Source organism: Bufo gargarizans, chromosome 3 (assembly GCF_014858855.1).
Source record: "Bufo gargarizans isolate SCDJY-AF-19 chromosome 3, ASM1485885v1, whole genome shotgun sequence".
In the NCBI taxonomy this organism is placed as follows: domain Eukaryota; kingdom Metazoa; phylum Chordata; class Amphibia; order Anura; family Bufonidae; genus Bufo; species Bufo gargarizans.
In genome coordinates, this window is record NC_058082.1 from 342234289 (window position 1) to 342306377 (window position 72089).

Sequence of the window (72089 nt, forward strand, 5' to 3'; positions counted from 1 at the left end):
ACTTTTGTAATTGTATGTTATTTACAATTTAGTATGATCCCTGAGTTTTTCTATAAAAACTATCTGTATAGCTCCACCTGCTGTTTGTTCTCTACCTTATTCCTCTGCCCACTTTGCTGAGGTGGTCGCACATGCTCAGTTTCATTTTTTAGCTGCTACCAGCTGTATCTACTGTGACAGTTACAGAAAGAGAGCTGCAGCAGAAAGGATATGCCCCCTGGGAAAGGAGACACACCCTGAGCTGTGATCAAGGCTGGTGCAACCATATAGGCGAACTAGGCATTCGCCTAGGGCGCCGGCCTGCTGGGGGTACCCTGGTGGGCTCCCCTGACTGGGGCTGCAGCCCTGGGCGAGCGGCTCTTGAGCCGCCCCCAGCGCTGTTACAGGAGGTGGAGGTCCTTCTTAAATATGGCAGAGCAGGCATCTGCTTACCCTGATGGCAGGTGCCTGCTCTGCCAGTAAATAACCGGAGGAGAGGAAGCGGGCGGCAAGGGAGGCTGTTCTAGCAGCCCCCCACTCCTCCCTCGTGCGCCCTCTGTGATGCCGGTATATGACGTCATTCCGGCCCCAGCATACTAAACGGCGCGCTGGAGGACTGAGGAGCTGCACCACACTGAGGTGAGTGTTTAAGTGTTTGACTGAGTGAGTGTCTGCCTGTGTATTTATGTCAGTGAGTAAATGTATGTGTGTCTGTCATTGAGTGTCTGTGTGTGTATGTCAGTGAGTGTGGATGTCTGTCGGTCAATAAGTGTCTGAGTGTTTGTCAGTGAGTATGTGTATGTTTGTCTGCCAGTGAGTGAGTGTCTGTCAGTGAGTTTCCGCATGTGTGTGTTTCAGTGGGTAGGTGTATGTCTGTCAGTGAGTGTCCTGTCAGTGAGTGAGTGTGTGTCTGTCTGTGAGTGTATGTGTGTCTGTCTGTGAGTATGTCTGTCAGTGAGTGTATGTGTACGTCATTCAGTGAGTGTCTGAGTGCGTGTCTGTCTGTCAGTGTGTGTGTGTGTCTGTCAGTAAGTGAGTGACATGAGGGGACGGCAAAATGGATCTTTGCCTAGGGCGGCAAAAATCCTTGCACCGGCCCTGGCTGTGATAGGGAGATAGTTGCAACACAAAGGACAACCCCCTGAGAAAGGTCACACATTCTGAGAAAGGACATACTCCCTGAGCGGGAGAGAGCTACTGCAGAAAGGACACTCCCCTGAGCTGGGATAGGAAGAGAACTGCAGCAGAAAGGAAACAACCCCTGAGAAAGGACGCACCTCCTGAGAGCTGATAGGGAGAGAGCTGCAGCAGATATACCCCCTGAGCTGTCAGCTTGATATAAATCTAGCAGAGCAGTGAATGGGGAGATCTCTGGATTCATGTGAGGTGCAGGGCTGGTTCTAGCTTTGTTATTAAATGATTGACATGTACTATATGATGTCTGATTTTATTTTATTTTTTATATTACTCATAGGATAACCCCTTTGAGTGCACAACAATTAACCATACAGCCCAATAGCCAACACGTCATATGGCTGTGATCCACCACAATGGCAGTTTTTTGCATTATCGATTAATATCAGGTTAGATGTTACGGTACACAATAGTATTAGCCCGTCCCGTCTCCTGACATGTCTGTTGTAGTAACTACTTACATTCCCCATGTAATAACCATTCTGGAGCATCTATTCTTATGACTTATGTGCTGTGCCATTGCTTTATTATCTCTACTAGAGGTTATGACTGACAGACAGCAACATGCAGTAAAGATACAGATGGGTGTTACCAGTTGGGGTGTGTCCCTGCACAGTCTGACACCAGCAGCACTGATTGGACAGAGTCAGACACACCTACTTCTAGTAATACCCAGCAGTACCTTTACTGCAGACTGCTGGCAATTTATTTGTAAACTTCAAGCAGTAATAATACAGGAACGGCACAGCATACAACCATAAGAATAGATGCTCCAGAATAGTTATTACATGGGGGATGCAAGTAGCTACTAAAATTGACATGTCAGGAGAGGAGACAGGTCCTCTTTAAAGTGGTATTGTATCTTAGACTAAATGCCAACAATGTGTGAGGTATAGGTAGCATACCTCCCCCATACCGGATCTGACAGGACAGTCCTGGATTTCAGTAGCTGTACCGCCGTCCCGGTATGGAGGAGGTATGTCCCGCTTTGTGGCAGCTGTCTCTGCTTTCTAAAGAAGCAGGGACAGCTGCCTGTAATGATGAAGCAAGAGCCATCCGTTGGCTCTATGCTCCATCATTCCTCCCCCTGTCTGTGCTCCACACTGCATGTCTGGGCAGGGGGCAGGGCAGGGGGTGGGGCTGGACGGGAGTCTTGTGTATAATCCTGCTGCTGCTGGGGAACGAGGTAAGTATGTGGAGTTTTATTATTTTTACTGCCTGTGAAGGGGGCACTTTACTGGGCATATTACTGTCAGGGAGCATATCTGGGCATAATGACTGTGAGGCAGCACATAACTGGGCATAACTACTGTGAGGGGGCACATAAGGGCGTCGCAGGTGAGGGCCGGATGCGATGCAGGTGCGGTCTGGGTAAATCGAGCGAGTAGGCACACAATTTCAGTCAGTTTTGAATGCATTCCGTTGTTCAGTTTTTTCTGTGCAATGCGTTTTGCACGCGCGTGAGAAAAAACTGGATGTGGTACCCAGACCCGAACTTCTTCGCTGAATTTCGTGTTTGGTGTTCTGTAGATTTTATTATTTTCCATTATAACATGGTTATAATGGAAAATAATAGCATTCTTTAATACAGAATGCAAAGTGAAATGTCAATTGAGGGTAAAAAAAATTATAAAAACGTTACTCACCTCATCCACTTGATCGCACAGCCGGGATCCTCTTCTTTGTTCTTCTATCTTCATTCAGCAGAACCTGCGCTGACGTCACCGCGCTCACTACATGGTGAGCGCGATGACGTCAGCGAAGGTCCTATTGCAGGTCCTTCAAGAAGAACAAAGAAGAGTATCCCGGCTGTGCGAGGTGAGTAATGTTTTTATTATTTTTTTAGCCTAAATTGACATAACTACTGTGAGGGGGCACATAACTGGCCATAACTACTGTGAGGAGGCACATATCTGGCCATAACTACTGTGAGGGGGCACATAACTGGGCATAACTACTGTGAGGGGGCACATAACTCGTCCATAACTACTGTGAGGAGGCACATATCTGGCCATAACTACTGTGAGGGGGCACATAACTGGGCATAACTATTGTGAGGGAGCACATATCGGGGCATATTTAGTATTAGGGGGCACATATCTGCCAACAGCTACTGTGAAGGGCACATAAGTGGACATAATTACTGTGTGGCATAAAGAGGGAATAGTTACTGTGTGGGGGCATTTAGGGGACTGGGTGGGATTAGGTGTTATGTTTTGGGTGGGTTGGGTGAGTTAGAGGTGTGGCCTAGTGCTGAAATAAATTGCATTATTCTTTTTGTGTGTCCTTCCTTTTTGAATTTTTCCTTGTGTTGTGACATCACTCCATTCCTGCACTGTGACATCATATGTGTATTATACTATGCTCACATGTGACATCACTGTATAATTCCAGTGCTGTAACATCACTGATTATCGTTGTGTTTTGATGTCTTTATTATCTCTGTACTGTGACATCACGATGTGTATTATACCCATATTGTGCACTATCCCTATACTGTGACATCACTGTGTGCACTATCCGTATAATGTGACATCACTGAGTGCAGGGCCGGCTCCAGGTTCATGTGGGCCCTTGGGCGATAAATCCCAGTGGGCCCCCATGAGGCATTTTTTTACATTGACATGTCCCCCTGTGGCTCCCACACAGTATAATGACCCCCAGTGGCCCCTATACAGTATAATGACTACTAGTGGCCCTTCACACAGTATAATGAACCCCCAATCCCCCCCCCCCCACTGTATAATGACCACCTGTGGCCCTGCATTCAGAATAATAACCCCCAGTCGCCCCCATTCAGAATAATGACCCCTAGTAGCCCCCACACTGGGGGAATACTGTACGGAGGGGGCTCTGGGGGGTCATTATACTGAATGGAGGGTCATTGGTGATCATTATACTAAATGGGGGACACTGGGGGTCATTATACTATGTAAAGGGCCCTCACAGTATAATGACCCCACAGTGACCCTCCATTCAGAATAATGACCCCCAGTCGCCCCCACACTGGGGGTTATACTGTATGGAGGGGGCACGAGGGGTTATTATATTTAATGGGGGCTCTGGTGGTCATTATGCTAAATGGAGGGTCAATGGGGATCATTATACTAAATGGGGGGCACTGGGAGTCATTATACTGTGTAAGGGGCCCTCACAGTGTGATGAATGACCCCCCAGTGGCCCCCTCACATACCTATCATTGCAGGGGAGCTGGCGGTCCTGTCATTCACTAACCGCAGCTCCCTGCGCTCCTTCTCTCCGGCGGCCCGCTGCAGCAGTGAGACAGGCCTGGAGGAGAGAAGGAGATGTGCAGTGATGTAGCTAGAACTGACTGGGCCCCACAGCAAATTTTAGTACGCCCCCCTGCCCCCCAATGTGTGTTCACATCACGTTTATCCTATCGGATGTATACAAATGTGCAGCACTCCACGTTTTTGTATCCTGCAGAGTCAAGTAAAAAATGCATACGTTAACGTATATGTTTTTTTACAATGGAACTGTATGGTGAACGGATGCCACTGTACGGCATCAGTCTGAGGCATCTGTTAACACATACATTTTTGGTATACATTAAATGGATGGCACAAATGGGATGTGAACCCAGCCCTAGTGTCAGAATAAGCCCCAGTACACAGCGGAGCAGCGTGGCGGAGAGGGGAGGCCGCCATGTACTGACAGAGCGCTACCTGGTCCTGGTGGTCAGGGATGAGGACTGTGCTTCCCAAGGATCATTTTCTACTGGGAAATACAGGGCACAGTAAAATACACTAGAATCTATATAATATAAAGATATCAGCCCTACCCCCGAATAATAATACAATTAGGGGGTCATTTATTATATAGAAATACGTCTATGTTAGGCGTATTTCTGACACAGATTGTGGCGCAAAGGTCCTTAACACCGCAATCTGTATCTTTTCCCGCTCATGCCAGGTCTAAAAAAAGTGGTGTGGGCATGGGGATACAGTTATGGCCATGCAGTTATTGGATACCATCACCATACAATGATAAAACCACCATACAGTGACCGGATAAAATGGTATAAGAGGGCACAGTACAGGGAATGACTATGGGCACTGCACAGGGTGTGGTAAGAGGGCACAATGCAGGGTATAAAGGGGCACAGTACGGGGTGGGGGGCACAGTCACATGACCCTGTGACGTTAGAAGGTCCTTATGGTGAATGCTGTTCAGATGCCACCATAATGAGAGGCAGAGGAGTGAGACAGGGGCCCTGGATGGACAGGAGGGGTGGACACAGCAAGTAGGTTGAAGGGGCTCTGAGGGGGATTCATACAAGAAGTAGGGGCAGGAGGTCTGTGCAGGGCAGCAATAGGAGATAGGAGGGTGAAACAGGAGCTCTGGATACATGAGGGAGGAAAGGAGACAGCAGGGGCCCCATGAGGATGAGATAGGACAGGATATGTGGGGGGGGGGCAGGTGTCATGGAGACAAGCTGCTTAATGAAACAGTAACACAACTAAATAGAATGAAGCAGCAGCAGATCGAAGAGTCCCCCCTTCTGTCCCACAGACAAGAGACAGTCACAGTGCAGACTCACTCACAGACTGTCTTCACACTTCTCTGCTCCAGCCCTCCGGTCTCTCTCCTCAGGCAGCATGTGTCCTATGTAGAGGGGGCGTGTCCTGTGTAGAGGGGTGGGTCCTGTGTAGAGGGGGCATGTTCTGAGTCTCTGCAGCTCAGAGGGCCCACCAGGGGGGTACTGCGTAAGTGAGATGACAGCAGTGAGAGCTCCCATCTGTATTGATGGAAGTGCTCATAGCAGCTCAGTGGGCCCCCCCAGGAGCATTGGGCCCCGGCACTTGCCCGGGGATGCCGGGTTATGACGCCGGCCCTGACTGAGTGCATTATACCCATATTGTGACATCACTGTGTGCACTATCCCTATAATGTGACATCACTGTGTGCATTATACTCATATTGTGACATCACTGTGTGCACTATCCCTATACTGTGACATACAAGAGAAGTTTGACAGCAGAGTAAACTGCTATAACCAGCAGCTCCAGACACTGCTGCAAGGTGAGGGACTACAGCAAAAACACCCATCACTCAAAACTTTATTAGGCCAGAAAAGTTTTGCACTTGGATGTATTTGAAGTTTTACATTGCACTTAAAAAAGACTTTTATATGTTTAACTTTGGGCTCTTTCAATACTACATTTCCGCTACACCGGTCCCCAGGGAATAACGACCTGTGGGAGAACACCTTGACACAACACTTCATCAGGACCACTACCACCCCCATCCTCAGCACCAGCTCCTCCGGGGCTCGCTGTACAGCCTTTCTCCACTTTGGTGGCTTCGTTCCCAGAGGTCGGACCTGCACAGATCTGACATCCTAGCAATCAATGTCCCAATGTCCTAGCAATCAATGTCCCAATGCCATCAATGTCCCAGATAGGCCAACACCTATAACGCCCTCCTCTTGGACTCTTTGAGTTGCCAATCCCAATACTATGTTAGATTTTTGGTGAGAATCCATGTTATTGGTCAGCCTGGCTTTCACTGCAGCTCTGTCCTAGTCTATAGGTCTTCACATGGTATGAAATAAATGACTACATTGTAAGCTCAATATTTATTTTAATACAAATATTACGAGTGAAATGAAGATCACTACAGCAGATGAGGAGAAAAAATACATTTGCAATGCTTGTTTCATGCCCTTGGCCTTACCTCCAATGGCAAAAAAGAAGGTCTCCAATAAGAAGACCAACAGTCAAACTGGGTGCTCCGACACATAATCCAACCTATGTGTATTACGGCACCCACTTCTGAATTCTAGGCAAGTATGAAGACTTGTCTTACGTACAAGAGGCACAGTATAGTGCTATGAATCCATCTTCATAGCATAAGCCCAAATCACGGTCAGTACCGAAAACTGATCTCTGTAAATGTGAGCTAATACATTTCATAAACTATATTACACAAATTAAAAACACTGGACATTTCGTTTCATACCAGAAATCCCTTTTTGCATAGGGAATGTTTCATTATCACCATAAAAAGCTACAAAAAACCCATTTCCACTGCAGAACAGAAGCCCATTTTTAGGCAACGACAAAAAAAGAAATTACGAAAATAGTTGCTGCCGCCCTCACATCTTATTTCCTTTGGTGCAGCATAGTTTATTACCTGGAAAAACCTCTTTTTTCCTGAGAGATTTTTTCCACGGTTCACTTATGCTACTCTTGTCATTGCAACCAGTTGCCAAAAAATCATAAAGTCGGCCTTTTCGTTCCAGGGCACCACCTCCATTGGAGGTCTCACAGCTAAAGCTGAGCGTGCCTCTCTTTTCTTCCGCCGGTTCCTCGTGCAAATTTGGCTTGTGTTGAGGCCTTGAATTGGTGACCAACCCCCCACAGGAAGGTCCCTGGATGCTGTTCCTGTATAAAGGAGCCTCCGCCATGGTGTAATCCATATGGTGAGAGCATCCTGGCAAAGGCAAAGAGCTACTAGATGAGCAGGAGGCTGCAATTTGCCCTGCGTTGGCATTAACGGTGAACGGAATGTTTAGATAATGGCTGCCACATTCCTGGTAAAAACAACAAGTCTGAAGGCTACTGTCATCCTTGGCAATACGAAGGCGTTTCCGATAAGGACAGTCCTGGGGCACAAACCATTCCTGGGCCGATGCGCTGCTCAGGGCACATGCTGAGAAGCACCAGTTGTTCTGCAGTAGAATCTCTCCATGAATTCTCTTCATCAGGTTGTTGATGAGGACCGATCTTCTGAGGAACACTTCAGGGTCGTCGATGAATTTTAATTTCTCCAAGGACATATAAAGTACATGGGCCCGCTCTTCAAAGATGGACACATTCTAGATCATGAAAATAGAGAAACCAAAGATGAGATTTATGGCAATGAACAGAAATTATTTAGACAATATCAGCTTCTCTACGGTTCTCTCTGCTTTGCACTGATCAGAGGCGATCACCCTGAAATAGCTGTCTACAGATGAGGCACTGGCTTGGCTATAATCCTAAATTACATCTCAGAGACTTTTTAAGAGGTCAAACATTGACTTATAGTACCTGACCTCTAGTAGCATTAGAGGCTCAACTCATGCCATCAGAGGTCAGGTACTAGAAGTCAATGTTCGACCTCTTAAACAGTCTTTTTCTTTTCTTTTTGGAAAGAGAGCTAAATTGCATACTTTTTTTTCCCAGAGAAGCATTGCTGGGCCTATAATATTATTCTTATTCTGACTAAGTGCTCCCCATATGGATAAATAGTACCTCCAGAATCCTGTCAAAGGTCTCTTACTCAGTTAAGCCTGTTCTCTCTGCTCTGCACTGATAAGGGGAAATCACCCCAAAACAGCTGTCATCAGATAAGGTACTGGCTTAGCTATAATCCTAAATTATATCTCTGAGCCTGTTTTGGAGGTCAAACATTGACTTATAGGAGAAAGATACCTAGCATTAAAGGCTCAATGTTATTTTCCTTTTGGAAAGTGAGCTAATTTCCATACTTTTTTTTCCCAGAGAAGCATTGCTTGGCCTATAAGACTCCTTAACTGGGTGAGAAGCTTTTGTCATGATTTTGGGGTGTACTATTTATCCTTATAGGGAGTGCCTAGTAGGGATAGCCAGTTCTCTCTCCTCTGAACTGATGAAGGGCAATCAACCTTTAGCAAACATCCACCTGCAGATGAGACACTGACTTAGCTATACTCCTAAATACTCCTAATATACTCCTAAATTATGCCTCAAGGCCCGTTTAAGAGGTCGAACATGGACTTATAGGATAGCTAGCTTGGCAAGACTAGCCAACCCTGTGCATGGAGGTGTCCCGACTAGGAATCGACCGATTATCGGAGTTACCGATATTATCGGCCGATATTCATGATTTTGAAAGTTATCGGTATTGGCATCTAACCTTGCCGATAATGCATCCACTGCGCTATCACAGAACATGAGCGCGCTGCTGTTCCCTCAGCAGTAAAGGAGAGAAGGAGTCACTCTCTCTCTACCCCTGTGCCGTGCTGCCAGTGAGGAGAGACGGTAGGAGGAGGGGTGGGTGCAATGCGCCACCAATAATAATTAACGTCTTATACAAATACAGGAGGCGATGTCCAGCCTATATGACAGGAAGCTGCAATCAGCGGCAGTTAACCCCTCATTGGTGGCGCAGTGCACCCTCCCTAGTATTAAAAACATTGGTGGCGCAGTGCGCGGCCCCCCCCCCCCAGTATTAACCCCTTAAGGGATGGGCTATTTTTCACCTTAAGAACCAGGCCATTTTTTGCAAATCTGACATGTGTCACTTTATGTGGTGATAACTTTAAAATGCTTTTACTTATCTAGGCCATTCTGAGATTGTTTTCTCGTCACATATTGTACTTCATGACAGTGGTAAAATTGAACAAAAAAAATTCAAATTTACCCAAAATTTGGAAAAATTAGAAAATGTCCAAATGTCAATTTCTCTACTTTTATAATAGATAGTAATACCTCCAAAAAATAGTTATTACTTTACATTCCCCATATGTCTACTTCATGTTTGGATAATTTTGTGAATGCCATTTTATTTTTTGGGGACGTTACAAGGCTTACCAGTTCAGGTCTGAAGTCACTTTGTGAGGCTTAGGCCTCATGCACACGACAGTTTATTTTCACGGTCCGCAAAAACGGGGTCCGTAGGTCCGTGATCCGTGACCGTTTTTTCGTCCGTGGGTCTTCCTTGATTTTTGGAGGATCCACGGACATGAAAAAAAAGTCGTTTTGGTGTCCGCCTGGCCGTGCGGAGCCAAACGGATCCGTCCTGAATTACAATGCAAGTCAATGGGGACGGATCCGTTTGACGTTGACACAATATGGTGCCATTTCAAACGGATCCGTCCCCATTGACTTTCAATGTAAAGTCTGGAGTTCTTTTATACCATCGGATTGGAGTTTTCTCCAATCCGATGGTATATTTTAACTTGAAGCGTCCCCATCACCATGGGAACGCCTCTGTTAGAATATACTGTCGGATATGAGCTACATCGTGAAACTCAGATCCGACAGTATATTCTAACACAGAGGCGTTCCCATGGTGATGGGGACGCTTCAGGTTAGAATATACTACAAACTGTGTACATGACTGCCCCCTGCTGCCTGGCAGCACCCGATCTCTTACAGGGGGCCGTGATCAGCACAATTAACTCCTCAGGTGCCGCACCTGAAGGGGTTAATTGTACTATCATATCCCCCTGTAAGAGATCAGGGCTGCCAGGCAGCAGGGGGCAGACCCCCCCCCCTCCCCAGTTTTAATATCATTGGTGGCCAGTGCGGCCCCCCCCTCCCTCCCTCTATTGTAATAAATCGTTGGTGGCACAGTGTGCGCCCCCCATCGCCCACCCTCCCTCCCTCTATTGTAATAAATCGTTGGTGGAACAGTGTGCGCCCCCCATCGGCCCCCCTCCCTCTATAGCAGTAACAACATTGGTGGCAGTGTGCGGCCTCCCATCTCCCCCCCCCCCCCCGATCATTGGTGGCAGTGTAGTTCCGATCGGAGTCCCAGTTTAATCGCTGGGGCTCAGATCGGTAACCATGGCAACCAGGAAGCTACTGCAGCCCTGGTTGCCATGGTTACTTAGCAATAGTACAATAGTAGAAGATTCATACTTACCTGCTTGCTGCTGCGATGTCTGTTACCGGCCGGGAGCTCCTCCTACTGGTAAGTGACAGTTCTTTAGCAATGCGCCGCACAGACCTGTCACTTACCAGTAGGTGGAGCTCCCGGCCGGACACGAACATCGCAGCAGCAAGCAGGTAACTATGAATCTTCTACTATTGTACTATTGCTAAGTAACCATGGCAACCAGGACTGCAGTAGCGTCCTGGTTGCCATGGTTACCGATCGGAGCCCCAGCGATTAAACTGGGACTCCGATCGGAAATCCGCTGCCACCAATGATCGGGAGGGGGGGGGGGAGATGGGAGGCCGCACACTGGCCACCAATGTTGTTACTGCTATAGAGGGAGGGGGGGCCGATGGGGGGTGCACACTATGCCACCAACGATTTATTACAATAGAGGGAGGGAGGGGGGGTGATGGGGGGCGCACACTGTGCCACCAACGATTTATTACAATAGAGGGAGGGAGGGGGGGGCGATGGGGGGCGCACACTGTGCCACCAACGATTTATTACAATAGAGGGAGGAAGGGGGGGGCCCGATGGGGGGCGCACACTGGCCACCAAGCTATTATTACAATAGAGGGAGGGAGGGGGGGGCCGCACTGGCCACCAATGATATTAAAACTGGGGAGGGGGGTCTGCCCCCTGCTGCCTGGCAGCCCTGAGCTCTTACAGGGGGATATGATAGTACAATTAACCCCTTCAGGTGCCGCACCTGAAGGGGTTAATTGTGCTGATCACGGCCCCCTGTAAGAGATCGGGTGCTGCCAGGCAGCAGGGGGCAGTCTTGTACACAGTTTGTAGTGTATTCTAACTAGAAGCGTCCCCATCACCATGGGAACGCTTCTGTGTTAGAATATACTGTCGGATATGAGTTTTCACGAAGTGAAAACTCACCTCTGAAAAAGCTTTTATGCAGACGGATCTTCGGATCCGTCTGTATGAAAGTAACCTACGGCCACGGATCACACACACGGATGCCAATCTTGTGTGCATCCGTGTTCTTTCACGGACCCATTGACTTGAATGGGTCCGTGAACCGTTGTCCGTCAAAAAAATAGGACAGGTCATATTTTTTTGACGGACAGGAAACACGGATCACGGTCTCGGCTGCAAAACGGTGCATTTTCCGATTTTTCCACGGACCCATTGAAAGTCAATGGGTCTGCGAAAAAAAGCGGCACAACGGCCACGGATGCACACAATGGTCGTGTGCATGAGGCCTTACATAATAGAAACCACCCAAAAATGACCCCATTTTACAAACTACACCCCTCAAGGTAATCAAAACTGATTTTACAAACTTTGTTAACCCTTTAGGTGTTCCACAAGAATTAATCAAAAATTAGAGATAACATTTAAAAATTTCACTTTTTTGGCAGATTTTCCATTTGAATCCATTTTTTCCAGTTACAAAACAAGGGTTAACAGCCAAACAAAACTCAATATATTTGGCCCTGATTTTGTAGTTTACAGAAACACCCCATATGTGGTCGTAAACTGCTGTACGGGCACACGGCAGGGCGCGGAAGGAAAGGAACGCCATACGTTTTTTGGAAGGCAGATTTTGCTGGACTGGTTTTTTGACACCATGTCCCATTTGAAGCCCCCCTGATGCACCCCTAGAGTAGAAACTCCAAAAAAGTTACCCCATTTTAGAAACTACGGGATAATGTGGCAGTTTTGTTGGTACTATTTTAGGGTACATATGATTTTTGGTTGCTCTATATTACACTTTTTGTGAGGCAAAATAACAAGAAATAGCTGTTTTGGCACCGTTTTTATTTTTTGTTATTTATAACATTCATCTGACAGGTTAGATTATGTGGTATTTTTATAGAGAAGGTTGTCACGGATGCGACAATACCAAATATGACAACTTTTTTGGGTTGTTTGTTTCAGTTTTACATAACAAAGCATTTTTGAAAAAAAAAAGGATTTTTTTAGTGTCTCCAAATTCTGAAAGTCGTAGTTTTATTTATTTTTTGGGCGACTGTCTTGTGTAGGGGCTCATTTTTTTTGGGATGAGATGACGGTTTAATTGGTACTATTTTGTGGTGCGTATGACTTTTTGATCGCTTGCTACTACACTTTTTGTGATGTAAGGTGACAAAAAATGCATTTTTTTACACAGTTTTTTTTTTTTTACGGTATTCATCTGAGGGGTTAGGTCATGTGATATTTTTATAGAGCAGATTCTTACGGACGCGGCGATACTTAATATGTCAACTTTTTTTTTATTTATGTTTATTAAGTTTTACACAATGCTTTCATTTTTGAAACAAAAAAAATCATGTTTTAGTGTCTTCATAGTCTGAGAGCCATAGATTTTTCAGTTTTTGGGCGATTATTTTAGGTAGGGTATGATTTTTGCAGGATGAGATAAAGGTTTGATTGGCACTATTTTGGAGTGCGTATGACTTTTTGATTGCTTGCTATTACACTTTTTTTACGCTATTCACCTGAGGGGTTAGATTATGTGATATTTTTATAGTGCAGGTTCTTACGAATGCAGCGATACCTAATATGTATACTTTTTTTTATTTACTTAAGTTTTGCACAATACCAGCATTTTTGAAGCAAAAAAAATTATGCTTTAGTGTCTCCATATTCTGATTCATAGTTTTTTTATTTTTTGGGCGATTATCTTAGGTAGGGGCTCATTTTGTGCGGGATGAGGTGACGGTTAGATTGGTACTATTTTGGGGGGCATACGCCTTTTTGATCGCTTGGTGTTGCACTTTTTGTGATGTAAGGTGACAAAAATGGCTTTTTTTACACCGTTTTTTTTTAATGGTATTTATCGGACAGGGTGGATCATGTGATATATTTATAGAGCCGGCCATTACGGACACAGCGATACCTAATATGTGTGTTTTGGGTTTTTTTCTGTTTTTTATTATAAAATAAGGGGAAAGGGGCATTTTTTATCTTTTTTTACTTTATTAATTTAATTACTTTATTAATTTTATTAAAAACACTTTTTTTTACTTTTTTTTCTTTACTTTATTTCTGATGTTCACTTTTGGGGGTCTGATCCCCTCTGCAATGCACTACAATACATCTGTATTGTAATGCATTGCCTGTTAGTGTATTACACAGAGTAATACACTAACAGGTTGCCTAGGAGACCCAGCCTGATGCTGGATCTACTCGGCTCCCCTAGAAGGCAGGTCCCGATGCCGTGCAGGGCATTGGGCAGCCACTGCACGGCATCGGGATGCCTTCTTGGACATTGACTCCCCGCCACAGCAGCGTGGGGACTCGATTGGGCTGACTCAAACACAATCCCCTGTGGATTCGGGGTGATTCCACAGCGATCGCCGATACGGGGGGGTCCCAGGGCGCAGCGGTGATTTGAAATAAGTACCAGTACGCCCTATGTCCCCAAGAGGTTAAAATTGCCCCCCACCCCCAGTATTAAAATCTTTGGTGGCACAGTGTGCCCCCCCCCCAACCCCCCAGTATTAAAGTCATTGGTGGCAATGGCCAGAGGATCCCCTCCTCTTCATTGGTGGCAGTGGCAGCTTCTGATCGGAGCAGTGTAATCCTGGAGCTCTGATCGGTTACCATGGCAGCCAGGACGCTACTGAAGCCCTGGCTGCCATGGTAATCTCCCTGCTGCTGTGAGTACTATGCACAGGGCAGCAGGGAGAGTGTAAGATCCTATTCACCCTAATAGAGCTCTGATCTGCCTCTGAGGGGGTGTAAATCTAAGATGGGGAAGCTATGGCTCCTGTCCCTGCCTTATAGGCAGCAGGCTACTAGACCTGATGCTTATGGGGCATTAGAATGGCACAGAAGGCCGCAATGACATCACCTTGACCTCCTGTGCCAGGTCTATAAAGGCAAAAACAAGGTCACAAACCCCTGCACTGGGATGTGGGAACTCAGGCCACAGGCCGGAAGAGGTCTGAGGCCTGCATTGTGAACAGCGGCATGGAGAGGGACTGCAGGGGGAAGAGCATTATATACTACAACAGCGTGCTGCCATTATACTACAGTGGGACTATGGGGGAAGGAGGGTTAGAGCATTATATAAACTACCACTACAGGGAGCATTATAATACAGGTCGGAGCACTACAGGGGGTCCGTTATGTGTACTAGTGGGGCATTATAACTACAGCATTGCAGCAGGGCTTTATAAATACTGGGACTACTACATGGAGTATTATAAATACTTGGAGCTACTACAGGGCCACTATAAGGGGGCATTATAACTACTGGGGGCCCTATAACTATTATAACTATTGGAGTCACTATAGGGGGGCCTTATAGATTGACTTTATTACTACTGGGGGCTCTTAAGAGCTGCTTTATAGAGGGGCCTTGTTACTGCTGGGGCCACTATAGTGTGGGGGGGGGGGGGCTCGCTTCCAATAGAGGCCCTATGGAAGCATTATTAATACTGTGGGTACTGTAGGGGCATTATTATTATTATTATTATTATTGGGCACAATATGGGGGCACTCTTGAGAACATTCTTGCTATTGGGGGGCTATTGGTGGCACTATTACTATTCAGGGCAGTCTGGGAGAACTATTAGTAAAGGGGGGGGGGGGACTATCTGTATGTCACTGTTATTTCTTCAGTATAGTATTTGGGAGCACACCAGGCAGAGTATTGGGGTAGCAGCAGGATAACAATGTTGGGTGACCAGGAGGGGGATGATGATGGAAAAGTGAGGAATCTAACATGTCTGTCTGCCAAATACTGCAGAGATGAGATGTGGCTGAAAGAAGTCGTCCTGGTGGTCTGGTACAAATGGAGAAGATTAGGAAAGAGTATGTCTACATCAGAGGACACATCACTGGATATAATAAGTATGTAGTGCTGTATTACCCTGTATGTTTCATAGGGCTAAATGAAATGTCTATACACGTATGTCTTTAACATTAGGGCTAGGAGGAAGGGGTTGAATTGAGAATTTGGCACCATTTCAATTTTTTCCTCAATTCAATTTATGCTATAACTCTCTAATATATAGCAGAGGTCTCCTGATCCCTACTCCTCAGGCCCAAGGCGATCAGTGGCACCCCATCCTGGCACCGGCTGATTGAAGCTGTTTTTTTTATTGACTTGAATAGAGAGAAACCGCATTATATCTTCTCCATTGATTCTGCATCTAGGTGAACAAGGGTTAGATAATCCCTATTCCCCTGATAGGTAGGGGTCTCAGTGCCAGTGGTCACGCCCCCCTTATTTCGGACAATTTTATATATACCATAAGCATCTATGGGAAGACCCTTTAAATTGAGCAAACTGTATTGAGCAAACCATTAAGTAGTTAAACGATTACAATAATTGTCACATTCAGCAAGAAGACCCATTTATCTGTCAGGTAGAAATGACAGGAACTGAAGAACTAAGTGTCATCACTTTATACTTCACAGCAGCATGCAGCGCAGGAGAGTTTACTGGTTATATTAAAGTTCTCCGCTACAGATATCGATAAGCGATCCTAAGCTGGGGGTCCAACACTCAGCACCCCCACAAGCATCTGACAGATGATCAAGAGGGTAATATATTAGCCTGAAATACGCCTATATTAGGCGTATTTCAGGCGCAGATTTTGGCGCAACGGTTAATGGGGGTGGCGAGGGTTAAACCTCCATCGATGTGATACTGATGACCTATCCTGAGTATAGTAGTGGATTGTGGTGGCTCACTCGGTATGGTGCTACAAGCTCATATGGAGGGAATCGCCCCACCCTCTATTTAAAAGTGATTGTGAAAGTTGAAAAATGAGCGGGCACTCATACACTTGGCAACCAAATCGAGATATGCAGAAAATATTTATTACTGAATCCCCATAAAATAATACAAGTGATAAAACCAGTGTACTAAAACAGTAACATACATAAAAAGCAATCACATATAATAAATGGTGAGTACAATCGACAATATAATGTTCAATAATATTCGATAATTTAAATCACACCAAAAAACTCTTCAAGTATTATCCAGATCTTATATGTGCTTTTTATTGCAAAGAGAGAGGTCTGGTAATTCCTCTGTGGCTCTATCCCAGATTAGGAAGGTGAATGTCACTTTAAATGTTGCAGGTGCATTTCCCCTGGGAGCACCATATAATCATAAGGCATCCCCAGGAATCCGATGATATTAAGATTAAAGTCTCTTCTGGCATATCCTTTTTAGGTAGAGGTAAACTTTAAATCGATATTTGGCTTACCGTCTAATGTCTGCTGTCTCCCTGTTGCTTAAACGGAGCTTTAAATGTCTGCCGGCTTGTTTAATCGCTCCTATGAAGCAAGTCAGTTCGAATTCCGCGGGAGTTCCAAAGATCGCGGGAATTGGCACTTTGTTCCGCAATTTCCTTCGGTACAGCTTTCGACGATAAAGGTATTTATTCCTTTACTGTAAAGATTTTTCTTTCTCTGTATGGCCATACAGTTTTATCGGAGACTTTTCAATGCAGGTACATAACTTGTTTCACCATACGCATTTCGGGTAGATTCGCTCTCCCTTCCTCAGTGGTCGACTTGTTTCACCATACGTGTTTCAGGTAGATTCGCTCTCCCTTCCTCAGTGGTCCCTTGTTTCACCATACGCGTTTCGGGTAGATTCGCTCTCCCTTCCTCAGTGGTCCCTTGTTTCACCATACACGTTTCGGGTAGATTCGCTCTCCCTTCCTCCCTTCCTTGTTTCACCACTGAGGAAGGGAGAGCGAATCTACCCAAAACGCGTATGGTGAAACAAGGGACCACTGAGAAAGGGAGAGCGAATCTACCCGAAACGTGTATGGTGAAACAAGGGACCACTGAGAAAGGGAGAGCGAATCTACCCGAAACATGTATGGTGAAACAAGGGAAGACTGAGGAAGGGAGAGCGAATCTACCCGAAACGCGTATGGTGAAACAAGTCGACGACTGAGGAAGGGAGAGCGAATCTACCAGAAACGCGTATTGGTGAAACAAGTGATGTACCTGCATTGAAAAGTCTCTGATAAAACTGTATGGCCATACAGAGAAAGAAAAATCTTTACAGTAAAGGAATAAATACCTTTATCGTCGAAAGCTGTACCGAAGGAAATTGCGGAACAAAGTGCCAATTCCCGCGATCTTTGGAACTCCCGCGGAATTCGAACTGACTTGCTTCATAGGAGCGATTAAACAAGCCGGCAGACATTTAAAGCTCCGTTTAAGCAACAGGGAGACAGCAGACATTAGACGGTAAGCCAAATATCGATTTAAAGTTTACCTCTACCTAAAAAGGATATGCCAGAAGAGACTTTAGTCTTAATATCATCGGATTCCTGGGGATGCCTTATGATTATATGGTGCTCCCAGGGGAAATGCACCTGCAATATTTAAAGTGACATTCACCTTCCTAATCTGGGATAGAGCCACAGAGGAATTACCAGACCTCTCTCTTTGCAATAAAAAGCACATATAAGATCTGGATAATGATTTATATTATCGAACATTATTGAACATTATATTGTCGATTGTACTCACCATTTATTATATGTGATTGCTTTTTATGTATGTTACTGTTTTAGTACACTGGTTTTATCACTTGTATTATTTTATGGGGATTCATTAATAAATATTTTCTGCATATCTCGATTTGGTTGCCAAGTGTATGAGTGCCCGCTCATTTTTCAACTTTCACTATCCTGAGTATAGGTCATCAATTTCTGTAGCCTGGATCTGGAAACAACTCTACCAGCACTAGTAGGGATTATGACCATCATGGAGATGTTATCCTAGTTCCTGTTATTATAGTCATATATTTCCAGGAGGAATACAAGAGGGACAGTACAAGAGGAGAGATGACAAGTCAACTTAAAAAAAAAATCCCTATAATGTGTGACATCATTAGACAGTGTCTGACTGTGCAGTGACACACTCGAAGGTATACAGCAATGCCTAGTTGTCAATGTAGTCATATAGTTCCAGGAGGAAACGAGGACAATTCTGAGAAAAATAACACTATAGAATGGCTGTTCATTGGAATACAAGTATTTACTAAACCAGACACGTCAGGAGAGCCAAACAGCCATCTTTAAAGCAAATATCTGGATTTTCTAATGAAGTCCATGTGCTAAAGCTCTGTTGTTAAGTCGTATAATAACAAGAAATTCTTAAGAATCCAAAAAAGCATCTTGTACCAATACAGATTTATATTTGCTGCGGCTGGTGACATTACCCTGTCTCCTGTTCCTGCCTTATGCGGCCTTGGACATATTGCGGCACATGGAATAAATGACGAGTCGGCACCATTATGCCTCGTACATGTAAAGCCTGCACTTGGAACTTCACTGAATGCGTGAACTAGAAGTGAGACAAAAGCTAAAAACTGCAGCCAGAGCCTAAGAAAAAGGCAAAAAAAAAAAAAAAGCACAAAGACTTCTGGCAAATATAAAGAAAAGCTTGGACTTAGACGACTTTATGAAAGCTGGCGCCGTGCCAAAGATGACACATACGGTGCCATAGAGCGAGATGGAAAATTCTTTACCACGTAAGTGCTTGCAGGACTGCGGCGGAGAGAAGAAACATTTCCGGCCACACCAGCGCTGAGGTAATAGAAGAGATGGCCGTGGAAATCGGGGGCTTCACACAAACCCGAAACAGAAGCCTGGGATTTATCAGTGGAGTTAGGGGTGACATAGAAGCAGACGCCGTACATACAGTATATACTGTATATAGAGTGTTATAACCAGCAGCTAGAATCTAGCGTAACCGCAGCCTGGAGAACAGCTAGACGGGCTGGGAGTGACTCCGTAAGGTCCTGGTAGGTTGTCACAGGTATCTGGAGCCATGCTGTCTGCATTCCACAGCTACTGGAGGGGACGTGGTAGGGATCTATAGAGCGAACAAGACCATCCAGGTGGTCCCACAGATGCTCATTTGGGTTCCAGTCTGGGGAATAAGGGACAGGATAGCACTTGGAAGTCTTGGTCATGCTCTTGCAACCAATGTCAGACATTTCTAGCCGTGTGACATGTCACATAATATCTCAACTGTGCATATTGTTTGTGTTGTATTGTGACTATGGACTTTTACTCTTCCAGGTTCTGCTCCTGCAAGTGTCCAGGAGGTGGACCTTCACTGGGACTCTTCACAGCCCCTCTGCTCTGAGTGACAGCTGTAGTGGTTTCTGTGCAGCAGTGCAATGCAGAGACCACTTCACACTAAAGCTCCGCCTCCCGTGCATTAGCGGGAGCAGAACCTGGCAGAACAAAACTTCATATTCACGCTGCTTCTGATAATAAAAGCTCCACAATATAATATATAATAATAATAACATTTATTTATATAGCGCCACCATATTCCACAGCTCTTTACAAATTCATAGAGTTCATGTACGAAACGAAACTAACCGGCTAATATGCAACTGAAACACTAGGAGTCAGGGCCCTGCTCACAAGAGCTTACAATCTATGAGAAAAGGTTTACTGGGTCGTGCTCTCCTCATCCCCTACCTGCTGCTGTCAGCTGTTTAGCATGGTCCAAAAAATAGAAGTTTTCAGCTTGTTTGCCATGTTTGTTTTAGTATATACTGCACAGTTATGGAACATCTTTCTTAGAAGTTTGCATTGTGCCATTCCTCTGTTATTCCTCCTAAGAAATGTATGATTAAACTGACAACTGGGTGTCATAATTCCTCTTGCCATTAGAGTCTGATCTGGTAGTGTCAGACAGTGTATAGTTTGTATACATTTCTAGGAGGAATAACAGAGGGACGACATAACACAAAGGGTTGCTCTAGAATTCTTATTTTATGAAGAATACAAGTATTTGCTAAAACAGTCAAGTAAGGAGAGGGGACAAGTCCTCTTTAAATGGTCAACACTTCCGTATGATTAGTCCCTGGCTCTCGATTCTGCAAAGTACAATGAGCACATACAGGAACAATCTGCCTCTGGCTGTCCAGTTCTGCTTGCTGACTGTTTCTCCACGGAGACTGTCAAGTTGTTATAAGTGGAGCTTAGAAAGTCTATGCTCTCATTTCCAACAATTTTCATTTTTAATTGCTCCAATCCCATAGTTTCCATCCCATCCAGACACGCCACCCACGGAGTGTCACGGGCAATGGGCAGAGCAGGAAGGAGGCAGCTGTGGTCTGTCTATTATGTCAGCCTCCATGATGTCATGCTCTCTGCTGCTTACAATGGAGCATTGCTGCCAGGCAGAGTGAACAAGTCTTTTCAAGTACAGTGGATACATGGTGGGAAGGACCCTGAGAGCGATTTTTGGCCACATATCTTTTATTGTTATTTTACTTACTTATATAGCGCTGACATATCCTGCAGCACTTTACATACCAGTCAGTACACAATGGCTTAATGTGGGTCTCATTTTCCTGAACTTTAAAAAAAAAAAATTGGGGGGAATTGCCTGGTTTTCATTAAGGCAGGGGATTACTCTAATAATATACTCACGATGTAAAAAAGAAAATGTAATGCTATTGCTACGTTATAAATGTGAGACTCATTGCAAATACATTTTGTATAAAATTATTTTTGCCGGCACCTTAAGAGGTATAATATAGAGTGGGCTTGGCATGCATGTGGAATCTGCATTCCCTGAATTTAACAGAGGCCAGTATGGCACCAGCGGAGGTAGTATTTAGTGTAGGTTCCTGTCCTAAAGAGATCGCCTTGACGTTGGCAGACAGGCACAAATAATTTTGCACAAAATGTATTTGCCAAGAGTCTCACATTTATAATGTAGTATTTTTTTTTTAAATCAAATCTTTTTTATCAACAAAATATTCATAATAGTGTACAATAATCCTATTATTATTTCTTAATATAATCTTTTGCGTATTGTCATGTTTTATATATAATATAATATATATATTATGTAATGTATAATATACATAAAGTAATCCCCATAACGAACTCCCCCTCCCCCCCCAAAAAAAACCATACTCACTCCGGCAACAGTGCTCCACCCTTTAAATCCTAAAATCTATTGTGGCTATTGGACAACCATTTACTCTATAGTTTATCAAACGTTTGCGAACACCCTCTTTTCAGGAATATAGCTTTTTCACAGATCAGCATATTGTTGACTGACCGTAAATTCCTCCAAAGTTGGGGGGCTAGACTGTATCCAATGTAATGCAATCAGTTTTCTCGCCACATACAACAATCTACCCACCGCTATCTTGCTATAATTATCCGTTTCTACTTCAGAGACATATCCCAAAATACATATTTTGGGGTCTCTCTCTACCCTAACTGCCATATTCTGGTATATGAACTCTAAGATACTGTACCTGTCCAGTACCTATCTAAACTTTTACAATTCCATAACATATAAACCAGATCCGCTGGTTCCATATTACATCTCGGGCAACATGCATCCACTCTGTAGATGATGAAAAGTTGGGACAGTTTCCCCTGCTCACTCAATGAAGTCAACGGAGCTGCCTCTAAAATATCTTACCATTGACCTTGTGATATCTCCCCCAGGTCTTTCTCCCACTTTTTCATTCGAGTCAACGGATGAGAAATTAAGAATTTATCTAGTAACAGTGGATAAAGCATAGATATCAAGCCTCTCTTTACACTTCCTGTAAGGATTAGTTTTTGGGCGATATCTATTTTAATTATGGTACTTCCTTTTTTCCTCACAGTATCATACGCATGGCGTAGCTGTAGATATTGGGAAAAACTCGTTCGAGGAGTCTGGAATTTTTCCTATATATCGGTAAATGATTTAAACTTAACGCCTTCTACTAAATCGACAATCCTATGAATCCCTTTATTTTCCCATCCCTGAAAGCCTGACAGTGAAATGAACTCTGGAAGAAGGGAGTTGTTCCAGATTGGAGCTAGTTCACTTACTACCGTAACGCCTCTCAGCTGCTTGACTTTCAACCATACTCTCCTTATGAGGCCTAACAAAGGGATATTACCTTCCAGAGTACCTCTCCTCGCCCCTTACATTATCCACATTAAGTCCTTCTTTCCCATTCTTTGCTGTAGGATCTGACTAGCATATCCGTCAGTGAAAAGTCTTTCCAACCCCTTAGATGCTGACTAGGTAGTAGATCCAAGGATTTGGTACTTGCCATACCCCCCGCTGTTTTGGAGTATTGTTATGTTTCCAGTTTAATCCTTGGGCTACCTCCTCTCCATAAAAGTTCTCTAAATATACTGTACAGTAAATTTTATGAAACCTGTCCAAAGGTAACCATATTGGGGCGTTATGAAGCACATACAAAAGTAGCGGCATCATCACCATCTTAAGGAGGTTCACTCTACCCACAATGGAAAGAAACAATTTACTCCATGCTTTAGTCTTCTTTCTAAATTTCGCAAGAAAGGGGGAGAGGTTTAACTCTTCAAAGTCTTTAGTCCTGGGTGAAATCTGTATTCCTAGATATTTAATATTGTTTACACAGGGGATATTATGAGCGTTGGCTACCTCAGATACCGCTTGGCCATCAATAGGCATTAGCGCTGATTTTTGCCAATTATTATTAAGGCCCGACAGACTGCCAAACTTGTCCAACAGAGACATAGCTGCCGATAGGGAAGATGTCGTATCTCCCAGAAACAGAAGAGTGTCATCAGAGTATAGTGCAATTTTATTATTTTTCTGCCCATACTGGAACTACTTGATGTCTGGGGACCTACGCACCACCGCCGCTAAAGGCTCAATGGAGGGGGGATAGTGGGCAACCCCCTCTGGTACCCATAGCCAGCTGGATGTAGGTAGACACACTCCCGTTAACCCTAATACGTGCTCTTGGATCAGAATATAGGACTTGCACCCATTTAATGAACCGTTGTCCAAAGCCCATACAACTCAATGTACCCCAGAGGTATCCCCATTCCACACTGTCGAAGGCCTTAGCCGCGACAAAACGTCCCTATCCCCACGATTATCTGCCAGGATTTGTAAGCTAGTATATACTCTGCGAATGTTGATAGCTGTAGATTTTTGGGACATAAAGCTCGTTTGGTCTGGATGTATTATGCTAAGTATAACCTTAGACAGTCTTTTCGCCAGAACCTTTGCTAACAACTTAACATCCTGACTGTTAGGAGGGATATTGGCCTGTATGAGTCGGGAAGTCTTGGATCCTTCCCTGGTTTCGGTATTACTACTATAAGGGCCTCCCGCATAGAAGCTGGAAGACAGCCCACCTCCAATGAATAGTTAAAGACCTTCAGTAATTTTGGCAATACAAAGCCCTGAAACCTCTTATATGTCTCCACAGGGATACCATCCAAGCCGGGAACTTTGTCATTAGCCATATCTTTCAAGGCTTCCTCTAATTCCTCCATCTCAATAGGCGCCTCTAGTTGTTCCCTCTCCTCTGCTGATAAGTGTGGGTAGATTTGCTTCCCTAAGGAATTGGAGGCATATAAAGAGGAGTAAAACCCCTGCAACACTCCCAGAATGTCTACTGTACTTGTACACGACCTCCCCTGAGAATCCAACAATTCCACAATGCATGAAGAACCCTGCTGAGCCCTGGATATTAACCGATAGTGTGTGCCCTACACTTCCACCTTCTGCAAATGTGCCTTGTTTATAAAAGGTACGTTTTCTGTCTGTGACCTTCAGAAGATGACATCTCAGTTGTTCCTGCGCCTCTTTTAATCCCCTACTGGTATCTTGGGTAGGCGTTACCCCAAACGCCCTTTTCCGCCTCCTCAGCCTCCTTATGTACCCTGACATCCTCTGCTTTAGATCTAGATTTATGTGCACTAATGGACTTAATCAGTAGCCCCCTCAGATATGCTTTCATAGCATCCCATACCGCATGAGGTGGCGACGTGCCTGTATTAAAAGTAAAATATTCTTTAAGGGATACAGTCATATTTGTCAGGTCCCCCAGAATTTGCAACCAAACTGCATTGCATTTCCATATTTTCGGCCCTATTCTAGCCCTTCCAATGTCCAGCTCCACTTTCAGTATGGAATGGTCTGAAATCGAGCTGGAGAGATAATCGGAGGAATTAACAATCGGAAAAACATCCCATCAATCACTAGTTCTAAGTCTATTCTAGATAAGGTGCAGTATGTGGACGAGCTACAAGAGTATTTACGTACTGTCGGTTGCCTCAGTCTCCATACAGCCAGTTGCACAGTGCCGAACCTCCCAGGGATCTTCCAGATCTCTCCACCCTACATCTGTCCATCCGATCGTCTGGTGTACAGTTGTAATCTCCCACCAACATCCACCGAATTCCCGGGATATTCTTCCACATACTCAAGGATCACTCTCAGCAGGGCCGACGCAAACGGCGGACGGATATATAGTGCTACCAATATCATCTGAATGCCTTCAACATTGCATAGTAGACATACAAATCTTCCCTCCCCATCTAAATATTCTTTAATACGTTCAAATCTAATGTTTTTATGTACTAATATACTTTCGCCCCTGGAATGCGAGGATAACACCGCATGAGCTCCATAACTTATTCAAGGCTTTTTTAACCAATGTAATGTATCCTTGGTTAGGTGCGATTCTTGTAAACAGCAGATAGCTGGCTGAAAACGCAATAGATAATTGAAAATACTGTGACGCTTGCGCGTGTCAGCCATACTTCTCACATTCCAGCTGAGTGTCCTAGTCATGTGTGTCATAGTCTTGATATAAACCATAAAAGTGATCCTCCATATAATGTGATGATGACCCTATACCTAGATTGAAGTGAGTACTCACCATCCTTTACCCCCCAAAACCCCTTCCCCTGTATAACAGATCTATTCCAACAGGAATCATTTTTAAACAGCTCTTCCATAGTGGTCTCCTTAACTCGAATGCCCACCTTTTGAAACAGCATATTTAACTTGCAATATTTAACTGCTCTTAAGAGCAAGATATGAATTAGTAACTTTTCTTGAGTTGCACTTGCTGTGCACTACTCAAGTTCCTGCTACAGAGGAACCGACATATTATCTATATACGTCCCATCAGTGGAAGCAGCAACAGATGTCCCTCTTCACTTTGCATTTTTTTTAAAACAGGGAAACAAAGAAAGAGACAACACATAATACATTAAGAGAGTAAGTTCCCAGAGATCATCTTCTCAGGCATCCTTATCTCGCACTCTTAATTGATTTTCATGGCAGTCCAACCAATGTGCCGCCTCTTCTGGGTCCTCAAAGAACTTGGTAGATCCCAGCGCCACTACTCTCAGTTTGGCCGGGAATAACATAGAGTATGGAATTTGTAGGTTCCTAAGTGTCCTCTTGACGTCCAGGAACCTTGCACGCTTCTTCTGGACCTCTGTGGAATAGTCCGGGAAGATGGAAATTTTTGCTCCTTTGATGGTATCCCTGTCTTTAAAGTCTAGTATTTTGGCCAGGATAGGTCTCGGTGGTCTCCCAGGAGGCAGTCGTCTTGTGGGTACCCGATGTGCCCTTTCTACATCATATAATGAGGACAGACCTTTGTCCTGAAATAGCTGGTGCAGCCATTTTTCAATATACTCTGTGGCATTTGTCCCCTCAGTTTTTTCCAGGGACCCTCACTATTCTGATGTTGTTGCGGCATGATCTATTTCCCAGATCGTCTGTCTTGGCGAATAGGGCTGCCACATCTCTTGCCGTCACCTTAGCCACCACTTTGAGAGGTTTAGTATCATCTTCCATCTCTGACACTCTTTTTTCAAGCTCTGAGGTTCTTTCATTGATTTTGTGCATGTCATGCCTAATCAGGGATATATCTTCTTCTTAGGCTGCCCACCTGGAGGTTGAGGGCTTTTAGGGTATTATTGCAGCTAGCGACTGCTTTCATAATATCTTTAAGGGTAGGCTCCTTTTCAGTGTATTTATGAGGGATTTCTTTCCCTTGAGCTTTTGTTTGGGGCAGAGGGACCTGGCGGCCATGATTTTTCTCCCTCTCTTCGTCTGTGGAGTGATCCTCCTGATCTGAGGAGAAACTGTCTCCTGTCCAAGCTGCTTGTGACCAGTCCTTGGCCCCTACTATCACCCTGGCACATTTACTGAGGCGCGCTGCCACGCTTCGACTCACAGCGCTATCTTGACTGCCCTCCGTTCTGTCTGGGCACGCGCCGCTCTTCCCCCGCTTCGGCATGACTGCCACCATCACTCTTTGTTCCAGATGGATCCGCAAACTCCTGGGACTCCTCTGGTATGGTTCGCTGCCACCAGCGATCTGCGAAACTCAGGATGCGACAGGATTCAGGCAGGAGCGGTCTGCAGCGCGTTCTACTCCATGTTGCCGGTATGCCACGCCCCCTTATAACGTAGTATTAGTACATTTTCTATAGTGTGTATGGCACAATTGTATTTACTTTATTATTTGTGTTTGCAGAGTGCTGTTGTATTTTGTTTGTTTTTGCTTTTGCGCCTTCAGCCACATGGTGATGTGCACCTGCACACTGGGATGTGCTGACTAACCCCGATTTTTTTCTTTGCAGGGGATTACTCTGCCTTAAAAAATACTGGCTAGGTACACAGGACCCATGGGTGGTGCCCAATGTTTCTGTCTGGCAGGACATTACAACCATAAGGGCCACATCACACAATTATAACATGCCGCCCGCTTGTAATGTTGTATGTTGCATTATGATGGTGCCCATTGGTTGCAGTGCCCATTGGCTGCCAGATAGCTGAGTGCGCTCGCTCGGCTATTTTCATAACACCTATAGAAATTAATGGAGGGGTTGCTCTTTCCTTCACGTTGTGGAGTTATGTCCCAGAGGTGGGACCAGCACCTCTCTGTCTCAGATGAGACAACCCCTTTAATATGCTGCTCTATGTAGGAAGAGAATATTACAACTTCCAGTAACCAATATGTTTAAATTTGGTGTATTTTTGAGCCGAGCGCTCTACCTCCCTTCCCCCCCAGAGAGGTGATTGACAGGCTGCTATGTATATGTAACACACACAGAGACTTCAATAACCTCTGGCTGCTCCAGTGTGTGCACTTGTGTGCAGAGGGTATTGCTCAGTCAGAGCCAGTGCTCAGGTAGGAAATCAGTCACAATGGAGAACCAGAGACACAAGTTATAGATAGCCTCCTGGTTCTGGTTCAGATTACTGGCAGCAGAACTTGCCAGATACTGGAGCAGCTGGTGGCAAGCAGAGCTTAAAAGAGCAGAGGGGTGTACAAGCCAAAAGACACATCCTTGGGTCAGACATCTCCCGAAAAGGGCACCTTGTGCATTCAGAGGCTAAGCTATTCTGAAGTTGGGTTTCTATAATCATAATCGCTGTTGTGATCCAAGCCTTTTCTATACATATATACAGTTTCAATCCGTTCACTGCCTACTCTTCAGTTAAGAAAGAGTAAATCACAACCCGTTCTAAGCCTGTTTGCCGCCTGTCCGTCTGTGCCATAGGGCAGTACACATAATTTCATTGTATATAGAATATTTATAGTTATTTCTATATTTTATCTTATGATTTCCATCCATCGATCCTGTCAAGATCAGAATTGAGGAAAATAAAAATACGGAGGGTTTAACTACAAAGATAATTCCATAGAGAGCTTCCAGTTAATAGACACTACTGGGTCCAATTACTGGTTTTGATTCAATGCTATTCTTTTTCATTTACAAACAATCTGACTGTAGTCCCTGAGGGAGGCAGTAAGGAAACCAAACATTGGCAGTCATCCTTGCCAATGTTTTGCCCCCTTGTGAATATGATGCCATCTATATTTGACTTTGTCTGGCAGATGCGACAGGACACATGTGCCGCAAGCCGCGGAGGATGGGAGTGGCTTTGGCAATCATCACACCAACGCTCCCTGGGGCCAGGGCCCCCGGGGCACACCCTGATATTGGGGCATCTGCCTGTTAGTAGTTGGGGTGCCCTTGGTGTTGTGGGTTTGGTGCAGGATCAAGGCAGGAGATGTAGGTGCTGTGGCCGGCAAATGGTGCTGGAGACAGACCCCAGGCCAGTTGTCAAAAATAAACAAGTTTCTATTTACTAAAGTGCAGAATGGGAGTTGTAGTACATCCAAAAGTATAGTTTCATGACAAGTCAACGTGCAGTCTCTTCCAAGAGCTGTATATATGAAAATGGCAACAATGATGATAAGAGAAGTAGTAGACCCTGAGCTCCTTCTAGACACGTTGTAACCTTTCCAAGATGATCACAGGCATGCAAAACTCTCAAAAATAAGCACTGCACTTCCCATGGCAGAGTGCAAATCCTACAAATGGTCGGCCAATCCGTTATATAAGTGTGAAAGGTGTTGTTAACTGTTAATCCTTCCACAAGCAGCAAAGTCTATAGCCATAATGAACTTGCTAACACTCACAGCCTTGTGATCCTAGACAGTCTTTGGATATCCGTTCCTCCTTCCCTTTACAGAGTCTATCCTTCACAGGAAGGATGTTTCTCCTTGAGAAATAGCCTCTTTCCTTGCCTTTAGCTTCACACACGCTCCTAGGTATCTTCTTCTCTCACAAGCAAAGCCGAACTACAAAACTACATCTGCCCTAAACGGCTGCCAGAGCTGAACTGAAGATGTAATACTAACTAGAAAGCAATTTTCCCTCAGAGGGGAAAGCTAGTTCCCTCTGCTGAGTCAGGGCCTAATTAATTAAACAGTGCCACCTATAGTCAGCTTTTGGAAATACATACAAAGCATAGTATGCCACATATATTATTTTAGTAATGTACCAAATTAACACTTTCACAGTTCTGAGGTACTACGCATGATGTCACTAATTGAATGTATGCCAGCCGCAAATATCAAATTAAGAAGAATCAGTGACCCACCCGGGGTGTAGAAAAGCATCCTTGAGGGCATGACTAACAACAAATATCCACCGGTGGATGAATGATCGTAATAATGATTGTTCGTTCCCTTTGGCACTTTTGGCACTTTAAAGCCGCTTTAAACAAATGCTGATTGACTTGTATTTTGTTGCTCGTGCTCTTAACCTGGCACTGGTGATGTAAGAGGAATACATTAACAACCCATTTAAAAGGGATGTCCAGGATTTTACTATATCCCTCTGCACCCCTGCCGATGCTTCACAGTCACTAAAACTGGTACTGATGACATCAAAAAATGGTGAGCCCCAAGATTAAAACAAAAAACAAAAAATATTCAAAAAATTGTAAACTGCAGCTGCTCTAGTCTTCCTGGTGTCACCCCGTACATCGTCTTGGTGGTGGTGGGGCATATACTGATAAAAGCTAAAATGGAGCAGAAACGTTAACAACAGGTGTATTCAATTAAATGCTTCTGCAAAAATAGAAACACATGGCGGAAGACAAAGCCAAGAACATAAGGGAGGATACAACACGCAACGTGATCATGTGATAACAGGGTTAGAAAGAACATTCAAGGGGTAGTCCCATGTCATCCTGCTAGGATAAGTGGAGGGCCGAAGGAGTATCTATCGATCTATCATCTATCTATCTATCTATCTATCTATCTATCTATCTATCTAATATTTATCTGTCTGTTATCTATCTCATATCTATCTATCTATCTATCTCATATCTGTCATCTACTGTATCTCATATCTATCTGTCTAATCTATCTATCATCTTTCTATATATCCCCATATTATCTATCTATCTATTTCCCTTCTTCCTTCCTTCCTCCCCTCTCCAGTATGACAGCACACAATATCCGCAGCTATGGCATCATTTATCAGCATCATAACAATAGCAGAAGGAGGCGTAATACACACATAAGAAGCGCTGGCAGTGATGTAACAGAATAAGTAAAACAGATGAAACGTACTTTATGACTACAGCTGTTGAGCGGCAGATGATAATCCTCTTCTACATATTTCCTTTTAAAGTAAGTGCTCTTGGAAGCTGTTTTTGGATGTGAAACTCCCCTGTAATGTGATTCTGTGGTAATAAATCAGATATGACAGATGACATGCAGTTCGCCTGAGGTTCTCCAAACAAAATCACGTTTTTTTCCTAACACACAACAGAATATATCATGGCACTCATTGATCTTGTATTTCACATCTTAAAGTGTAAAACTGTAACAGAGAAATATGGTAAGGGGGGCACACCAAATAAATGTCACAGAGTGCAAACCACGGTATTAATATGTAACCATACACGCCCCACGCGTATCGCCATCACTGATGGACCCCTGAGGAAGCTAGCTCTGACTGGCGATACGCGCGGGGCGTATTTACCTGCACACCATGTCCGCCTACCTTTTCACTTGATAAGTATTCTGCATTTTTTGATTCCTTATTCATGAATTATGTACTACCTTGGCGGCGTTTGTATGTTTCTATTTAGAACTTGGTGGCTGTAGGTATGTGTGTTGGACATATAGGTAAGGGTGTTGGACATACAGGTATGTGTGTTGGACATATAGGTAAGGGTGTTGGACATATAGGTATAGGTGTTGGACATATAGGTATGTGTGTTGGACATATAGGTATGGGTGTTGGACATATAGGTATGGGTGTTGGACATATAGGTATGGGTGTTGGACATATAGGTATGGGTGTTGGACATATAGGTATGGGTGTTGGACATATAGGTATGGGTGTTGGACATATAGGTAAGTGTGTTGGACATATAGGTATGTGTGTTGGACATATAGGTATGGGTGTTGGACATATAGGTATGGGTGTTGGACATATAGGTATGGGTGTTGGACATATAGGTAAGTGTGTTGGACATATAGGTATGGGTGTTGGACATATAGGTATGGGTGTTGGACATAAAGGTATGGGTGTTGGACATAAAGGTATGGGTGTTGGACATATAGGTAAGGGTGTTGGACATATAGATATGTGTGTTGGACATATAGGTATGGGTGTTGGACATATAGGTATGGGTGTTGGACATATAGGTAAGGGTGTTGGACATATAGGTAAGGGTGTTGGACATATAGGTATGGGTGTTGGACATATAGGTATGGGTGTTGGACATATAGGTATGGGTGTTGGACATATAGGTATGGGTGTTGGACATATAGGTAAGGGTGTTGGACATATAGGTATGTGTGTTGGACATAAAGGTATGGGTGTTGGACATATAGGTATGGGTGTTGGACATAAAGGTATGGGTGTTGGACATATAGGTATGGGTGTTGGACATATAGGTATGTGTGTTGGACATATAGGTATGGGTGTTGGACATATAGGTAAGGGTGTTGGACATATAGGTATGTGTGTTGGACATATAGATATGGGTGTTGGACATATAGGTAAGGGTGTTGGACATATAGGTATGGATGTTGGACATATAGGTATGGGTGTTGGACATATAGGTATGGGTGTTGGACATATAGGTATGGATGTTGGACATATAGGTATGGGTGTTGGACATATAGGTATGGGTGTTGGACATATAGGTATGGGTGTTGGACATATAAGTATGTGTTCTGGACATATTTTTGGTCCACACACAATGATGTCATTGTATACAATGATTTTAAAATTTCTTTGGGCTTTGTGTGTTTTTGAATAAATTATATTTTTTAACAAGAGGTGCAGCCTTTGTATGCGGTATTTCTTTCTCTTAGCGTGTAAAGTGTAAAACTGTGTGGGAAGAACACAATGGAAATGTCAATCATCCCGTGTCACCACGCTGGTAATAATGACATGCTGGTTATCTCGGCATTATCTCACATTTACATATCTACTGATCAATAGATAATTAATAAAAATGAAGTCTTTTGACATTTCCAACCATATTTTCTTGGATATTTTTCTCCGTATTAGTCATGACACCTTTTTTCATATCCATAAGGGTTTCTGCAATTAGCATAACATGGCTGCGTTCTTCCAGAAACAGCGCCACACCTATCTACTGGTTGCATGTGGTATTGCAGGTCAACCCTGATTCACTTCAGTAAGTCATTTTCTGATCACACATTCCCTTTAAAGGGTAACATCAGGGTGATGTCAGAAGTTCTTGTAAGTGGGGACCTCAGCACATGGACAGTTTTTATCAGCTAGGAGAATACAGTTCAGTCTATGAACGAGGCCAGCATTCTACAGAATATTTTATTGAAGCCCCCTTCTCCTTATGTTGTACTATTCATCGCCCAAATAACTAAATGATACAGCTATACAGTGCCCTGCTAACATTGCTATGAGGTGTCCAAGTAACCTTGCTGAATCATAAACTAGGGATGCTCCAGGTGCTCAGTTCAACAGATGCTGTGGGTTCCTGGGTCATCGGATGCTGTGGGTTCCTGGGTCATCAGATGCTCCAGGTGAGCAGGTCATCAGATGCTCCAGGTGAGCAGGTCATCAGATGCTCCAGGTGACCAGGTCATCAGATGCTCCAGGTGACCAGGTCATCAGATGCTCCAGGTGACCAGGTCATCAGATGCTCCAGGTGATCAGGTCATCAGATGCTCCAGGTGACCAGGTCATCAGATGCTCCAGGTGACCATGTTATTCGAACAAATCAAAAGTCTACTGAAAGTACAGTGCTACTTTAAAGAGATTTTTTTTGATAGGTGAGGAAATTATCTGGAGAAAAGGTGTTTCATGATCCCCATGTTGCAGCCTGTACATCGGGTGGAATGGAGATTAGGGAGCCCCTGTTCTTAAAAAAGGTGGGGGTCCCAGAGATTGGAGTCACACCTATGAGGCTGTGCCTTAAAGGGGTATTCCCATCTCAGACACTGATGGCATTTTGCTAGGATATGCCTCCAATGTCTGATCGGTGGAGGTCCAATCTCCGGGAACCACTCCTATATCCAGGACAGGACCCCCGAAGCAAAGGAGAGCGCACTGTAAAGCGCAGCCACCCTCCACATTTTTTTCTTTAGTTAATCCATCTATGTTCTATTATACTATTCTGATCTTTTTATGTGATTTAAATCCTGCCGTGGCTGGGGATGGAGGAGATTAGAAGATGGTTATAGACTTGAATGACTCAATCGGACTTTTCATAACTGGTGCAGTTTTTGTTTTACTGCAACTTTGCAAATTTCCATGTAACAGACTACAAACAAACCATATTTAGTCTGATCCTGCAGCCTTATCCTATTTCATCAGCCTCCTACTGTAAGCCAGCGGTTGTGGACCCACTATGTCACGTGAACATATTTGGTTTACAGCTACTAGGGTGTTATCTAAGTGGTACCCCTGGTTTTCACCATTTCACCCTATACGGAGATCTGGTCTTCACTGCAGATGAACCACCAGGCAACTACCTCTTTGAGTAGTCTCAGTTCAGTGACAGCTGAGCCGGGTGGATCAAGAGACACCAAGGTCAGGGCAGGCAGAGAGCGCCTTCAATCCAGTAAACAGGCTAAGGGTCAGGACAGGTGAAACAAGTACTATAGGTAAACAGGCAGAGGTTGGGCACTAAATATCAGAGGGCACTTAATGCAACTTTGCAGGGACTAGCCAGGGGAAGGTGCTTATATTACCCAGGGAAAGCAGCCATCAGCTGTGGACAGATTGGGCCATTTCGCGGAGAGCACACACCCTAAGGAACAGCAGGAAGGAGATGAGGAGGCCTAGCAGGCAGAGGTCTGAGCACTCTGGCGACTGTACCCCCTAGGAGAAGAGGAATTCTAGTGGGCATGGGCCACCAACAAGCCTGGACAGCAGGAGGTGTGAGCGTTCGTGCGGTCATGCCTGCCTGGGGAGGAGAGACACCAGCGGGCACGGACTGCTGGCATAACCGGTACTTCTTGTGAAGACACATTTGATATGTTAGTAAGGCGTAGGGAGTAGATAGAAGAGAATGTGACTGCAGGATCAGACTACACAGTTCACCTGTAGTCATGGAGACAAATAAGTCTTTATTGGGGCTGCAGATACAAAACAGTAGGAGATCATTACATGAGGCTATTTGCAAAGTTTTTTTATCTTTTATTTTAGCAATGGTTATAAAGGTAGGATTAGACTTTAGAAGGGTTGCCCACAATCAAATTGTTTTTTAACTTCAACTCCCTCCCCATCTTACCTGTGAAAGGAAGCCTACTTACCGGCTCATTGCCACTCTGTTCCTTCCCAGGCGGTCTTCACTGCACTTCAGTCCCAACATGTAAACCTCCAGGACAGACACAGAGTCACATTAGCCGCTGCAGCCAACAACTGGTCTCAGTGGTGACATGTCAACAATCGGCACGTGACCCGGTCGTTGGCTGTAGGCGCCACGTGACCCTGTCTGTGCCAGAAGTTTACATGCTGAGCATGAAGTGCAGGGAAGACAGGTAAGTATTCTTCCCTTCGGTGGGGAGAGGGTGAAATTTAAAAAAACTATTCAATTGTGGACAATCCCTTTAATAAAGAACATATTTCTATCAGAAGGTCCAGCTCATCCTGGTGGGACCTTCTAACAATCCTATAATTGTTGTAATTGCAGCCGTCTGATGCTCATGTGATAAGCGGCACAATGCATGACTTGTAGCTTCCTATCTTCTCAAGTGCAGCAGTCAACCTCCTGAGCGGCCTTTATATGTCCTGGGCCTCACTGGTTGTCAGAGAAGAGCTCTATAAGCCCAGCGTACGGAAACAGGCTGCCGTCATAGAGAAACGGATGTGTATATTACGTTACAGCTAATCTAAATGTATCAAAGCAAATCGGTGTTACCCATAATATTGTTAGAAATGTCTAGATATACAATGTATACGGTGTAAATGTGTAACTCATACTGAACGGATAACTGCCAAATGTGATGACGACATAATACATGCCATCCATTTGTGTCACCGACGTCCTATTGTTGTTTGTGCCTGTGATTTCTGTCTGGGAGGAGGTTCTGTATATTCATCAGGATCCAACCTGATATCTAGAATTATCTAATAACTATGGAGAGGAGGTGAACAGCACCAGCAGGTTATCTACGTCTCATCTATGCTTTTCTATAGGACGGAGATGTCAACTTGGTGTGTCTTGTGACAGGATGGATAGATCAATAGATAGAAGGAGATAGATAGATAGATAGATAGATAGATAGATAGATAGATAGATAACAGATATATAGATATAAATTAAATAGATAGATAGATAGATAGATAGATAGATAGATATTGGATGGATAGAGATAAGATAGATATTGGATAGATAGATAGATAGATAGATAGATAGATAGATAGATAGATAGAAAGATAGATGGATAGTTAGAAAATAGATAGATAGATAGATAGATAACAGATATATAGATATAAATTAAATAGATAGATAGATATTGGATGGATAGAGATAAGATAGATAGATAGATAGATAGATAGATAGATAGAATATAGATATTGGATAGATAGATAGATAGATAGATAGATAGATAGATAGATAGATAGATAGATAGATATTGGGTGGATAGATAGATAGATAGATAGATATTAGATAGATGGATAGATAGATAGATAGATAGATAGATAGATAGATATTGGATAGATAGATAGATATTAGATAGATAGATAGATAGATAGATAGATAGATATTAGATAGATAGATAGATAGATAGATAGATATTAGATAGATAGATAGATATTAGATAGATAGAAGATAGATATGAGATACATAGATAGATAGAAGGATAGAGAGATAGATAGATAGATAGATAGATATTAGATAGATAGATAGATAGATAGATAGATAGATAGATAGATAGATACTGGGGCGGACTGGGAGCTTAAAGTCGCTCTGGAAAAAAATACCAAAAATGGCCCCGTTTTGTAGTTGGGTCCAAGCTGATGGAAGGCAGAGCCAGCAGAACCATATTGCAGCCCATTATATGATCCCAACAGAGGCAAATATCCCAGTGCAGCACAAAATACATCCCCAAAACCTTCCAATGGCCGGTAGTGAGGAGGGTCCAGGCGGCCCCTGGGCATCGGCCCACCGGGAAATTTCCCTGTAAGGTCTATGGCCAGTCCGCCCCTGTACAGATGTATAGATATAATTTAGATTGATAGATAATTGGATAGATATTTACTAAGGTGCCACAAGCAGTGCCCACGCCTCCCTGATAAGAAGCACAGTATGTCCGGGCACTTGTACCCTATGCGGTAAATATGACTATTATAAGACACCCGGCCATTTGCTGTTTATTCTCTCTTTGACCTTATTTTTGGGCTCATGGGGGAACCCTCCGTATGATGGAACCAGGAACAGGAAGGGATTTTATCTATACAAGCCATGGAACTTTTACTTTTAACAGGAGAAAATGAATGATGAGAAAGTAGTGCGCTGGAATGACATGGCCAGGCTAACGAAGCTACGGGCACCTCGTGGCTGCCCTGGAACTATCACTCTCAGTATGTGTCATGGTTTGATTCCAGCCCGGAAGGCCCATAGCACTTGTTGATGAAGGAGACACCTACCTGGAGAAGAGTCACACACTCTGTACTCCTGGTGCTGGGCATGGGGGGCGGTGGGGGGGCTGCCGGCCTTGCCCGGGTGGTCGGTCTCCCACACTGCCCTGTACTCTGCAATCTCCGCCGGGCCTTCTGAGGTAATGGGGTTGCAGAATCTGTTCATGGACAGAACCACAGTCATCTCTTATAGCCAGCAATCTGCGGATAGAAAACAATATGCGGGTATCAGGCCAGCTGGCATCCAGCAGAAGAACATTACCACTGCCCTCTGTGGCCTCAGGGTGGAAAACGGTGGATGTAGCAGAGCTGAATGTGTCAATTCACTCTTAATGCACCTCAGTGATCTCCCACCTATAACTCTTCAGCTGTGGCAAAACTACAACCCCCAGCATTGCTTGTGCATTGAGTGAACTGACCCCTGCTACATTGACAGTACCTGTCCAAAGGGGATGAATAGCTTTTGCACAGCAGTGTCTTCTCATGAGTCTCCAACCTTCGCTTACATTGCAAAACTACAACTCCCAGCATTGACTGTGCATTGCTATAATTCTGTCTGCGACCCCTGTAGTAATTGTGTACAATGGTACCTTCTTAATACATCCAGTACAGTGTAGATCAATGGTCTCCAATCTGTGACTACGACCCTCAACATTGCTTGCCTCAGGCTTGCTACATCTGCAGTACTTGTCCATTCACTCTACCAAAGAGGATGAATAGCATTCACACAGCGGCGCCTTCGCGTTACGTGCACCGTGCATCAGAGATGGCCGCCCTGAGACTTTTCTTCTCTTGCAGAACTACAACTCCCAGCCTTGCCTGTGCACTGTGATAATTCTGCATGCTGACTCGGTAGTCTTTCTCCACTACTAACAAGCTTTTATATGCAACAGTACCTTCTTATTACATTGCAGTATACGGCCTCTTTCACACTACCGTATGGCTATTTCGGTGTTTTGCGGTCCGTTTTTCACGGATCCGTTGTTCCCTTTTTTTGTTTCAGTTGTGTTTCCGTTTTTTCCGTTCCGTGTTTACGTACGGCATATACAGTATACAGTAATTACATAGAAAAAATTGGGCTGGGCATAAAATCTTCAATAGATGGTTCTGCAAAAACGGAACGGATACGGAAGACAAACGGATACATTTCCGTATGTGTTCTGTTTTTTTTGCGGACCCATTGACTTGAATGGAGCCACGGAGGGTGATTTGCGGGCAATAATAGGACATGTTCAATCTTTCTCAACGGAACGGAAAAACGGAAATACGGAAACGGAATGCATGCGGAGTACATTCAGTTTTTTTTTGCGGAACCATTGAAATGAATGGTCCCGTATACGGAACGCAAAAAACGGCCCGCAAAATGGAAAATAAAAAAATGGTAGTGTGAAAGAGGCCTAATACAGATCAGTAGTCTCCAGTCTGTGGCTTTTCAGCTAATTGCACAACTACCACTCTCAGCATTGCTTGTCTGCAGTACTTGTCCTTTGACTTTGCCAAAGAGGATGACTAGTTGTATGGAACAGTACCTTCTTTGATCAGTGGTCCCCACGCTGTGTTCTTCAGCCTTTGCAAATATACAACTCTCAGCATTGTCATGTACTAGGATAAGGTAGCTTTGTTACTGTACGTCTACAGGTTGTCCCCGCCCGGCTACAGATGTAGTACTCCTCCATGATGCCATAAAACTCCATAATTAGCTTTTATACAGCAGTGCCGTCTTATTACATACCTATAGTGCGGTGTCATCATTTACACAGACGATTCATCTGTATTACTTGTCCATTGACTTTACAGATGAGGATGACCAGACACTATACAGTAACAGTACCTACATATTCCGTGGATCCGGGGTCTCCGACATGTGGCTCTTCAGAAACACTGCAACTCCCAACATTGCTATGTTACTTGTCCATTGGCTGGGGATGACTAGTCTTTATACAACAGTACCTTCCTATTACACATACTATGGGTCAGTCATCTCCAGCATGTGGCTCTTCAGTTATTGCAAAACTACAACTCCCAACATTGCTATATTACATGTCCATTTACTGAGGAGGACTAGCTTTTATACCACAGTGCCTTTTATTACATATCCAAAGATCAGTGGTCTGTAAGTTGTAACTCTTCAGGAGTTGCAAAACTACAACTCCCACCATTGCTTGCTACATCTGTGCATTTACTCTACCCACCATGATGACTAGTCTTTATACAACAGCATCTTCCTATGATATATACTGTGGATAAAGAGATCTCCAAACTGTGACTCTTGCACAACTACAACTCCCAGCATTGGTTGCTCATTATGATAACTTCTCCCTTGCGACATCTGTCCATTTGCTCTACTTACCATGATGACTAGTCTTTATACAACAGTATCTCCCTACGATATATATTGCGGATCAGAGATCTCCAACCTGTGACTCTTGCAAAACTACAACTCCCAGCATTGCTATATTACATGTCCATTGACTCAGGGTGACTAGCTTTTATACAACAGTGCCTTCTTATAATATATACTGCGGATCAGAGATCTCCAACCCGTGACTCTTGCAAAACTACAACTCCCAGCATGGCTTGTGCATGAAGATAACTGCCGAAGAGGATGACTAGCTTTCATACAACAGTACCTTCTTATTACTTTACATATACTACGGATCAGAGATCTCCAACCTGGGACTCTTGCAAAACTACAACTCCCAGCATGGCTTGTGCATGAAGATAACTGCCGAAGAGGATGACTAGCTTTCATACAACAGTACCTTCTTATTACTTTACATATACTACGGATCAGAGATCTCCAACCTGGGACTCTTGCAAAACTACAACTCCCAGCATGGCTTGCACATGGTGTTGACTTAGCCCTTGCTACACCTGTAGTCCTTGTCCACTTACGTTACCAAAGACGATGACTAGCTTTCACACAACAGTACCTTCCTATAATATATACTGTGGATCAAAGATCTCCAGGACCAAAATGCTAAAACATATACGTCTCCCCGGGATCTTATGTTATCTCACTTGTCATTGACCTTTTAGGTTTTTAGCGCCGCTTAGTTTACCTAGTATACTAGTAATACCCTTAAAGAACAACTAGATGGGGGGAGTAGTAGCAGCACTACCTGCATTTGGCTAATCTCCATCCATATTGCCCACTAACCTCTCACAGTATCCAGGTGAAATTATAAGATCTTCCCCCAGATCGGTCACCAAGTCCAACTGTTGAAAAAAAAAAAATCCCAGCGGAATAATCCCAGAATTCCGTTCTCTTCCCGGTGCGGAGACAGAACTGGATTTACTTAAACGTCCGCTCTCTTTCCATTTGGTCACTTGTATGTCATCTCATCCGAGCAGCCGGGGACCCGCTCCCTCCATCCGTCTCTATATGAGAACCAGAGAGCGATGCTCTTGGTAGTTTCCACTCGGACTCAGAAAAAAAGAAAAAAAAACTGGATCTGCCTCCAGTCAAAACATTGTGAGATTAAGACAGAAAATTGGCTTCGGTTTCAAGACGTGAGTTCCAATCCCACAGGAGCCAAGCACAATAAGAGGAGAGCAGGCGGAATATTAAACAGGAGCAGGGGTTTGGGAGGCAGTCATCCGACTCGCAGCCTCCTTCTCCCCATATCTCCCTCTTTCATTACATTCGCCTATTGTGCTGCACACCCCTCCTCGCCCCCCTCTCATCCTCACCTTCCTTTACACCAAGCCTCATTACGTCTCGCTGGCTTGCCGTGCATCTCTACAACAAATCATCGCAACGCAAGACTGCAAAGTCTTCCTCAAGGCGAGCGCTCTCAGAAGGCGTACTCTCTCATTTCTAACTTTCTTTTTCTGGATCCACCACTTAAAGGGAACCTGTCACGTTAAACATTGAGGAGGGAATTTATCATAAGACGCCGGTGCCGGTCTTTCATATCACCCTGCACTGCCGAATAGAGGCGCCTAATTTATGAGACGGTGCACGCCTCATCTTTTTTTCGGGAAAGTGGCAAGAACAACATAGAAATACCACTTGCGCTAAGATTTTTTTCACCAGAAAACTGACGCTGGGAGGGGGAAGGGGGAGTAGATGTTCCGTTCTGCAGGACAAGCTGAGCAGATTGATATATAGTTTTGTGGCAAAAAAAATTCAGTACAACTTGTAGTTTATTCATCCAAAGCTATGCTTAGGAGTCCAGTGGGCGGTCCTATTCATCAACTGACTACTATCTATGTATACACAATCATTATAAGACTGTCCACTGGGCTTCTAAGCATAGAAAGCACAGGGATTTAAAGGGGTTGTCCACCAAAAAAATCTCTACCGTTTTCAAACCAGCACCTGGATCTGAAATACTTTTGTAATTGCATGTAATTAGAAATTTTGCATAGCCACTAAGTTATCCAATAAAAAGTATCTGTGTAGCGCCATCTGCTGTTTGTTTTTTTCTTATTTCTTTGACCTGCTCACTGAGAAGGCCGCACATGCTCAGTTTCATCCTTCAACAGCCTCCTGAGCTGTGATAGGGAGAGCATGGACACGCCTTCTGAGCTGTGATAGGGAGAGCATGGACACGCCTTCTGAGCTGTGATAGGGAGAGCATGGACACACCCCCTGAGCTGTGATAGGGAGAGCATGGACACGCCTTCTGAGCTGTGATAGGGAGAGCATGGACACGCCTTCTGAGCTGTGATAGGGAGAGCATGGACACACCCCCTGAGCTGTGATAGGGAGAGCATGGACACGCCTCCTGAGCTGCGATAGGGAGAGCATGGACACGCCCCCTGAGCTGCGATAGGGAGAGCATGGACACGCCCCCTGAGCTGCAGTAGAAAAGACAATCCCCTTGAGCTGTCAGCTTGATATAAATTCTGTAGAGCAATGAATGAGGAGATCTCTGGATCCATGTGAGGTACAGGGCTGGTTCTAGCTTTAGTAGAAAGAGGTTGTCATGTACTATATGATGTCTGATTTTCATTTTTTACATTAGTCATGGGAGAACCCCTTTAAGTCAATGAAATAAAGATTATACTGAATTTTGTCCCACAAAACTATACATCAATCTGCTCAGCTCCTCCTGCTCTATAATCCTCCATGTTGAACGTGACAGGTTCCCTTTAACCAAGGCATATCTAGGTTTTCCATTCTCCCCTGTATACAAGCCAGGGAAGAGTGGCTTGTTGCATCTCTCCATGGTACTCTGTGCCTGGGGCCAAATCTTAACAGCCCCAGCTCCCCTCCCCACACACCCACCCCTCTAATAATGATTACAGTGAGTGAGATAGCTTTGTCTACTATCATCTGCACCTTGGCCCTACCCATTTATTGTGCTGTTCTCCTCTTTAGTGTCAGGAGCCCCCCTTTAAATATAATGGCCCACTGTGGGTACAACCACCTCAAGCCCCATTACTGCTCCACTACTTTACCTTTATTAACAAGAATCTCCCGGACCCTGCAGAAACATTATACTAAAGCTAGCAATTTTACACAGACCTCCATTTACGATGGCATTACAGAATATAAAGTCTACAAACAAATAGGGGTTGTCTGGGACTACAAAAAAGGGCGCCATACACTTCTTAGGGGCCGTGGGTTCATGCCACTAACTTACTAAAGGTGCAATATTGGTGTCCTCAATTGTTAATGATTGTTAAGCTATTTAGTCAATATAGGCTTTGGTCGTTACAGAATTCCAATAAATTAAAGGGGTCACACCATCTTCTTAGAGCGAGCACCAAGGTCCAGCTTCACCAACTCCAAAGGATCAGCTTTTATTGCTCAGGGAAGCCGTTTTATGGACATTTATCCCTATTGCTGCTAGTGCAAAGCCATCAAGTTCCTACTTTATTGCACTTAAATGGGTTAACTTGGATTATGATTTATGTCGTTGTATACATTTGCACTTTTTTATATTGTTCAACTGCGTTTTATATGTTTATTGTTATATATCCTATTCATTTGCACTGTTATTGCACTGTGTTTGCACTACACTGTGTAAAGGTTTCATGCACAACCAGCTGATACAGCGAGACTTTGGGACCTTCCAGTCTGTACACTGAGAAGCTAGTAATTTTCCACAGTTACCTATAAGGGACTATGCAAGCTTTACAGGGAAAACATAAGAGTCTGTAAATACAGATCAGTGTTTAGTAGGAGAAACTAAGACCTCACAAATGACCAGAAGGAGACACCGAGACGGGGTTACCCTGCTTGACAATTAAGCCACAGACCCTGGGCCATCAGCCCTTTGGCTAAAGTACCAGCTTTCTGAGAGAGAGAGGGACAACTAGCTCAGGCCTTTCCTCAGCACAAAATCTTCTTCTGCCAAGGTGGAGACTGGAGAAGACAGCTCAGTGCCTCGTCTGTATTGCTTTGCACTTGGGTTCCTCCAATAAAGAAGTACACTGGTTTACTGCAGACCCTGACTCTCTGGACGTATTCCCCATTGCAGTGCACCATACCTTACCATCCCTTCTAAAGAGAAGCAACATGTGGTGACACCTCAACGGTGTCCGGGGGACACAGCGTAAAGTTAGGGGTCACCCCAAAGCTGGCCCCTGCAGAGGCAAATATGTAATATATGGTCCTGTTTAGTCCATCAGAGCAGGAGCCACTCTTTCCATTTCTGTCTCTACCTCATTAAGGGTTTCCAGAGCAGGGAGACTTGTTCTTCACGCCCTATATGCCCTTAAATATCATATAATAGGACAACCCCTATAATGAGTGGACAGCAACCAGTGCTGGTGACACCCCCAAAGCCAGGGTATATGCCTGGGCACACTGGGCGTGGGGGCCCATGGCAAACTGGTTAAACATATACAGGGATGAGGGCTAGGCAATGTAGGCAACTGGTTAGGGCTCCATTGAGGGAATGGAACACAATTTATGAGTTTTAAAAACTAGACTATACCAAGAGAGCTTGTTTGCTAACCGTAGAGTCTGGTAGACTGGAGATACACTGTGACTTCTGTTGCCCATGGTCCCACAAACGCCAAGGGCCAGCCACAATTGTGTCCCATTTCATCATTTCAGGTATTTGCCAGGTAGCATTTTCCAGTGAAGGATCAGCATATGTTGTATTTTTTTATAATGTTCTTCGTTTATTGTCCTCTGGCTTTCTTCATTGTATAATCACTTTACAAAGGCCTCAGTCTGGAGACTCTTACGATGCCTCAGCATCGTGATCACCAATATAAGGCAGCAATTCACTTCACCCTCATTAACGTGGGAAACAATGGGGTCATTGATTAACCAGCGGAGGTGACATCACAAAACTGTATTTGTAGATGATATTTATATGGAATTGTCTATGGATATGAGTGATCATGTGAGTGTTGGCAGTGAGGAGATATGATCAATGCTGAGAGATGGGCAAGAAAATAGGATTTTGCATTTGTATGACCAGAGTATGAAGAGGGCCAGACTGGGAACTTAAAGTGGCCCTGGAAAAAAATACTTAAAAAGTGGCCCTGTTTTGTAGTTGGGTCCAAATTGATGGAAGAGAAGGCCAGCAGTACCATATTGCAGCCCATTATACCACCCAACAGAGCCAAATACCACAGTCCATCACAAAATACTGCCAACAGCACAAAATACACAAAAAAACTTCCACTGGCCGGCTGTGAGGAGGGCTCAGACGGCCCCTGTGCACTGGCCCACTGGGAAACTTCCCTTTAAGGTCTATGGCCAATACTCCCATTAGTATGAGTAAGAGTATTTTATTAAAGGGGTCTTCTGGCACAGACATTCCATATGCCCCGTTAGGGCTTGAATCGCCAATTAAGGAGTTGTAGCATGACAGTATAGCTGAGAAGACTTCTTCTGCAAGAGAAGTGAAACGGGAATATATTTTCTGCTGTCAGAGGGGGAAGGAGACTGATTGTGTCCAGAGTCCTCTCCAACAGGACAGATTAACAAGGGGGAGACATGGAAGCAAAATATGATGAAAGAGGAGATGTTATGCTAGAAACACTGCAGATTGACAGCAATTAACATGTCTTAAAAATAGGTTTTATAAACCAGAAAAAAAACTTTAAAGGGGTCGTCCGAATCATAGTCCCAGATCCCAGAGCGACCAGCCCAAGAAACCGAATCAAAATGATCTGACATGTCACAGAGACACATGAGAAGATCGGACTGTTGAAGTCTGTGATCTCACCCATCACTGATTTCCAGAATGAAAGAATCGGCCTCTGTAACGTGCTTAAAGGGGTCGTCCGAGAGAATGGAAAGCCTCCCCACTGGCTAACATAACAAAATATCTTCTGCTCGTCCCTTTCCCTGCCACCCTTGTCTGCAGTGCTGGTCCGAACCTCCCGCCACTGCTCGTTTACAATAGTGCCAGTATATGGTATGTGACCGCTGCAGCCAGTCACTGTCCTCAGCGATAGACCGCTCTAATGCGGATCTGTGACATGTCAGAAGATCATTTTTATTAGATTTCCCTTTAAAAGGGGTTGGCTGATACTGATTATCTGGGATCCACACCTATGTCAGGAACAAGGATCCACCCACCCTCATCCCCACCGATGAGACAACCTTAAGCTGAGATGAGACCCACAGCTATGAGTACGTTTATTGCATATCCCTGCTCATGAATGTCTTAAGGGAGGTAACAAAGCTAACCGCTAAGAGGAAGAGGCGGTAACAAAGAGTGGCTTGTGCTCTGCCAGATCCGGCCTTACCATATCAGCTATTCATTTAAAAGGCCAGCATGAATTAGGACATTTCCTCGGAGGCGGCAGCTCCAGGAGAAGTACATGGGCGGCTGCAGCTTTCCCCAGTAATACTGATCAGCTTATTACCAGGCTAGACTCTAATGACCTATCATTTTGATTTGTACCTATGACACTGGCTGTACCTATGGCAGCTGAAGGCATCTGTGTTGGTCCCATGTTCATATGTGCCCGCATTGCTGAGAAAAAGGATGTTTCATCACATGCAAATGAGCCTCTAGGAGCAACGGGGGTGTTACCATTACACCTAGAGGCTCTGCTCTCTCTGCAACTGCAGCGCCCTTTGCACTTTAATTGACTGGCCCAGGCAGTGTAAATGTGATCACAACGGGTCCTGTCAATCAAAGTGGAGAGAGGGCTGCAGTTGCAGAGAGAGCAGAGCCTCTAGGCGCAACAGCCACGTCCCCGTTGCTCCTAGAGGCTAATTTGCATATATTCAAATTTAATTTTACATATGAACATGGGACCAACACAGATGCAACAGATCAGCCAGTTTCATACTTTACAAATCTGCTGACAGATGCCCTTTAAATCGGGCTGAGCTGCAATACCGCACACAGACCATGGACAAGAGTGGCGCCATTTCTGGATGAAAGCAGCCAGGCTTCTCTAATCTTATGGTAATTGCAATAATTGCTATGTACAGATGAAGGTAAAATCGTCATTGAACATCGATTGGACAGTCGCTCTGTAGGCGAATAGATGCTTTATTTGTATTTTATGCTCCTTATACAAGTTTTCCTTCTAGGGGAATTAAAAACCCAAGGTAGGATTCCATGGGAGTGAGTCAGATGAATTGGCAGCGGCATCCAGAAATTGAGGCCAGCTTTGCAGGAGCCCTCAGAAGAATGGGTCTCCTTATTGCCAGACGGTCTTCTCAGAGGGATTAGTGGGGGTTTAGTCTGTGTGCTGTATGCGTGTGAGAACCGCACTCACATAGAGCGGGATGAGAGCCAAGCAGCACTGTATGTCCGGAAAATAAACCCTTTCACCGCGACAGAGTCGTGTAACACTCAGAGCCTCCGTGGCGGGAGGTGAAGCAGTTACATTACTGGTAAAGGAGAGCGGAATATAAATGACAAGCGATGCATAAAGAAACTGTGACACTGACGAGCCTCGGGCCAGAATGCACATGGACGTATACAGGGCATAGGTGTAACTATCAGGGCAGCAGACATGTGGCATCATGTTTATTATCCCTGTACTGTGACATCACTGTGTTTATTATCCATTTACTGTGACATCACTGTGTTTATCATCCATGCACTATGACATCACTGTGTTTATTATCCCTGTACTGTGACATCACTGTGTTTATTATCCATTTACTGTGACATCACAGTATTTATTATCCCTGTACTGTGACATCACTGTGTTTATTATCTCTGTACTGTGACATCAATGTGTTTATTATCTCTGTACTGTGACATCACTGTGTTTATTATCCCTGTACTGTGACATCACTGTGTTTATTATCTCTGTACTGTGACATCACTGTGTTTATTATCCCTGTACTGTGACATCACTGTGTTTATTATCTCTGTACTGTGACATCACTGTGTTTATCATCCCTGTACTGTGACATCACTGTGTTTATTATCCCTGTAACCTGCTGCTGAATATGGTCATGGTGGAGTCTGGCTCCATTCCTGGTTTTATGAGTCCCCACAATTTCTTGTTATGGACCTGATACAGGAGATACTACAAGTAACCATAGTACACCATATGATACACTATAAAACACTCTATTACATGATTACCAAAAAAATACTGGCCACGGGATGGCTAGAAGAACATTATCAAATCACTTCTTAAAGTGAGTGGACAATGAGACTAGTAGTAGAGCCTGATATAGACTATATATATATACAGTATGTTAATGAAATATCGGCCCCCCAGGCATCCTATATAAAGTATGTGCGTCCCCTCTGCTGGTCCTTTCCTGTAGATGCAGATCTGTGTAACATATGGTGACAGTTAATGACATAGGAAGGCAATGAGCAGGAAATCTGCGATCAGCTAAAACCAATGGTCTCCCTGCCCGTTTTTGAGCTAATTAAACACCAGCCTATAAGGAAGGTTCTATAGGATCTCATACAACACATACTTAATGGAATTAAGGACAGCACTGCGAGGAGCACAGAAGGAGCTCAACGACTGAAATGATCTATTTTGCATATAAACCGATAGACAACATTTGGTTCGTGAATGTGTTTGCTTATGGTATTGCCGGTTTATGGGCACTCAGTTACGCAACCTGCTGCTTAATGTGTCCATTCATTGCAAGCATGAAGGTTATCCTATGCTCTAACCTGTATAATGTCCCCAACCAGCAAGGGTACAGTAAATGGTAATATTGGGGGTTGTAGTTGTCTAGTATTGAGCACATAAAGCGCATGAATGACAACACTGCACAGAATAGCTTTTTTTTTTTTACACTATTAAAGGCTTTGTACATCTTCGGAGGCAAAAAAAAGTATGATTGTATTTTACTCATTTTGGGCTAAAAATCGTTTTTTCAATTGGTCTTTATTAAAAATATTGAGCTGTTCTGTCACAAAGGGTTAACTGTTTTTCAAGCTGTGTGACTGGTACTATATGCTTTCACTTTGTGATATTCTAACAAACCGTATCTGTAAATTACTAAGAAGTCATAAACACTTATTTAAGGCTACTTTCACACTAGCGTTGTTTTAATCCGGCGTTCAATTCCGACACTGGAACTGCCCGCCGGATCCGGAAAAACGTGTGAAAACGGATTACATTTGAATCCTGATCAGGCTTTCGATCACAATGGAAAAATGCATTGGAAAAAACCATTTATGGACTAACTTTTTTTTCATATTTTTCGGGTTTAACATGCAAAAGCCGGATCCGTTTTGACTGAACACACGGGGCCGGATCCGGCGTTAATGCAAGCCAATGGGAAAAAAGCCTGATCAGGCGTTCAGTCAAAGTGTTCAGGCTTTTTGGCCGGAGGTAAAAATACTGCATGCTACGTTTTTATGAAAAGCCTGATCAGTCAAAAAGACTGAACTGAAGACATCCTGATGCATCCTGAAGGACTGACTCTCCATTCAGAATGCATTAGGATAAAACTGATCAGTTCTTTTCCGGATTTGAGCCCCTAGGACGGAACTCAGCGCCAGAAAAGAAAAACGCTAGTGTGAAAGTAACCTAAGCCACATTGTTATCAGTAAGATAAGAACTGAGATTTAATGAGTGTTTATAATGTCAGAGATCAGGAGCCATCAGATTAGCTGGCTGACAGGAAAAGAGAGAAAATACAGATCCCTCTATTAGAGCATCTCAGCCCTGTACAGAGAAAAGGGCTCCATATTTGTAATAAAGACCAATTAAAAAAATATATTTTTGCTCAAAATGAGTACAATGCAATAATAAAAAAGAAATTGCCCCCAAAGGTGTACATAGTCTTTAAAGTATTTCCCTACCATAAATATGAATGGCAGATACATAGGATCAAGGGGAGGACCCACATTTGTGACCTACATAACATCCAGGGTTAAGCTACCACATACCTCCCAAGGTTTGCATCCCCATTCATAGGATACTTTAAAGCCCCCCCCCCCTCCCGCTCCAATCCATAAGGGAACGTCCACCAAATGGTATAGGAAATGTCCGCTTTTATGTGACAAATCTCATGACAAATGGGACAGACGGGGAGCATGCTACCAGGGTGTCAGACATAGCACTGGAGCAGGTGGATCAATGTGAATGATGGAAGAAAACAGAAAGCGAGTGACCACTGAGATACCAATAAAACTACAGGAGACCATCAGGACCATAAAAATGATAATTTCTTGAATTCCATTTTGACTGTGCCATTTGCAAATACAGTAGGTCCCCACTCCGAGTTTTAAAATAGTGCACTATATTGGCCAGTACATACTGACTAAAGCAGGAGGTGGCGCTATGTCCAATGACAATGCGGCGGAGATAAGCTCTGTTCTTGCTGGTGTCCCTCCTGATGTCACGGAGGAGCAGAGTGATGTCATACACTTGTCTAATGTTTCCTTACAGCACATGGCATACAATTCTAGCATTGTCTTCTCAGCATAGTCAGTTCACTATCATTCACTACATGCTAGAAAGTACACCAGAGGTAGGAAGGGTTCCTGCTACAAACAGCTCCGCCATCCCTCTTTTCCTCTCGTTCTCCTTCATATTACATCTCTCACTTCTAGCACACACAACACCTGAACACACAGTGGAGATTTACGAAGCTAAATACGCCAGAATTCTGGTTTATGAGGTGTGTCAAAGCGTGAAAGGGAATGTTAGTGGATTAAGATGTCTCAACGTTTGCCAAAAGTGCGCCCAAATTTTGGCGCAAAGTAGGCCACCCAATAGGTTAGAGGTTAGACAGAGGTGTTTAAAGATGGACCAAATTTATCGTCTGGGACGAGCAGTTTTCATGTGGTCTAGGTTTGCAATGTTAACAGGATTAGTAAAGCGCTCGTCACACCGTCTGTGCAGCAGGTAGGTGTATGGACATACCACCCAACTTTTTAGATGGTCAAAGAAGGACACTTACACCTCATTGTGAGGGTTATTTTCTGGATGTGCAGCCCCTGGGACAACTTTTTTTTTTGTGGTGCCCCTTTAAATATTAGCTGAAAAATAATCTGATTCGGTCCAATTTGCACCAAATAATGAAACAATATACAATATATGTTCTAATATACAGGTAGGAACCAGACAGAGCAGTTTAGTAGGTTTATTAATGCACATTTAAGGAGCAAAGAGGGACTTGAATAAAAAAGAGGCATGTATGTGAGTCAATGTCATAGGAGTACAGTCATGTCACACAGTCTACTGTATCTAACAGGTTGGTGTAAGTGATTTGATGATGATGTCACAGAATGAGTACAGTGATGTCACATAGTCTATGTAGCAAGTTAGTGTATGTGATTCGATGATGATGTCACAGGAGTACAGTGATGTCACACAGTCTATGGTCCATACAGTGTGTGTGGTTGGATGATGATGTCACAGGAGTACAGTGATGTCACACAGTCTATGGTGCCATACAGTGTGTGTGATTGGATGATGATGTCACAGGAGTACAGTGATGTCACACAGTCTATGGTCCATACAGTGTGTGTGATTCTATGATGATGTCACAGGAGTACAGTGATGTCACACAGTCTATGGTGCCATGCAGTGTGTGTGATTCTATGATGATGTCACAGGAGTACAGTGATGTCACACAGTCTATGGTGCCATACAGTGTGTGTGGTTGGATGATGATGTCCCACAGGAGTACAGTGATGTCACACAGTCTATGGTGCCATACAGTATGTGTGATTGGATGATGATGTCACAAAAGAATACAGTGATGTCACACAGTCTATAGTGCCATACAGTGTGTGTGTGATTCTATGATGATGTCACAGGAGTACAGTGATGTCACACAGTCTATGCGGACATACAGTATGTGTGATTGGATGATTGATGATGTCACAAAAGAGTACAGTGATGTCACAGTCTATGTACCAAGGTAATGTATGTAAATTGGCTGATGTCGCAGAAGGTGCACAATGATGTAACATTCTCTGTAGCAGGTTCGTGTATGTCATTGGATGATGATGTCACATAAGGATACTGTGATGTCACACAATCTATATCACAGTACAATGTGCATGACTGGATGATGTCACACAGGAGTACAGTGATGTCACATTCTATGCAGTCTATACACACAGATATCATAATGTAAGCTGATACTGATGCTCCATGCCCTGTAAGATCGCAGCCACTTCAGAAACCAGGAATAAAACATCCCTCATCACAGAGATAAAGAATACATTATTTTGAGATGTTTTTCTTTCCTGCCTCTCAGATACAGCACCCGTCTTCATCCGGTGAAGGACATCTTGAGAGGAAGAAATCAAGCCTACTATGGACTCTGACAAGGGGTTTCCAAAATGTCAGCTCTAACTACATGGGTAAAGTGCAATATAAGACACATCTATAAGGACTTTCTGACCTTTTGGGCTAGTGGATATGTTGCATAACAAAAAAAGAAAACATTAAAAAAAAAGTAAAGGCAAACCTAATAAAGTATTAAAAATCTTATTAAGGGCTCATGCACACAAATATATTTTCTTTCCGTGTCCGTTCCATTTTTGTTAGGGACCGTATGCGGAACCATTAATTTGAATGGGGCTTAAAAAAAAAAATAATAAGTTACTCCATGTGCATTCCGTTTCCATATTTCAATATTTCTGTTGCGCAAAAAAATAGAACATGTCTTATTATTGTCCGCATTACGGACAAGCATAGTTCTATTCTATTAGGGGCCAGTTGTTCCGCAAAATACGGAATGCACACGGACGTCATCCGTATTTTTTACAGATCCGTTTTTTTTTGCGGGCCGCAAGATACATACGGTCGTGTGCATGAGCCCTAATCCTGTTCCAACACCTAGTCCTGATCATAAAATCTATCAGCGATACATATCATCAGTATATCTTTTGTGTGATCGAAAGGTGTCAATAATAAATAAATAAATAAATAATAAATATATGAATAATAAATAAACATCTCAAGACTAAAAAAAATAAAATTGACTAAAATCCATGGAAAGGGTCTGATCGTTGCAGCCTATAAAACCCAAAATTTTGATTAAAAAAAAATCTAATTAATACAAGGATAATTTTACCACTTCTGTCATGTAGGAAGAAACATACGAGCAGTTACAGTAGAATCACTGTAGCAATTAAAAAAAAGTTAATATTCTACCCCCCCCCTCCCCTCCATCCCAATTTTTTATTGTGTACCCCGCTCCAGCTCCCATCGGCAGAGCAAATGAATCTAATGCATCAATCTGAGCGTCCTCCCGGGTGCCCTAGAGAAGGCGTACATAGGCGCAGGCTTTCCAACCTCTCCCATCAGTACCCCCATCCCTGCGGCGGGGAGGGGTAGTCATGTAGCGGTTATCCCTCAGGTATGTCATAAACACTAAAATATTCATCTGCTCCACCTAAAGTGACCTTTCTGGCAGCTCTGCCGACTGCTGGGAAGAGACTGCTCCTACCTCCAGCCCGGGGCTATGTTCTGACCTGATCATCGCACAAGCACAGACACGATCCCTGGATACACAATCATATGCTCTCCCTTCCATAGCAGACAATTAGTATTCCAAACAGCAATTACCACTATTATTATGTTAACCCCCTGCACGCAAGAGCTCTCCGCTGCTTTTCCCCCTTTGTCACCAGATCCGGCTGTGTTTAGAGACCACCCGGCTAATTATCTCCGGTAAAATCACCAGTAACGCATATGTATCCATATGTCGCACTCCGTAATACGTTGGGAAAAACACTGGAAAAATTGGGCGAAATTTATGACCCCCCTCCCCCCCTAATATTTTTTGCAAGAGACAGGTGAGATTTCTTTGAGAAATAGGGCGCGCAGAGAGTAGGCACTGGAAACAATGCTCCAGTCATATAATGGTACTGATCCACGGCCTCGTGAGTTATCGTACCCCGGTCCCTGCGTCAAGCGCGATATTGTCATCCCCAGACCAGGACCGAGGACTGTAGTAAAGTTTTGGGGGATGCACGGGTTGCTCCGAGGCATCTCCGTCTGCAAGAAAACACAATGCCCAAATTCTGCCACCCACTCCGTGCGCATTTGCTTACCGGAGCTGTGTCCTGGCCGCGTCCTGAGCGACGGATCACTGGATACCAGAGCGTAAATCCCCAGTCCTTTGCTGGCATCTGTGAGCCCCTGGCTGCTGCTGCTGCTGCGCTGCGCTGCGGTGTGCACTGTGACTTGCAGCAGACGTTATGGTAATGAAATGATGGCTTATAGTCTAGCAGCGAGCGTGTGAAACCAGTAAATCCTGTTTAACATTTCCCTCTGGATCTCACAGTGTGCCCCCAGGGTTAGAAAGGAAATATGACAACCTTGTGTCTTAACCGTGCACTAAGCTTCCTACACTCCCTCCTCCAGACCAAGGAGGTGTGACTGCTGGCACCTGGTGGCATGACAAGGCACTACCCAGACCCATGCCGCCTGCTGACAGAGAGGTGGCACCAGCAATCCCATCACTTTCTCATCATGACGGGGGCTGCATCTTGATTGATTGGAATTATCTGCTAAGCTAGGGTTCAGAGAGGGAGCAGAGCTGAGTGTGTCATACAGTATGCCCTACCAGTCTCTCTCGTGTCCTGATAAATTGTATCAAACTGTAGCTGTTTGAGCAGGACCTGTTTGCAGCCTCTGAATAAAGGGCATCTGTCAGCAGTTTTGTACCTATGACACTGGCTGACCTGTTACATGTGCACTTGGCAGCTGAAGGCATCTGTGTTGGTCCCATGTTCATATGTGCCCGCATTGCTGAGAAAAGTGATGCTTTAATATATGCAAATGAGCCTCTAAGAGCAATGGGGGCGTTGCCATTACACCCAGAGGCTCCGCTCTCTCTGCACTTTGATTGACAGGACCAGGTGTGATAATGTTTCCACTGTCTTATTTCAGAAGACTCCCACACGATCTTGGAGAGTAAGTAAGTAGGTATCTGCACACCGTCCGTGACCCAAACTGAGCTAGTGCTGGGATTTTATAAAATGGGGGACTTTGGCAACAAGCGAAATAGAGTTCCCCTCCATCTGCATTTTTAGACATACTGCCGCATGATAACACTGCTATGTACTTATCGCACAATACTTCCGTTAATTGTCCGATTAAAATAATAAAGGGGTTAATGGTAACGGTAGGGAAGCGGTTAATGGTAAAGTCCTTGGTTACCTAGGGTAGTTAAGTGGCTAATGAAAAACTTCTATGGCAGTGAAGTGGTCTATGGCAGTGAAGCAGTTAATGGAAAAGTTCTTGGTGGTCTAGGGCAGTGAAACCATTAAGGGTCCATTCACACGTCCGTAGTGTATTGCGGATCCACAAATTGCAGATCCGCAATACACCCGGCCGGCACCCGCATAAAACTGCTTATTCTTGTCCGCAATTGCGGACAAGAATAAGTCATGTTCTATTTTTTTCCGGAGCCGCGCTCCGGAAATGCGAATGCGGACAGCACACTGTGTGCTGTCTGCATCCATTCCTGCCCCATAGAGAATGAATGGGTCCGCACCCGTTCCGGATAATTGCGGAACGGGTACGGACATATTCTACGGACGTGTGAATGGACCCTAATGGAAAGGTTCCTAGTCATCAAGGGCAGTGAATTGGTTAATCCAAATGTTCTTGGTGGTCTAGGGTAGTTAAGTGGTTAATGAAAAAGTTCCTGGTGGTCTAGGGCAGTGAAGCAGTTAATGGAAAGGTTCCTGGTGGTCTAGGGCAGTGAATCTGTTAATGGAAAGGTTCCTAGTAATCTAGGGCAGTGAATTGGTTAATCAAAATGTTCTTGGTGGTCTAGGCCAGTGAAGTATTTAATGGAAACGTTCTTAGTGGTCTCGGCAGTGAAGTGGTAAAGTCCTTAGTGATTCAGGACAGCAGCTAATGAAACAGTTCCAGGTGGTCTAGGGCAGTGAAGCAGTTAATGGAAACATTCTTGGGGGTCTAGAACAGTGAAGCAGTTAATGGAAACATTCTTGGGGGTCTAGGGCAGTGAAGCAGTTAATGGAAACATTTTTGGGGGTCTAGAACAGTGAAGCAGTTAATGGAAACATTCTTGGGGGTCTAGGGCAGTGAAGCAGTTAATGGAAACATTCTTGGGGGTCTAGGGCAGTGAAGCAGTTAATGGAAACATTCTTGGGGGTCTAGGGCAGTGAAAACTTACATGTTCAATTCTCAGTCCTTGCCTGTCCTTCGAAGCCCTCCAAGAAAACAGGGCTCTGGGCAGTTTCCCAGTTTTCTACCCCCAAAACTGACCTTGGATGGTGACATGTTTCTGCCACCAGCAGCTTTAATGGGTCATTGTAAAGGAGTCTGGTACAATGAGGACCCTGTCCTGGTGCGAGGCCCCCTTTAAATGTTTCTCTGTTATAGTGGGGTGCTTCTATGTGCACAAACCACGGATCTGTATACAGCATTCTCATTATGTGAGGATATGTGGAGATGAGAAATCCACCATCCCTCGGTGTAGTGTGTTTAATATGGATGGGGCTTGCCAGTGACCATCCATCTGTTAGTCTGTCTTCCAGCCAAGAGGGCATCTGTCGCTGCTGATGTTCGTCGTGTTTGGCAGTAATGACCCAGCAGTGATGTTCTGCGTGTCCTGTGCAGAGCATCGCTGGTTCCATATAATTAATTACCCGGCTCTTCCTTGTAATCAGTCTTGTAGAATAATCTGAGCTTCTGATTCCTTCATGCTACATGAGCTCTGCTGCATCTTATGCCCAGTCACACCAGTTATACATGTGTTCTCCTGACATCAAATTCACTTACTCCAGTCATGTGTGTGTCGGGGGGGAATCTCCCACATCACTGACCAGAGGTGACACTCACCTTGCCTTTTTCTCTAGGCCCCTCCGCCATCTTTACTCGGACCTCTATCCAGAAGCTGTGACTCAGACTCACTTCAGAGTTCTGCTACCAGGGTGCCAACAACCACCTTTTGGCGGGAAGACAACCCTTTATAACAGTTCCCTGTAGGACGGGGGGGGGGGGGGGGTCTGCATGGTCCCTAAATCTCTCACACCACTGACCAGAGGTGACGCTCACTTGTGCCTTTTTCTCTAGGCCACTCCGCCATCTCTACTCGGACCTCTATCTGATACCAGGGTGCCAACAACAACAACCCTCAAGGTGGCCCTTAGCGTTCATCTTTGTTATCCCCCCCCCCCCCATTACGTATGTTCCATTAATCCGTTGTTGTTGCAGAATTACTCATTTTTGAAATTTTTGAACTGCACCCCTTGTGTTGTGTGGAATGGTCTGGTATTGATTGGTCGATAATGACTTTTCTAGAGATATTTCACTGCAATTATGGCAGTTTTCTTGTGCAGGTCTTACTTGTCTTCTCTCCAGCGGAAATAGAAGAGATCGCACAGACTTCTGGCTCTGTGGCCAAGTCTTTTGTAAACTCTGCCACCAATAGAGGGAGCTCGATAGATAGATAGATAGATAGATAGATAGATAGATAGATAATATATGGAATAGTGGATTGTGTCATAATCTACAACATTGCAGCAATTAGAAGTATTTAATGATGTGCAGATGTTGTTTTTGGCAGAGTCCTTTCTTTTACACTTACACTGGTTTCTATGAAGCCGCCTTCAGTTTAGTTAATAACAATGCTCAGATTTATGTGAATACACGGCTCAGTGTAAAGTCAAATACCCCTCTGTCTGTGTGTGAGAGGGAGCTTTCCTGCATCCTCTGAATACTGTACAATATATACATGACTGTCAGGGCTGGGCCTAGGGACGTGCAAACTGTGCAGCTGCATAGGGCACCTCAGTCTCATCCTATTGTTGGGGGCAGATTACATAGCCTGGCCTCTGAGGCTTGTGTCCACCACTAAGCCTAATGTTACTTATATACATTGTATATTGTACAGCACTGTGATCTACTTTATCTACTAAACTGTTAATCGAACATTGTGTAATGGATATTGTGTGGTACTGTATAATGAATATTGTACATCACTGTATGTTGCATATTGTGTGGCACTGTATGGTGGATACTTTGTGGCACTGTATAGTGGTTATTATGTGGGAATGTATGGTGGATATTGTGTGGCACTGTATAGTGGTTATTATGTGGGAATGTATGGTGGATATTGTGTGGCACTGTATAGTGGTTATTATGTGGGAATGTATGGTGGATATTGTGTGGCACTGTATGGTGAATATTGTGTGGTGCTTATTGTGTGGCATTGTATTGTTTTTATGTGGGACTATATGGTTGCTATTTTGTGGCACTGTATAAAGCCTATTGTATGGCACTGTATAGTGGCTATAGTGTGGCACTGTATAGTGGATATTTTGTGGTAATGTATAGTGGTCATTGTGTGGCACTGTATGTTGAATACTGTGTGGTACTGTATGGTGAATATTGTGTGGCACTGTTTAGTGGATATTGTGTGGCACTGTATGGTGGATATTGTGTGGCACTGTATGGTGGATATTGTGTGGCACTGTTTGGTGGATATTGTGTGGCACTGTATGGTGGATATTGTGTGGCACTGTATGGTGGATATTGTGTGGCACTGTATGGTGGATATTGTGTGGCACTGTATGGTGGATATTGTGTGGCACTGTATGGTGGATATTGTGTGGCACTGTATGGTGGATATTGTGTGGCACTGTTTGGTGGATATTGTGTGGCACTGTATGGTGGATATTGTGTGGCACTGTATGGTGGATGTTGTGTGGCACTGTATGGTGGATATTATGTGGCACTGTATGGTGGATGTTGTGTGGCACTGTATGGTGGATGTTGTGTGGCACTGTATGGTGGATATTATGTGGCATTGTGTAGTGGTTTTTGTGTGGTACTGATACTTATTTACTCTACAATATATGTATTATTATTGCAGTCTATGGATGTGTTATTTGAACCACATACAGACCTGATATTTCACTACCGTATTGTATGGCGCTTATAGTCAGACGCTGTTTGTGTGGTTATTTTTCCAGTCTATGACCATACATCATATAGGGTCTATCACACAGGGGATCATTCAGCATTGGATACATTACGGCTACACAGGGCTTCTTCTTTAACCTTTATACCTAAAAGGGTAGATTTTTAAGCAAAACTATTTGCAGGGTCACTAGATGCTTTGGAGCAATAAATGCAGTATAGAATAATACATAACTTTTAGATACTCATTAAAGAACCTTCACCCGACAACTTACAGCTGAGTAACGGCCGCCCTTACTGCTCCCACAGGAGTTGTCACCCGGCATGAAATGTGTCATGGTAGCAATGTACTGTATGTGGCAGTGTATAATAACATTTAGGCAATAAATTGTGGCAGAATAGTACTTTTAGGCCTCACACACAGGACCGTATTTTTCATCCGTGTACTATAGCCATTTTTTGCACACTAACCCATTCATTTCTATGAGGCCATGCACAAATCAATGTATAGGTATTTGAGGACCGAAATACGGACGTGGCTGTGTGCATGAGGCCTTAAAGGGGCTTTCCCATGAAAAATATTCTACAGTTTTCAAACCAGCACCTGCATCTGATTTATTTTGTAATTACATGTAATTAAGACATTTGTATAGCCACTGAGTTATTCAATAAAATGTATCTTTATAGTGCCACTTAATTTCTTTTACCTGCTCACTGAGATGGCCGCACATGCTCAGTTTCATCCTTCAACTGCCTCCTGAGCTGTGATAGGGAGAGCTGAGACACGCCCCCTGAGCTGTGATAGGGAGAGCTGAGACACACCCCCTGAGCTGTGATAGGGAGAGCTGAGACACACCCCCTGAGCTGTGATGGGGAGAGCTGAGACACTCCCCCTGAGCTGTGATGGGGAGAGCTGAGACACGCCCCCTGAGCTGTGATAGGGAGAGCTGAGACACGCCCCCTGAGCTGCAGCAGAAAAAACCCTCCCATTGAGCGGTCAGCTTGATATAAATCTAGCAGAGCAATGAATGTGTAGATCTCTGGATCCATGTGAGGTACAGGGCTGGTTCTAGCTTTGTTAGAAAGAGCTAGTCATGTACTATATGATGTCTGATTTTCATTTTTTACATTATTCGTGGTATTATCCCTTTAAAGGGACACTCCAGGAAAACTGATAAATGCCTAGTGCAGGGCCTGAGGGGAAAAAGCATGACACCGGGAGAGGATCCCCTCAGGCCCTGCACTTGGCATAACGCAGCGTAGTCGTTTTTCCTTTAACACTTTTAAAGGAGAAGACAATGTGTCAGCTGACTAGTAGAGATTGAAACTTTGTTTCAATACTGTACTCTCGCGAGACTTCGCGTAATAACTTCATAAATTAATTTCTACTGTAAAAAAAAACATTTCCCGAACTCGGGTTTGGTTCCATGTGATACCTTGGAATTGAACCACAGTTCGGAAAATTGTTTTTTTTACAGTAGAATTTATAAAGTTATTACGTGAAGTCTCGCTAAACTTTGCGAAGTAATAACTTCGGCTCATTGGACCCAATGCATTCTAATACTGTCCGGAGCTCTCGCTCCGTTCTGTATTGAAACAAAGTTTTATGCGAATCGACCTCAGATGTTTAATCCGAAGTCGATTCACTCCTCCCTACTCACTAGTATTTAAAGGGAGTCTGTCACCACATTTTAGCATGTTAGACCGTTAAAATAGGGTTATGTGATCCAGCCAGAACATAAAAACGGTACCTTTGTGGTAGAAAACTGACTTTTCTTTTTGCCGAAAATGAACTTATAAGATTATGTTCTGAGCCCTCTCAAGTGCCCAGGGCGGTCTCTCAATCCTCGGAGCCCCAGGCAGGCACCTCATAAACGGCTCATAACCCCGCCCTCCGTGTGCCTCTGCCCGCCCGTTTACTCCCCTCCCCTGTTCTTTTCCACTACTGCTGTGCGGTCCAAATCGTAGCGGGCGCATGCGCAATGCGATGCCCACTCCTGGCAGGGCATCGCAATACCTATTGCGCATGCGCCCGCTACGATTTGGACCGCACAGCAGTAGTGGAAAAGAACAGGGGAGGGGAGTAAACGGGCGGGCAGAGGCGCACGGAGGGCGGGGTTATGAGCCGTTTATGAGGTGCCTGCCTGGGGCTCCGAGGATTGAGAGACCGCCCTGGGCACTTGAGAGGGCTCAGAACATAATCTTATAAGTTCATTTTCGGCAAAAAGAAAAGTCAGTTTTCTACAACAAAGGTACCGTTTTTATGTTCTGGGTGGATCACATAACCCTATTTTAACGGTCTAACATGCTAAAATGTGGTGACAGACTCCCTTTAATGGTGATTTATTTTTATTTTTTTGCGATATGCTTTGTCAGCATGGAATGTTTTTTTAATTATTTGAAGAGTATTTACTCACTGACTTAAAATACACCTGCAATAGGCAGTAAAGCGGCATCTTGGCCTACGCCGTGAGATTTATAGACATATCCCAGAGTTCTACACTGCCACCTTCTGGCTGAAAGAGCTTCTGCAGTTTTCTTATTTATTAATCAACCTGTGGACTTTACCCTGACTGTGGAAGTAACTGCTTTTAACCAAAATTATAGGCAGTGGTGCTTATCTTTTATTCCATAATAATGGCATTACTCACACCTAACAACCATTTAAGTAGAGCTTGTAGAATTGACTTCTTACTTATGAGACACAAAGCTAATTGCGGTGATTCACATCGTAAGGAATCAAGAAACAAAATGATTCAATCCATGTGGAAGTTGTCCAATGTTATACCTAGTGCGGAGCCTGAGAGGGAAGCGCTTGGCAAAAGGATTAAAACAACACACACAAAAAGTGCTCCTTTAAAGAGCCTCTCTCAGCATGATCAACCCTATTAAACCAGGCTAATTGCCTAGTAGGGTTGATCATGCTGGCTAAATCGATACCTTATTTATCGTTGTAGGTTGCAGCGTTCCTATCACGTCTGAGATGGCAGGTAACAGACGTGCGGCGCAGAGGGCAGAGAAGAGGAGTACCCTTCCACTAGGGAGAGGGAGAAGTGGTGACTCCTAAATCACCTAGCACTGGTACCTGGCTGCCCTGACATCCCTAGACGGGGTGGCTAACACGTATGTCGATCACGTGCCTCGTCCCTGGCTTACCCTTAAATAAGCCCTAGGTAGTGAGTAGGGCGGTGGGAGCACTAGTCCTCACCACTGACACCAGGGTAACAACAGGAAAAGGACAAACACCGCAAACAATCCCCGAAGGAAGACAACAACAACAGGAGAGAATCAGAGATCCAACAGCTCCAGTTCCAACAGCAACTCCAACTCCGACAGCAACAGAGGTCAGAATAGAAGGTCTGGAAAGAAGGTCTATAAATCTGGCAACAAGGGAAGCAGAAAGGGAGACTATATAGTAGATGGGAGCGGCTGACAGAGAACAGCTGAAAGGAAAAGCTACAGATTCCTAAATGGGACGAAAAGAATCGCAAACCTAAGCAGGAAAACCTGGACCGGAATCCATTCTCACCATTAGGTCATGGAGCGATCTCTTGAGAAACCGGGCGAGTAGCCACCGCTGCGACCTTCTGACCCCAGGCACAACAGGCCTGGGGTCGTGACAGTTCCTCAGATAGGAGGATTTCTATCTTAATGCAAATCAGCTATTAGCCCTGTCAATCAAAGGGAAGGGAAGTGTACGGAGCACTAGGGGGTGTAACTGTAATGGTGCTCCCAGAGCAACGCCCTCTCCCCCTCACTGCGCCAACTGCCTGATTTACATAGAAATCCTCATATCTCCACAATGCTGTAACCTACAAAGACAAATACCTTACCAGGCAGTATGCCTGATTTTATAGGGTTGATCATGCTGACAGAGGCTCTTTAAGTCAGGCCTCATGCACACAACAGTATTTTTTCACGGTCCGCAAAACGGGGTTCCGTTGTTCCGTGATCCGTGTCCGTTTTTTATTCCGTGTGTCTTCCGTGATTTTTGGAGGATCACCAGACATGAAGGAAAGTTTAAAAAAAAGTCGTTTTGGTGTCCGCCTGGCTGTGCGGAGCCAAACGGATCCGTCCTGACTTACAATGCAAGTCAATGGGGACAGATTCATTTGACGTTGACACAATATGGTGAAATTGCAAACAGATCCGTCCCCCTTTGACTTTCAATGTAAAGTCAGGAGTCCCTATCAGTGTTTTCTCCAAACCGATGGTATATTTTAACTTGAAGCGTCCCCATCACCATAGGAACGCCTCTATGTTAGAATATACCATCGGATTTGAGTTACATCGTGAAAACTCAGATCCGACAGTATATTCTAACACAGAGGCGTTCCCATGGTGATGGGAACGCTTCAAGTTAGAATATACTGTGTACATGACTGCCCCCTGCTGCCTGGCAGCATCCGATCTCTTACAGGGGTCTGTGATCCGCACAATTAACCCCTCAGGTGCCACACAGGACAGGTCATATTTTTTTGACGGACAGGAAACACGGATCACGGACGCGGATGAACAACGGTGCATTTTCCGAGTTTTCAACGGACCCATTGAAAGTCAATGGGTCCGCAGAAAATCACGGAAAACGGAACAACGGACACGGATGCACACAACGGTCGTGTGCATGAGGCCTAAACCTAATGTACTATGTTTTATTTTGAGCAGTAACAGAACTGCATTCAAGAAATTGTATTTGTTGTTGTCCGTCCCCGGATACAACCTGCAGAATACAGACTGCTGTTCATGGCAGTCTGCCTATGGTTTAGCGATCAGGCTGTTATCAATTGCTGAGTAAAAGTCTATTAATAGAAGTAAAGCAGAAAATCATACATACATTACTTATCTTGTACTGATCCTGAGTTACATCCTGTATTATACTCCAGAGCTGCACTCAGTATTCTGCTGGTGCAGTCACTGTGTACATACATTACTTATCCTGTACTGATCCTGAGTTTTACATCAAGACACGGAGGCTCCTATTGCTATCTCTTCCTTTACTGTTCCACCAATAGCAGCAAAGAAAATTTACATACTGAACATTGTAACCATGACAACCGTAGTCCCACCCCCAGACAGTCCCTATAACAGGCAACTCCTCCTCTGGGTCTTCCTCTTTCTTTGCTGCTGCCACCAGATAAGTGCTGCAAATTTTACCTTGTGCTTTTGCATTGTTTACTTTGGTTTAAACCTGTGTTGATTTTCTACTTAATGCGTTTTGTCCGAGCTATTGTCCCTCTGCTAATGTAGTGGATTTGTTTTACACCTGCTTTTTGGGCTTCGGCCCTTATGGTTTATATGGGGGGGTTTATTTCACCCGGTCTGCTCATTGGGGGGTTCCTCCCCTCTCTGTCTTTGTGGTCCCCTGTGTTTTTCCCTTGCTAGCGCCGTCGCGCTTTTCTCCCACCCCGCCCTTGCGATACAACAGTCTCCGGATTATTGTCTCCGCTTCCACATTTCCCCCCTCTGTTTGTTTACCTTGCTTGTGGTCACGCCGGAGATCCTTGCGCTTCCCGCGGCCGGATCTGCTTTCGCGCGCTGCCGGGCTATCGCGTAGTCTCGCGAGATCCCGGCGGCCATCTTGGTCCTCTTATCGCGGGATCTCGGCGGCCATCTTTGTTCCCGCCTGGTTTTCTGCCCGATCGGTCGCATCCCTGCTGCGCTCCCTCTGCCGCGCTTGCTCCTGCCTCATCGCGCCTGGGTGATTAACCCTTGCGCTCTAAATAGGTATTTTGGGCCCATATTTATCCCTGATTACCCCGGTCCTTGCGTGACTTATTCCTATGATGTCCAATGCCGAATTACCCTCCAGCCAGGCCTGCCCAGCGCCGGCGGAGGAGATGGAGATTGAGAGGGATGACCCTCATACCCTGGCGATACAACGGTCTGTATCTAGCGCCATAATATCCGCTATGGGGTCCATGTCCACTATGCTGGCTACGACCATTTCTCAGGCCCTGGCTGCTCACCCCCCTAGGGAGTCCCTGCAGCCTGCCCCTGCTATAGTGACGCCGTCTGATGCCATTGATGCTCCTGTTTGACAGGAGGATAGAATTGGTGTGCGTGCGGCCACCCATGAGAGCGTGCAACGTTCACGCAATAGAGCCTTACCGCGCCAGGCAGAAAAGGCGCGCACGTGGAAATGTGCCAGAGCACAACCAGGTGCTGATCCTGATTCGGATCCAGGCTCAGACTTAGAGGCGTTGGAGGATCTGGATTACCCCTCTGAGGAGGAAACCCAGGATCAGACTCCGTCCGCTAGGAGCCCCGTCCCTTCCACTTCCGTTGCGGTCGGCTCTGCTCCTCTAGCGGTCGATTTGACGTCTGCTTTAGCGGACCCTTCCGGCGAACTTATGTTCGACCCTGATACGCTCCATCACCCTAGGTCGGCGGAATGGCTCCCATATGACCATGTGGGTAAATATCTGGAAGCTCGGGTTCGCCACCCGCTAAGTAAGGATGCTCGCAATAAACTCCGAGCTGAATGCCCTAGACCCCTGGTCCCTAATAAGGTCTGCGATACCCCGGTGGTCGACCCCAAGATGACCCAGTTTTTGTCCAAAACGGGCTGGAACCCTCGTAAAGGGTTAGACTCCGCCTTGAGGAGCTGCCAAGATAAGCTCCTGGATGTGTTTGGGCCCCTCACTAAATTGCTTGAATTGGCAGAAGCTGCCAGAGCTGATGGCTCCAGTATTGAGTGTGGGCGAGAATACTATGAGGCGGCACTGCTGACAACAGGTACGGACTTCGGCCCTAGGTACAGGCTAGAATCACGGCAGTGTAGCTGAAGTGCTCCGTCCGTGGTGCTCAGCAAGAAAGTAGGAGCGATGTCAATGCAAACAATATAGTAGAAAAGCAAGGAATATGCGGCACTCACCGGAGCGATAAGTAGTTGATATCTTTATTGAATCCTCAGCATAGGGACAAAACATGTGGGGTGGTGGGGCGGACGAGCTCCTGCAGATGCGTGGCGGCTACGGCCGTTTCGCGCAAGGTAAGCGCTTCTTCTGGCCGCAGAAGAAGCGCTTACCTTGCGCGAAACGGCCGTAGCCGCCACGCATCTGCAGGAGCTCGTCCGCCCCACCACCCCACATGTTTTGTCCCTATGCTGAGGATTCAATAAAGATATCAACTACTTATCGCTCCGGTGAGTGCCGCATATTCCTTGCTTTTCTACTATATTGGCTCCAGTATTGATCCCGAGGAACTTCGGGGCTGGGCTCAGAGAGCGATTTGTCTCGCTGGTAATGCCAACACGTCCCTATCTATTGAACGGCGTAAGGCCATTCTCTTTAAGATTGACCCTAAGTTGGCTAATCTTGCCCTGACAGAAGCAGGTAAGGAGGCACAGGGACTGCTATTCGGCGACTCCTTTATCAAGGACCTCGGCCGTTATGTTGGCGCTTGCACTGCATTGGATAAGGCCCAATCCTCGATGCGCAGAGTGTTTTAGGGACGGGTCTCCAACAGGGCCGGCAGTACCAGGGGCCGCCTGTCCGGCCGCTCTACCTTCCACGCTCGCGGCGTGGGCCGAGGCTCCTTTCACCAAAGACCTCCTTTCCAGGATCAAAGGAGCTCCTCGACTTTCTTCCCGGCCAGAGGCGGCAATTGGCGTTCCAGGTCCTTCCGTGGGAACCCCAACTCAAGACGACCTTTCGGTAAGTCTTCCCCCAGCGGGGGTTTCTTCTCCCCTTTACATAGGGGGCAGACTCCGACATTTTTTCCGTGCTTGGTCGGAGATTTCTTCAGACCCGTGGATATTGTCCACCGTCAGGGGTTTCCTGATCGAACTAGTAGACTCCCCCTTCCGGCTCCCTCCTCCCTCCCCTTTTCTGCTTTCCAGGCCGGATCGCTCCCTGGTGGATATAGAACTGAGGTCTCTTTTCCGAAAAGGTGCGATAGAACGGGCTCCTCCGTCCCCTGGGAGAGTCGTCAGCAATATCTTTCTGGTCCAAAAGAAGGGCGGTCAGATGCGCCCTGTGATAAATCTTCAATCGCTGAACTCCATAGTGCGCTATCGCCACTTCAAGATGGAGGGGATTCACCTTCTCAGGGATCTGCTCCTTCCGGGGAATTGGATGGTGAAATTGGACCTGAAGGACGCTTACCTGACCGTCCCCATCGATCCTTCGTCCAGGGACCTTCTCTGTTTTCTATGGGGAGGGGAAGCTTGGCGCTTCACTTGTCTCCCTTTCGGTCTGTCCTCGGCTCCCTGGTGCTTCACCAAACTAATGCGACCAGCCATGGCCTGGCTCCGAAGTCGGGGTGTTCGTCTAATCATATATCTGGACGACATCCTTATCATGCATCATTCCAGGTCAACCTTGCTGGACCATCTACGATGGACATCGGATCTGCTGTCGCGCCTCGGTTTTCTTCTGAACCAGGAGAAGTCGTGCTTGACCCCTCTGCAGAGGATGGACTTTCTGGGATTCACGGTGGACTCTGTGTCCGAATCCCTCAGCCTCCCTTCAGCCAAACTACGAGCCATTCGGAAGGAATTGAGGCGCGCCCTGTCGTCCCCTCAGTTGACCTTACGCCACCTGGCCCGCATCATCGGCCTGCTGGCCTCATCCATTCAGGCAGTGTTTCCGGCCCCGTTACACTATCGTGCCCTTCAGCGACTCAAGATTGCGCATCTCCGCTCTGGTGCGGCCTTTGCGGACGCAGTGAAGCTGGATTCGGAGGCCAGGGAGGAGCTTCATTGGTGGATCACCAACTTGGAGGCGTGGAATGGCAAGGCGATCTTCGGTCTCCAGCCAGAATTTACGGTGGAGTCGGATGCGAGCCTGCAAGGCTGGGGCGCCCACTGCAATGGCGTTTCCACGGGCGGTCGCTGGACGTCGGAGGAATCGAGTTTGCACATCAATGCGTTGGAACTGTTGGCGGGGTCCTTTGCCATTCGGAGTTTCACCAACGGGATGGCTCATGCTTGCATTCTTTTGCGTATGGACAACGTTTCGGCGGTCCGCTACGTCAACCGATTCGGTGGTACCCGGTCGGCGACGCTGGCTCGTCTTGCGAAGGAGTTTTGGTCCTACTGCCTCTCCAAGGACATTGTTGTCCAGGCGGAATACCTTCCCGGTCTCCACAACACTCGAGCGGATCAGAGTTCACGTTGTTTCACGGACGGCAGCGATTGGAGGTTGTCCCCGAGGATATTTTCCGCGATCTCAGACATCTGGGGCCCCTTTGCGGTGGATCTGTTTGCTTCGAGACTCAACGCCCAACTCCCTCGGTTCTTCAGCTGGCGCCCGGATCCGGGGGCGGAGGCAGTGGATGCCTTTCTGCAGGATTGGTCGAGATCGCTTCTGTATGCGTTTCCCCCGTTCGCGATGATCCCGAGGATGCTCCTGCAGGTTCGCCGCCAGATGGCCGAGTTGGTGGTGGTGGTCCCCTTTTGGGGGACTCAGAGTTGGTTTCCGGCTCTCTTGGAGCTCCTGGTGGACGTGCCATTTCTTCTCCCGGACCTCACGGATCTTCTTTGCGACCCCAAGGGGTTGTGCCACCCCCTTCTGCTGGACGGGACTCTTCAGCTGCTGGCGTGTCGGGTCTCCGGATCCCTGGAGAGGTCGAGGGCATTTCGGACTCAGCTAGACGACTCCTGGACAATGCATGGGCTCCCGGCACCAGAAAATCTTATCGGGCAGCTTGGGGAGCTTGGTCTAGTTGGTGCATGGCACGGGACTTGGATCCCGTTTCGGCACCTGTGAGTGATCTTTTGCAATTTCTTACCTCTTTGTTTGAGGCCGGTAAGGCTTATAGGACGATCAATCTTTTTCGTTCGGCCATTTCCTCTACTCACCAGGGGTTCGAGGGTACCCCTGCGGGCCAACACCCCTTGGTTTGCCGCCTTCTGCGTGGTTCTCGCCTTACTCGCCCTCCGCGCCCTCGGTTTACTACCACTTGGGACGTCTCTTTGGTCTTGTCATTTTTGGCGGCTTGGCCCGACAATTCGGATCTTTCTTTGCGTCAGTTGTCTGCCAAGTTGCTAGTGCTCTTCTGCCTAATTTCTTGCAAGCGGGTTTCGGATGTGCGGGCGTTGGATCACGACGCCAGATCCTTCACGCCTGAGGGGGTCTCCTTCAATATCTCGAGACGCACCAAGACCCACATCACGACTGTGTCTTATCCTTGTTTCCCGTCCTCTCCGGCTCTTTGTCCCGTAGCTTGTTTGCGGGAATACGAATCTAGGACTAGGGCCTACCGCTCTCCTGCGGTCCCACAGCTTTTCCTCTCTATTCGTCATCCCTTCGGTCCGGTATCTAGTCCGACTTTGGCTCGTTGGATGAAGTGGGTTATGTCCCTTGCGGGGATCGATACTTCCGTTTTTACGGCGCATTCGGCCAGGGGCGCATCGGCCACTTCTTTGGCTATTTCAGGGGCTCGTATGGAGGATATCTTACGTCTGGCGGACTGGTCTAGGGTCACGACCTTCAGGGAGTATTATTTTCGACCTCCTCCTCATTTGTTCGCTTCCGTGATTGCGCAGCTTTAAACTAGCAATAGGAGCCTCCGTGTCTTGATGTAAAACTTATTGATTTTCCTAGTCTACGACGTAAAGTCATAGTTTTATTAAAGACACGGAGGCGAGTATTGCCCACCCTGTGTTGCCCGCCCTGGCGTTGTTCTCTATTTTCGGAGGAGGGTGGTTTGCTGTTTTTTACATGCCGGCTCTTATTGTTATTATTATGCTTGTTTGTTGTTATTATTGTTATTATTATTATTATTATTATTATTATTATAACGATATTGTTATTCCTGGTCATATTTTGTTATTGATCTCTCGACGGTTTTCTCTGCCATTTTCAGATTGCCGCCTTGTGGGTCTGGCCTATTATTTACGCTTGCCATACTCTTTGTTTCTTCTAGGTTGAGCTCCGGCTGATGCTTGGGATCTACGTCCTTCTGTGTTCTCCTCAGGAGTGTTAGCCCGGTTGGCTTCGTTGTGGAGTTCGCTTGGAGCGGTGCGGTTTCGCTTCCAGTTCCGGTTTTCTAGTTGGGTGGTTCCGGTTGCTGTTCGGTGTTGGTGTCAGATCCAAAGAAAGAGGAAGACCCAGAGGAGGAGTTGCCTGTTATAGGGACTGTCTGGGGGTGGGACTACGGTTGTCATGGTTACAATGTTCAGTATGTAAATTTTCTTTGCTGCTATTGGTGGAACAGTAAAGGAAGAGATAGCAATACTCGCCTCCGTGTCTTTAATAAAACTATGACTTTACGTCGTAGACTAGGAAAATCAATAAGTTACATCCTGTATTATACTCCAGAGCTGCACTCAGTATTTTGCTGGTGCAGTCACTGTGTACATACATTACTTATCCTGTACTGATCCTGAGTTACATCCTGTATTATACTCCAGAGCTGCACTCACTATTCTGCTGGTGCAGTCACTGTGTACATACATTACTTATCCTGTACTGATCCTGAGTTACATCCTGTATTAGGTTACTTTCACACTTGCGGCAGAGAGATCCGGCAAGCAGTTTTGTCGCCGGAACTGCCTACCGGATCAGGCAAAATGTATGCTAACTGATGGCATTAGTAAGACTGATCAGGATCCTGATCACTCTTAAAAATGCCTGATCAGTCGAAAAAATGCATTGAAATGCCGGATCCGTCTTTCCGGTGTCATCCGGCAAAACGGATCCGGCATTTATTTTTTTCACCTCTTTTTCAGTCTGCGCATGCTCAGACCGGAAGGACGGATCCGGCATTCCGGTATTCTGAATGCTGTATCCGGCACTAATACATTCCTATGGGAAAAAATGCCTGATCCGGCATTCAGGCAAGTCTTCAGTTTTTTTGGCCGGAGATAAAACCGTAGCATGCTGCGGTTTTCTCTTTTGCCTGATCAGTCAAAACAACTGAACTGAAGACGTCCTGATGCAAACTGAACGGATTACTCTCCATTCAGAATGCATGGGGATATGCCTGATCAGTTCTTTTCCGGTATAGAGCCCCTGTGACGGAACTCTATGCCGGAAAAGAAAAACGCAAGTGTGAAAGTACCCTTATACTCCAGAGCTGCACTCACTATTCTGCTGGTGGAGTCACTGTGTACACACATTACATTACTTATCCTCTACTGATCCTGAGTTACATCCTGTATTATACTCCAGAGCTGCACTCACTATTCTGCTGGTGGAGGCACTATGTACATACATTACATTACTTATCCTGTACTGATCCCGAGTTACATCCTGTATTATACTCCAGAGCTGCACTCACTATTCTGCTGGTGGAGGCACTATGTACATACATTACATTACTTATCCTGTACTGATCCTGATTTACATCCTGTATTATCCTCCAGAGCTGTACTCACTATTCTCCTGGTGCAGTCACTGTGTACATACAATACCTTATCTATCTTGTACTGAATCTGAGTTACATCCTGTATTATACTGCAGAGCTGAACTCTGATCCCATGCCTAAGCTGTTTACACTCCTGTGTGATGAAGTGTTGTAAATAGGGATTGCATGTGACATGTGCAGGCTAGTAAATGCCATAGTTATAGGGGGTAGCAGTCACATAAACGCCTGCATCCTTAGGGGCCCAAGGATCCTACTTTTACAAAATAAGTCAAATGGCACATGATAGCCCTATTACGATTTTGCACTGGAGCCTCGGGAGCGTCACATGACGCCTCCACCCCCTGTAGTGATGTCACTGCAGTGGATCCATTCACCTGACATGTCATCATGCAAAATTGTAAATTGACAAAGAGGGGGAACTAAACAGCTATGACGAGGAAACGGAAAGTTTACTAAGTTTATTATTCAGTATCTTGGGCTGCAGGAAAATCCCTTTAATCTGGACTTTTTCTCGTTGGCAGCAGAACATACATGAGATATTGTGAAGTCGTTGTATCCGATTATTAGGTCATCGCTAAGAAATGAATCTCACATTAAAAAATCCCCAATATATAATTAATAGGCCCCATAGTGGGTCCCCCAAGGTCGAGGGAGATGGCCGCCATTCATTATCCTGTACAGATCGCTTACCTTTGATCTTTTTATTTTTATTTCTTTCATAACTTTTCTTCAGTTCTGGCAAATTTCACTTGTTTGGTCTCTGAGGCCCGATGAGAAATGATCACAGATCGGGGAAGCTGATTCCTGGCAGGTTTTATAATGGAAAAAGAAGAATTTGCACTAATGTCATATACCTAAAGCAAGACTTGTGGATTTATTATATTTGAGTTTTTTTAATTCTTTCAGCAGAATTTCTGCCTCACCCCCATCATTTATTCCCAGATATGGGCTGTCAATCACTCTTCGAGAGGCGGGAGGAAAATCGGGCTCGTGAATACAGTGACACGATAACTGTGAGTTTGCTGTATTCTTTCCTAGTGGCGATTATACCGCACAAGATTTGAATAGTATGAGAGCTCAATGGGCTATAGTATAATGCCCTTAAAGGGGTTGTCTCAAAGTGTGGTCCCAACATACAGCTGATTTTGTCAGGGGGTGCACTGACCAGCAATGCGTTTCCCCTCTAGCCAGCTCTGTAGGGGAGATACAGTATTACATGGCGGACGTACAGATGAATGGGCGTCCATGTAATAGAAGAAAAAGTCCATACAGCTCGCTCACCGTGCTCACAGAGAGGAGTCAGTGACCCACCCCTCTGTGATGTCCATAAGGTATAATAGGCATACCCCCCAACCATCCTGGATCCGGTGGGACAGTCTCAGATTTCGGTGGGATGTAGGAGGAGCATGCAGGGATGACGCAACCCAGAAGTGCGATGTGAGACCGCATGGAGCGCAGGATGTTCCCCGATCACTGGGGGAATTCCTAGGTGAGTATTTAGTGATTTTATTTTATTAACATGGCATT

General features: G+C 45.1%; 1 protein-coding gene across 4 annotated transcripts; it reads right to left on the minus strand.

Annotated features, from left to right (window-relative positions):
* Window positions 1–7180: 7180 nt before the first annotated feature.
* SERTAD4 (SERTA domain containing 4) lies at window positions 7181–53653 on the minus strand. Of its 4 annotated transcripts, none has more exons than XM_044286214.1 (4): window positions 53405–53653; window positions 37029–37220; window positions 30497–30609; window positions 7181–8014 (listed from the first exon to the last, which is right to left on the minus strand). In XM_044286214.1, the coding sequence occupies exons 2-4, from the start codon at window positions 37201–37203 to the stop codon at window positions 7292–7294; spliced, it is 1011 nt and encodes a 336-aa protein (XP_044142149.1). In that variant the 5' UTR covers window positions 37204–37220; window positions 53405–53653; the 3' UTR covers window positions 7181–7291. The 4 variants fall into 4 exon arrangements, with proteins under 4 accessions (XP_044142149.1, XP_044142151.1, XP_044142150.1 ...); XM_044286216.1 differs by lacking the exon at window positions 53405–53653 and adding an exon at window positions 40713–40847; XM_044286215.1 differs by lacking the exon at window positions 53405–53653 and adding an exon at window positions 40180–40696.
* Window positions 53654–72089: the final 18436 nt, after the last annotated feature.

Excerpts from the sequence above, each read along its gene's own strand:
- SERTAD4 (XM_044286214.1), bottom strand. The coding sequence starts at position 37,203 with ATGACTGTGGTTCTGTCCATGAACAGATTCTGCAACCCCATTACCTCA. Across the intron at positions 30,610-37,028 it reads AGTGTGTGACTCTTCTCCAG|AATCACATTACAGGGGAGTT; the intron begins GTAGGTGTCTCC and ends TTATTACCACAG. Across the intron at positions 8,015-30,496 it reads TCAACAGCTGTAGTCATAAA|AATGTGTCCATCTTTGAAGA; the intron begins GTACGTTTCATC and ends TTCATGATCTAG.